Source organism: Pistacia vera, unplaced genomic scaffold (genome assembly GCF_008641045.1).
Source record: "Pistacia vera cultivar Batoury unplaced genomic scaffold, PisVer_v2 Contig927, whole genome shotgun sequence".
NCBI lineage: Eukaryota > Viridiplantae > Streptophyta > Magnoliopsida > Sapindales > Anacardiaceae > Pistacia > Pistacia vera.
Genome location: NW_022196809.1, coordinates 362,541 through 433,864, shown reverse-complemented (window position 1 = coordinate 433,864; position 71,324 = coordinate 362,541). Strand labels below are relative to the sequence as shown.

Here is a 71,324-nt window from a genome sequence, read left to right as displayed (position 1 = left end):
AAATAATGCGAAGAATATTTCATTACCTTGATTTGACTTTTACCCTTAAGCCATTTAGAAAGCTACCTATTTGATGCTTTCAATTAACTCTATTATATGTTACACTAACATAAATAAATAAATAAAATTATTTGAATATCACATATACAATAAAAATATGAAAGTTTTAATTCAATAACAGAAATTGTTTTAAAAAATATACATTGCTCATTTCTCGAAACAGAAGACTTGTCCTTCCCTGCCACTATTGAAACAGTGTTAGACACTTGCGAGATGAGGGGCAACGTTGTAATGGTGGATTTTTACCACGTGGCAGTTTTCCACAATAGGCGACAAGAAATTCAGTTACATTCATTGTATAAATACACATATACTATATAGTTGTGTAATTCGGGGCTAATATCGACGCGTTGTGTTGATGCTTGATTTTAACACTAACGACTCGTACATGTAAAATATTAAGTAGCTCTTAAAAATTACCCGTTAATAAATATGATAATCTAATTTAAAGATTGAATAATAAATTAAAGATGATTTTTAAAGTGGTTCAGATGCTTAAAGCAAATCCTACATCTACTACTATTTTATATATGAGAGATTACATGAGATTGCATATAGCGAACAGTTGACAGAAATACAATAACTGAATATTCAGATTGAATATTAAGTTAGTTTCTTTCTCTCAGGTTATCTTTGCTCTAAAAATAAAAATTACAATTAGAATAAGAATTTTTGTATCAGAATCCCAAAAATGAAAGGGGGAGTCATCTATTTATAGTACAAGAATTCAAGGTAATGATTACAAATCTACAAGTGGGTAGATGTTGTGCAAGTCCTTCCTTACGTCCCATTGACCCATAACTTGGAAAATATCCTCAAATTACCTAGGGTTTGGACAAGTGTGTGGCCCTTATTCACTCATAGGTAAAACTTGAATATGCCAAGTTGGTGACAACCATACTCTTTCTGTCATAAAGCAACGTGGCAGCTCCTAGACGGTGCAAAACCTTTTCGAACTCTGATTGGTGCTTACTGACGTAAGCTTACATCAACCCTGACTTTTTAGGCATAACAAATTACATCGAAAGTTAAGTCTTTAATTAACATAATTATGTAATCCAATTGTCATAAATTACTTTCTACCTTGATAGTTCTGTTATTGTATTGCATTTCCACCGTCGTCACAAAATTAAATGACTATTTTTTGTGATATATATAAATTATGCCATAATTGATTTGACAATAGTACAATACCACATAAATAAGGGTAAACAACTTTTTTTTTTTTTTCCCACCCAAATAATGGTTTAATAACACTTTTCCATCCATAAACTTTTAAAATATTATTTTACTATCCAAAATTTATATTTCGTTTTCAATTCTGACATCGTTGCGACCTCACACTACTACCATTTTATTCCCCGATCATAACTCACAAAAACCCTTTAAATCCTACTCCTACCGATCCTGTCAATTGCCGATAATCTAACAATTAGGGTTGGCATAACCGTCCTTCTCAAGTCAAATCTCGATCAATCACAACCACCAAAATCCAATATTTCACCATCAAAAAACTCATCGGCTTCCCTCTTCAAAAAACCCAACAGATTGGTATGAGTTTGCTCTCTATTATTTGGGTAATAAAGTTGTATTTTGAAAGTCTGCAATAGATAAGTGTCATTAAACTATATTTGGGTGGGGAAAAATCGTTTAACTCCATAAATTACCTCAAAATTGCCGAGTGCCAAATTCCTTGAACTTGAACATTCTTTTAGCTTTTTCATTTGCATTGGGTTCCGAAAGCCCATTATACTTTAGACAAAAAACCTAAATGCACAAGTCAACCCTAAAATTGGTGTGTTTCATAACCTAGTGCTCTCCAAACACTCAAACAAGTAACTGCAGCTGAATAATGAGTTCAGGTTTATGATTGATTTCACCACCCCAAAAACACTAATTTTATTCCCAGATTTTGAGCAGAATGAAAGTATTAGCCAGTGGGCACAGCTGGGATTCTAAAAAGTAATTCTTCTAGCAAATTTCTCTCAGGATATAGGCGAAAACTTAGGTGATAGAATTCAAAAGGGAAACAAAACAAATAGAAATTGACAAATACTCATCAGAAGATTCAATAATAAAAAATCATGGAGATGGAACCATGATTTATCCCACCTAGTCTGAAATGGCAAGCAGTAGAACATTATGTACAGTCAAAGCTAATGGTTCTGACCATCTCGATATTTGTAGAATTCAGGGTCAGTCAAAGGTTCTAGTCTTAGCACCAACACCTAAGCAAAAAAAATACTCTCTGCAAACTGTCTACCATATACTATATTACTATAAATAAAACATTACTATATGCAATTCAATATTATTATTAAAGTGGGAATTTAAAGTTTAGATATGTTACAATTAAGAAAACGATTTAATGTATATTTTAGAAGGTGGGTTTAACTTTGGATAGAGGAGGAGCGTCTTCCTCTTCTTCATATTGATAAACAGAGAGTGGGATGAGTGGGGTGGAGTGGAGTGGTCCAGCCTTTTCACACGTGAAGACGCTCCTACCTGCAAATAATAATCACGTGTGTTATCAAACCATCATCAATACTTTTCTTGGCTTTGCCCAGCTTCAACCTTTTTCCTCTATGTGATGGGTCCTTATTTGAGAATTGAAGGGACATTTGGACCATTTGGTGATTATCATTCTTAACACCACTCTATGTTTTTTCCCACCAGATATTAAAATGGGTTCCGTTTCATGTTTAAATAACCTAAACAATCCTAAAGATATGAAAAGTGGGTTCTTTCATCATGTCATTCTATGCCCTATGACTTAGACTCTTTAATAACATATTACATATTTCTGCATGCATTCATAAAAAATCTTAAACATATTAGAATGCTACAAATTAAATATTACAACATACTCCCATTGGTCTTATTGTAACTTTAGCAATTCTTATTAAAATCAAAGGCAATAAAATAAATATGAGAAAAAAAGACAAATAGCAACAAAAAGATTTATTGTAATTTTGTAAACATGATGTGTCAGGACAACAGAATTCACTTTTATTTTAGTGTGAGGATAAATATTCCTGTCTACCTATGAAGAACTTAAAATGAGATGGCATTTCACTAATTGTATTCACACGACAGTTTTTGGGTCTTGCGTCCCCTTAATTTTTCAATTTCTATAATTCACTTACCCTATTAGACAAATGAACAAGGGTGGGATTCGGAGTACCTCATGCCCTCTAAAAACAATTCACTTAATATATTCTTTAAGTCATTAATTTAATAAACTTTTTAAGTAATGAAATTGTCTAATGAGTTAGAAACATTATAGGCTGGAGTCTCAATGGGTTATAAAGATGCATTCATTCTCCAAATCCTAGGTATGCTTTAGAGAATAAAAATGAGATGAGAACATAGACTATTTTAAAGTATCCTTAAAAAAAAAAATCAATAAAATAAGTCGTGTATATTATTTTATTTCATTATGTTTGGTTCATCATTCAAACATATATATAATCTACGTTAATGTACATGTCCAGATAAATTACTCTACCCAAACTGTCACTGCACTCACCAAATTTCACAATTTTTTTATTTTTTTTTTGGGTAACCAAGTTGTTTAGGCCAATTTGTTGGTTCTGCATATTTTTTTTTGGGATAATCGGCTAATCTTCGGGGTCTATTAAACACCCTACACGTCCGAAGGATCATGTAAATCACAATGTTATCATAAAAGGTGATCCCAAGATTTGAATCTAAGAACTTACATAAATGAACAAACCTCCTTAACTGTCAGATCAATTCCTTAAGATTATTGTCCTTGTATTTTTATGCAAAATAATGTGTATTCTTTTACACCTTCAAATTAATGTGTTTTCAACAAATTAAATTATACACAACGTGCCAAAAATTATTCATGTGGAGTACAATACCAATAAAATGCAATCTCAATTGCTAAAAATGTATAACGAACATATTGTTTGAATTGTAAATCTTGTAATAACGAAAGTATTTAATGTGGCATAAAAAAGTGAAATTTTGGCTGAGGCAACTAGTGTGTATGCTGTATACATAGGAATGGGATATTTTTAGAGAAGGGAAAAATAAGATCAAGAGGGATGGTTCTCATTATTGATGGGAAGAACACATTTTGGTGAAACACCATAAAATCGGGTGATAAAGCAAGCAGAGGCAGGGTCCAATATGAGCCAAGGGCATGGACATGACAAGTCAGAAAAATCAACTTTCCTGTACTGGAAAAACGCCAATCTTATTTCCTATTATGCCAAAACTTTCACTGCCAATCTTCTGATTTGCAAACTAGCAATTAATTAATTTTTTTTTTTTTTTTTTTTTTGTGTTTTTGTGATCAGAGTATTAGACCCACTTATGCGTTCTTAACTAATCTTTAAGGTCTTAAAGTTAACGATTGGGTAAACCTTCAGTCGTCACCCTTATTAATAACTGAGTTAAATTAAATTTATGCTATTTTAGATAATACTCTAAAAGTCTTTATTTAACCACTCGATCAACCCAAAGCCAAAGGTGGTTAGATTAGTAATCTCCTTCAATTCACTCACATAAAAGAGAAAATTGTTGCCACTAACATTATTAAATAATTTTCACCGCTAATTTTTTCTTCACATTATATATCAAATATTAATTCTTTAAATAATTCAGAAAAAATCATATATATATATATATATATATATGCGTGTGTGTACGCGCGCGCGCGCGGGGATTCTAACGAAGCACTTTAATAAACCAACCCTTTGATAAAATGGAGGGAAAAGTTTCCGTCCTACAGCTGCAGCTGTCGTGAGTTAAGGAATAGACCATAAAATATGCGTAATAAATAGAGATAATAGCGAGAATCTCCCAACATATGGAGAAATTTTTGGGGCTCATTTGTACATACTTGATTTTTACAGCGTATAACCGCTAAATAACGCCTCTCTATATCGTATACGATTGTTTTGGCGGCACTAAAACCGCTGCTTTCAACACCAAGTAACCCACTCCTTCACTCAACTTATTTCACTCCCTCCATATTTCCTGTCTCTTTTCTATCCTACAAATAGCCCCCAATGTCTTTTTTGCTCTTTGATTCTCATTTCAACTATGGCCGATTCTGATCTTTCTTCTTCTGCTTCTTCTCTTCTGTGTTTTGAAGACGGAGAACCCTGTGTCACTCAACAAACACAACATTTTGATATGACTGATATCTATAACTCAGGTTTTGTTTTGGAAGATGATGATGAAGAGTTTATACAACAGTTGGTTCAAAAAGAGCCCATTTTTGGACCCAAAAGTGGTGTCTTTTCTGATGATGCCTCATCCAAGGACCAAGCTTGGCTCAAAAGTGCTCGCTTGGATGCCATTCGATGGATGTTTAATGTTTGTTCGCTCTTCAAAGCTCTCTTTATTTTCTCATTTATTCTGGTTTTCCTCTGTTTTTGTCACTGGTTTGTGGTTTTTACAGAGGAGAGCAAGGTTTGGGTTCCAGTTCCACACAGCTTATCTTTCTGTGGATTACTTTGATCGGTTTCTTTCAAAACGATCCATTGATGTACGCATCTCTGAGTTTTTTTTTTTTTTTTTTTTTTTTTAATGGTTTAAGAAAGTAGTCTTTATTTTTTTTATGCTTGTTGATTTTGATTAGGAAGGGAAACGATGGGCTATACGATTATTAACTGTGGCATGTCTATCTCTGGCTGCAAAAATGGAGGAGTGTAAAGTGCCATCCTTATCAGAATTTGTTGTGGAAGATTTTGATTTTGAGAACAAGGCGATTCAGAGGATGGAGCTACTGGTATTGAGCACATTGGAGTGGAAAATGGGTTCAATTACTCCTTTCAAATTCCTTGGTTACTTCATTAGCAAATTTTCTGGTGAAGGTAGACCAAAAGAATTAGTCTGCAAGGCTGTTGAACTTATCGTCACTATAACAAGAGGTAATTATATTATTGATAACTAATGCAGATTTTGTGAATTTATTGTCTGTTTATTTATTAAGTTTGAATCTTTTGGCACAGAGATTAATTTGATGGATTATCGACCGTCCATGATCGCTGCTGCTGCAGTTTTAGTTGCATCTGATGCTCATATGACAAGACAAGCAGTGGAGCTCAAGATGAATGTTGTCTCTTCATGTGATTCTCTGGAAATTGTGAGCTTTCCTATCTCGATGAATCAATTTATTGGATTCTTATAGCCAGTTTATTAGAGAATTTATCAAAGTTTTGATAGTGAATGTTATCTACTTTATTGCACTTTCACAGGAGCATATACATACTTGCTACAGTATAATGCATGAGTTAGAGATGGGAAAGTTAAAAACACCAAGCCGGGATTTGTCATCACGGAGCACGATTGGTATTTTTGAGGTTTCTGCATTCACCTTTGGAGCTGGCACAAAAAGAAGACTTACATACACTGATCAAGCGCAGAATTCCTCATCCAAGAAAAACTGTCGGCAATAGTTAGTGGAATTTGATATTTTGGTTTATTGATTTGGACTGTAGGATCTCTTTCTCACTGGGAATCGATTCCTGCTATTAGATTTGATTATAGGTCTAATGAGTGTTATCTGCCATATGGTATATGATTTGGAGTTGATGACTGGGATTTCATTTTCCAATGCTAAAACAAAATTTTTCAGCTAGTGACAATCAAGAAGATAAAGAAAAGGGAAAGTAAATAAATAAAAAGGGGTAGCTTTAGCCTACAGTAAGGAAGGAGGTACAAAAACCATCAAGGAAGAAGAGCGGCCAAGAGTGCAAGAAGGCCACTAAAAACTGTGTCAATAGGAATTCTATATAGTGTTTAGCTTTGATGAACGCTACCACTATCTTACTCACTTTTCTTTCAGTTTGTTGTGTTTCTTTTCTTTCTCCCGCTTCTTTTGTTGTTGCAGAATATTTATCTGATGTTTACATCACTTGTAACCCTACATTTTGATGGGGGCTTGGGATGCTTCCTATCTCTTTCAAAAGGGTGAAAGCCATGAGGAATGAAGAATTGTTTTTGTTTGATTTGATACATCTGTGTTGCATTTGGGCCATTGCAAAAGTATGTAAAGGTGAATGTGATTAGATTTGCCTGGAATATAGGAGGTTCCTTTTAATTAGTGTGAAACTCCCTTTTCACTGTTCTCATTGCACTGTTTTTGGGGCCATAATGCTCCAAAAGATCCTTTTGTGAATCAAGGGTTTTTCTACTCAAACTGATTATAATGCAAGTTGAAAATCAACTCAAAATTTTGTTAAAATGCTTGATTAGATAGTCTACCAACCGAATCAAAGAGACTGGTTATACTGATTATACCAAGTAACAGCTTCATGTGAAATGAAATTTGTTCCTCAAAGATAAGACCAGATAGCTGGGCATTTTCCTCTGCTGTTCCCAGCAGTTACAAACATAATCTAAAATAAACCATTAGTAAACACTGTCATCAAATAAAGGGAAATCTTTGTCAAATCAACTACCTAATGAACCCTAGCCACTGTTTTCATAAATGCAAAAGAATGGTGAATACTGAAGATATTTGCTTGCTTTTCCATTGATGGAGTAGGCCACAAGGTAACCCAACGAAGTTAAGAGAGGTTTGTATCGAGGTGGAGTGGTGTAGGGGACATGAAATGTATAGCCAAATGGTGTCAGAAGGCTCCACCCTTCCACATGCCTTCCTGGGGTTCTTAGGTTATCCAGTCTGGCATAGTTCAACATTGTATTTCGGCTACAGTTAACTACCTTGGACCCTGGCGCTTGTATGGAGCCATGCTCCATTTTCTTTTTCACCAGCCTTATCAAAGTGTTGTTTCATTAGTCCTCCTCACTCATGTCTCATATATGACAATCTCCCAATTAAGATTAAACTGTTCTTATGTTTATAATGAACAGTGAAAAGGAAATGGTGTTTGGAATAAAAAGAAAACAGTGTTTTTAACAGTAGGACTGCAATAATGTTGTTGCTGTTCACAAATCAAAACCTTATCGTTCCAGCCCTGATTTTGATGATTAAGCTGCAAGGATTTACAGGATTATTACATTTTCGCTTCTAGATTATCTTCAAATGTGATGTTAAGATATGCATGCTTATCTTAATTTTTGATACCACATTCGAAAAAAAAAAAAAAATTGTGTTTGCATGAAAAATGGGCAGGTGAAAGTATGTCTATAAACCACCCTTTAAGTGGCCTGATGGTAGAAAAATAAAAGGATCCAATATGAGTTTCTGAGTTCGAGTCCCCTTAGACACTAATAGGGGTGATCACTGAAGAGATTTACCCGGTTCTTTACTTTAGGGCCAGAGAATTAGGAAAACCGTGATGGTTATACTGACCAATCTGTAAAATTGGGCAAAAACTTGGTTGAATTTTGGTGATGGTCAAGATAGTGACACCATGTATAATAATAATGATGATAATGTCTATGGCTCTTCCCCCAAACTATGCTTTCAGTAACAACCACATTTTTTCACATTCAGATGCCAAAATATATGATTCATCACATCAAATAATTTCAGTTGTTTGGTCGATTGGGAAAAGTGAATTGGACAATACCATCTCTAGAGCACTGTAGACCTGTAGAGAAGGCCCAAAAGTAAATTTCTATTTGCTAGGCAAACAAACATTACCTTAGACCAAGGTTGACATGATATGTACTTATTAAAGGAAATAAGTCCACCCCAGATGGATTTGCCATTTCGTATATTCTATGCAACTGTCAAAACTCATTACTACATATAGCTATACTCTTTATCAGGTTTGTTATTAGATTGTTCCACTACCTACCTATTTCAGGAAACGAAGAATAAAAGAAATGCTTTATTATTCTATATGAACTATGGCATGCACAACAGTATATTTATACAACTATCAAAGCAAGAATCACGAGAATCGTGCTAAGATAGGAACAAAATATAAAAGGATAGAAACAAGAAAATCTTGCTTATATGATCTGCAGCAAATCAAAGCTCTGGTGCGAATATCTTGTCATTTGAAATCAAATACTGTTCAATATGCCCCCTCAAGATGGTGTGTGTATGTCATAAACACTCATCTTGGATAGTAAAGAGGAAAAGGGTCGATAACCAAGGGCTTTTGTGTAGATTTCAGCCAACTGATTCTCAGTCCGAATGTGAAGAGTTTTGATTGAACCATTTTGTATCAGCAGCCGAATGAAATGACAGTCTACCTCGATGTGTTTTGTACGTTCATGATAAATCGGATTTGCTGCGATATGAAGGGCAGCCTGATTATCAGAGTGCTGGTTAAGAATGCTCAATTGAAAAATCCCTAAGTAGTTGTAGCAACCATACTAATTCAGATGCAGTAGAACTCATTGCTCAATATTCTTCTTCAGTAGAAGATCTAGAGACAGTCTTTTGCTTTTTCGATTTCCTTGAAGTAAGAGAATTCCCAAGAAAAATACATGTCCCTGTGACTGATCGCCTTGTGTCAATGCAACCTGCCCAATCTGAATCAGAAAACCCTTTCAGATGCACTTGTGATTGACGAGAATAAAATAGCCCTTGTGCTGGAGCAAGTCTGATGTATCGAAGAACTCTTATAGCAGTATCCCAATGTGGTTTTCTAGGCTCAACAAGAAATTGACTAAGAGTTTGAATTGCATATGACAAATCAGGCCTTATGATAGTTAGATACAACAATCGTCCAATTAATCTTCGATACTGCGTTGCATCTATAAGTAATTCACCATCCAATCTTGACAATTTGTTCTATGTATCCATAGGAAATTTAGCATGTCTGGAAGCAAGAAGACCAGTATCCTCTAACAATTCCAAAGCATATTAATGTTGACACAAAGTAATCCCCTTTTTGGCTCTAGAAATTTCCAAACCAAGAAAATATTTCAAAGGACCTAAGTCCTTTAATTTGAACTATGCATTCAAATATGTAGTGAAGTCTTGAATTCGATGAGAGTCATTTGAAACTAAGACAATGTCATCTACATAAACCAATAAAGCAATAAAGAAGTTACCATCTCTTTTGATAAACAATGAGTTGTCTACCATTGATTGTTGAAAGCCACTAGACAATAAAGTGTTTGAAAATTTGGCGAACCATTGTCTTGAAGCTTGCTTTAATCCTTAGAGCGACTTGTTTAATTTTAACACTTGTGATGGTTTCGTAGCATGAAAACCGGGAGGCACAACCATATAAACTTCTTCATCCAACTCACCATGCAAAAAAGCATTATTAACATCAAGTTGATGAAGATACCAATCATGAATTGCTGCTAAAGCAAGTATAGTATGCATTGTTGTCATTTTCACAACTGATGCAAAAGTTTCAAAATAGTCAATTCCTTCACACTGGGTATATCCCTTAGCTACCACATGTGTTTTGTATCTTTCTATACTTCCATCAGCATTGTGTTTAACTTTGTACACCCATTTACACCCAATGGGTATTTTACCAGATGGCAAATCAGTAAGTGTCCAAGTATTGTTCTCCTCAAGTGCTCTAATTTCTAAATCCATAGCATTCTGCCACTGAGGTAAACTGTAGGCTTCATGATAGTTTTTAGGTTCATGGTGTTTAGATATAGCTAAAGAAAAACATTTATGTGTAGGAGACGAGCGATGATAAGACAAAACAGAGGCAAGAGGATACAAAGCACCTGATGGTATTGATCGATCCTTGGATTGGACAAAGTGACAATGGAAGTCTTTCAAATATCCTGGCTATTGCCTGGTTCTTGTTGACTTCCTAGGAGCTACAACATCTACAGGAAGAGAGTGTGTTATATTCGAAGGTGGTGAATTTTGCTGATTCAAGTTTGCAACAGATGGATGAGGTTCAGGAATGGATGGACTTTCGGAGGATGGATTAGATGGACCTGAAGTAACCATTGGAGATGAATCATCTTGAAAGTTGTTAGGGTCTGATCTATATTGTCCAGGCAAAGAATCAAACAAGTCATATGTATTAGAGAAACATGGTACATAAGGATTAGAATTTTGTGGATCAACGATGTTTGTTTGTGTGGCAAGGGGAAATAAAGACTCATGGAATATGACATTTCAAGAGAAAAAAAAAAGTATAATTAGTCATATCATACAATTCATATCCTTTAACACCATGTGGATAACAAAAAAAAAATACAAGGTTTGGCTCGTGGGTCAAACTTGGTTCTATTATGCGTGAAAGTAGAAGCATAACATAAACAGCCAAAAGTTTTGAGATGTGAGTATGAGGGCGAGGTAGAAAACAGAATTTCAAAAGGTGATTTGCCCTCTAAAACTGAGGATGGTGTGCGATTTATAAGATAAGTAGCAGTCAAGATGCTTTCACCCCAAAATTTTAATGGTAATGAAGCTTGAAACAGTAAAGCGCGTGCAACATTCAACAAATGTTGATGTTTACATTCAACAACAACATTCTATTGAGGTGTTTCCACACAAGAAAAATGATGAATAATTCCCTTTGACAGAAAAGATTCTTTCATTCGAAATTCTGAACCATTGTTTGATCGTTTTAAAAAATAAGAGAATTAATACAAGGTGTATTAACTGGAGATGAATGAGGAAATGAAGTCGCAGTCCTAGAAAACTCAGAACTCAGAAGAACTAGATTCCAGTAGATAGTAGAGTCCATTTGTCATGTTACCCAGTCCAATTATCTTCAATGTCACCAGGTCCTGTATATAGCAATGAGAGGAGACAAAAGTTAATGAAAGCTTTGAATATGAACATAACGCAGTCCTAGAAAACTCAAAAGAACCAGATTCCAGTAGATAGTAGAGTCCATTTGTCATGTTACCCAGTCCAATTATCTTCAATGTCACCAGGTCCTGTATATAGCAATGAGAGGAGACAAAAGTTAATGAAAGCTTTGAATATGAACATAACGCAGTCCTAGAAAACTCAAAAGAACTAGATTCCAGTAGATAGTAGAGTCCATTTGTCATGTTACCCAGTCCAATTATCTTCAATGTCACCAAGTCCTGTATATAGCAATGAGAGAAGACAAAAGTTAATGAAAGCTTTGAATATGAACATAATTTGCTGACAGAAAGGAGGTTAAAATGGAAAGATGGTACGCATAATACATTCTCAAGAATTAGATCATCAAATAACTTCACCGTTCCAAGATGAGTAGCTTGAACTTTTTTCCCATTAGGCAAATGAACCTTAGAAGAAAATTGAGAATAAGTATGAAATAAAGAAGGAGAGTGTATGATATGACCAGTAGCGCCTGTATCGATGATAAAAGGGTTGTGTGAACAAGCATTCATAACAGAAATAACAGCAAGAGAGCAAGGTATACCTGACATATTGTAGGTGGGTACGTTACCTACAGGGAAAGCAGAAGACAAAGGTGAAGAGTTAGTAGACTTGAGAAGACCCAATAATTGTTCACACTGTTCTGGAGTGAACTTGTAAGGTGTAGGAACTGAAGGTGACTCCTTTTTATCTGTTTGATCAACAATTGCTGCAGCAGCACGATGGCGAGAATGGCTAGATCCATGGCCAGATGAGTTGCTAGAGGACTGGTGACGTAGAACGTCTGGCGGATGAATTCAGGGAGCGGATTGAATGTCAGAAGTCCGTGCGTAAAGTCTAAAGGGCCTAAATGAGCATGCCCCATTCAAATCGCTATAACTTTTGATTCGGGAAGAGTTACGGGGCCTGTAAGATACCGCTGGAAAGCTTATTTCGAGCCCATCATCACATAAACCTAAGATTAGCCGTTTGGGGGTCATTTTCAAGGTCAAAATCCACTGTTTTGGTATGTTTCGGGGCTGTTTTAGTTAATTGCACGTTTTTTCCTATTTTATTTCGGATTTTCTTGTTTTAATTGATTCAGTTTTTGTTTCTTGTTGTTCTTAGGAGTCTTATTATGGTTTATTGTCACCCTATATAAACCTATTTTTCGTTTTGGAGAGGATTTAATAAATTATTCAGATTTGACTTTTCGATTTTAAGCTTTAAGTTTTTGGATTAAGACTTGTGTTATCAGTTCTAAAGACGTAGTTGAGTGATAGCCTTGTTTTATCACGCTACTCGCTGTGTCAACTGGGTTCTGTTGGACTTATATCCCGGAGGGTAACCATGTAGTCGAAAACACTTATCAATAGTATGGTTATCCCTTCCACAATGTGTACAATGCAACTTCCTACCATTACGTTGTTATGGTGTGTTGACCTGCATTAGCTTTACACAATAAGGCTGCAGAATCAACAATAGGACATCCGGATGAAACATCTCGTTGACGCTCTTCTTGTACAATTAGCGCATACACTTTGCTCAGTGGTGGTAATGGATCATTGAGTAAAATTTGACCCCTGATTTGTGAGTAGGAGCCATCCAAACCCATCAAAAATTGAATAACTGGATCTGTTTGATGAGCTTTTGAGACTCCACAATGTTCGCAAGCCTTATCTGTGGTGTAAGCAATGAGCTCATCCCACAATCCCTTGAACTTGGTATAATAAGTAGTTATTGGAAGGTTGTTCTGTACCAAATTTGCAATGGCTTTCTTAATCTGAAAAATACGAGGTGCATTAGACATTGTAAATCAATTAGAAAGCTCATCCCATACCTCTTTGGTTGTGTCCAGAGACATCACACTTGAAGCAATTTCACGGGAAACATAATTCAATAGCCAGGAGAGTATCATTATATTGCAACAACCCCATGCTCTAAAGGAAGGATCCTCTTTTGTTGGTCTGCGAACAGTCCCATAAAGAAACCCATGTTTGTTTTTGGCTACAAGTGCCAAAAGAATTGAACGTTTCCTATTATAATAGCCATCACCATCAATTAAGGGCTGTGAAACCAGACTAGCACCAGGATTTTCCCTGTGGTGCATAAAGAGAGGATTGTTAAAATCATTATCAGTCGTGATAACAAGAAACAACGAAACAGAAAGGCGGAAGACTTATTCTTGCTCTGATACCATTTTAGGAAATGAAGAATAAAAGAAATGCTTTATTATTCTATATGAACTATGGCATGTACAACAATATATTTATACAACTATCAAAGAAAGAATCACGAGAATTATGCTAAGATAAGAACAAAATATGAAAGGAGGAAAACAAGAAAATCTTGCTGATATGATCTGCAGCAAATCAAAGTTTCGGTGCGAATATCTTGGGATCTTCTTGTCATTTGAAATCAAATACTGTTCAATACAGTTATAGATAAAATCATAAACTATTCCCAAAATTAATTTATAAAAAACCAAAAGAAAATATTTCCAAGCTGCTTATAATTATAAAGAGTGACAATTGAGTAGGTCAATGGTGTTCCTCTTTTTACAAAAACAAAAATTTGATTGTGGGTCACAACTCACAAGGGTCGGTGATATCCAAGAAATAGGTCCACTAAACCTGGCCCATACATGGCAACTCAATTTGGGCTCATCTTTTGCCCCACAAATCCACAATACAAAGATCTTTACTGAATTCAGCTCGGCGCCACTAACCCGTTTGAAATTTCACAATATTTAAAGCTACATGTACTAAGTTTTCACCTCACTAAGACAAACCAATCACAGCCAATAAATCACAAAAGTCAAACCTATTTGACTCATTTTACTTAGACTGTCATTTCTAGTTCCATGACAGCCTGTAACTCTGCTCTCCTCAAAATTGAAAAGCGAGACCGTTCATTCTCCCTCCTCTCTCCCAAGTCCCAACAACAACCTCTCAAACTCAGTTCAGAACAGAAAACGCCTTCAAAAATCACCGGAAACACTTCACTAATTCGATGGAGAAGCGACTTCGTTCATCACTACAATCCTCAGCCGAAGAATTCCTAAACTCGGCCAGAAAACAAACCCTGAAATCATCCAAACAGAAATTAAAAACCCTAATTCAATCAACCGCCCCAAATTTAACCAACTCTCTCCCCCAATCCTTATACAATTCAATATCTCACGCAATTCAATGTTTACAGAACCAAACAGACCTCGATCCCGCCAAATCCCCTCCCACAAAGCGGCTCCGTAGATCTTCAAGAACAACAAAATCTACTGGTCTACAAGACAATGTCAACGGTACTGACAATAATACGTCAGACAGGAAACAGAAAATGCTCGAGAACCTTCAGATTTACGCGCACATCGTAACATTATGCTTAAATCATCCAAAACACGTGTTCTCTTCATCAGATTTATTGCCAGCTGCACAGTTATTGCATGATAATTTGATTCTTTTCGAGTCGGATTTGGTTTTATCTTTGGAGATTGCGAGTTTGTGCGAGACCTGGTGGAAGGATGATTTGGTTGGGAAAGAATTTCTGATTACTCAGTTTCTACCGTTTTTAGTTTCACGGTCACTGACTTTGAAGAAGAAAGTTGATGTGCATAGGGTTTATATTCTTCGTGACGCGTTTAGTTTGTTTGATTTTCATGATGAGAGCATTGAAGATTTGAAATTATTGTTAATTCGTTGCGTGATTTCGCCTTTGTATTTGAAGACTGAGGATGGGAGGAAGTTTCTAGCTTTTATATTTGGATTGAGTAGGCAAGTGTTTAAAGAAGCATTGGCAATGATAAAGTCACAGATACCATTTGGGAGAAAGTCGATGTTGGAGGCTTATGGAGATGTGCTGTTCAGGGCTTGGAAAGGGGTTGATGAGGGTTTTAGGGAGGAGATTGAAGACGGATTTTTGCAGGGTTTGGTTGAGGGTGCTATACACGGAAGTTCTCGGGAGTTTGCAGCATCCATTAGGAGGGTTTTGGGAGGGTTTATTAGTCAGAGGACTACTCATGGTGTTGAGAAGATGCTTTTCAAGTTAGCTGAGCCTGTAATATTTCGGTCGCTTCAGGTTTGGAGTTTTTCTGTAGTATTAGTCTCGTTATATATTTGCAATCATATCATCTTTGATTTATTGAGCATTTTTTGCTTTTCTGGTTCTAAAATTTGACTTTTGGATGGGCTAGCAATTAGGTTTTCTTTTGAGTATATCTAGGGCAGTGCTTCTATAATTGTTGGCTACTCAGGTTTACTCTGAGCACACCTTGGTTTGCAAGTCTCCAAGAATGCTCTGGATCATGTTTCATTTGGACTATCAACAGTCACCACTGCGGCATTTGTTTCTGAAAAGTCTGTGATAGTCACTTATAAATTAACAGTTATCATGAAGACATAACTATTTAATGTGTGTGTGAATCATAACATTAAAAACCTTATCAACTGCAATCAAAATTTTCTCTGTTGAAGAATCAAAATTGTGAAATGATGAGGGAAAACAAAAGTTGGTTGACAAAACACTGCATATCAGCATAATTGTTATACCTTAATTACAGCTGCTGGGGGTGAATTTGTCTTATGTATGTTCATACAAGTGACTGGTACAGGTTGGCACTTTTGCTGTCTCCCTATTTGCGTGCAAGCCTATTTCTCAACAGATGTCTTAAAAAGAAAAGATTGACACGACTATTTAGATATGCCAATTTATTATTCAGCTGTTCTGGATGCGTATAACAAGTGTATGCTGCTGGGTTATTTGACAGGTTGCAAATTCAAACGTTCGTCAAAACGCATTGCATTTACTGTTGGACTTGTTCCCTCTTGAAGATCCTGATGCCACAAAAGAGGTTAAAGATACATTGCTTGATAAGCAGTTCTATATATTGGAAAAGTTGCTCATGGATGATAGTCCAGATGTAAGAGTTGTTGCAGTGGAAGGTTGTTGTCGCATACTGCTTTTGTTTTGGGAAATTATTCCTTCATCAAGCATTACAAAAATAATTACGAAAATTTTAGATGATGTTTCGCATGATATATGCAATGAAGTTAGACTTTCCACACTGAATGGCATCATTTATTTGCTTGGCAACCCTCTCTCTCATGAAGTTCTGAAAGTGCTTCTACCAAGATTGGGGCATTTGATGCAAGATAATGTTCTTTCTGTGCGACTTGCTATGGCGGATCTGCTCCTTCTGCTATGCGATATTCGGAATTTCCAGTTTAACAAGGTATGGGTTACTCTTAAAACTTTTTGCCATTTCTGACGCTTTTTTGTAGGACGGTTGCTTGATATTTTCTTTGTATTATTCTGCAGGTAGTGAGCTTAGATGTCTTGCTATCTACACTTGCAAATGACCAATCTCAGGTTGCTCAGAAAATTACAAGGCTGCTAATGCCGTCATACTTTCCCTCAAGAATGAACATTGAAGAGGCATGCAATCGTTGTGTTACACTTTTGAAAAGGTCTTCTGTAGCTGGTGCAAGATTCTGTGAATTTGCTGTGTCAGAAGGGGCACCTCTTAAGTCTCTTGTCAAACTTGTCGGAGTATTCATCAATTTGGTGTTGTCCCAAGATAAGCTGGGTGCGGATCAAGTAGAAGGTTTGCTTGGTGCTGTTGCCCACCTTTGTAATAGTATATCAACTGAGCCATGTTACAGGGATGCCCTTAAAGATTCTTTTGCCAGTAATACCGTGAAGAGCTTGTTTGCAGCTGCACCTACCAGGCGTGCTCAATCTTCTGTATTTGACATTGTTTCCACCCTTCGTCCTGATAATGTAGCTGGGCTTCTTGAAGATTGCATAGGCCTAGTCAGTAATTGTAGGGGATTATTTGAAGATGAGGAAAGGCAAGCCGAAGTGAGGTCTGCCCACAAGCTATTGCTGTGTTTTCATGCCTTTGATGATATATTTGAAGCTCTAACGACACTTTTGCAAAAAGTAGCCTATCGTTGCCATGTTAAGTTTGACACTGAGATACCCAAGCACAGTGTTACCTCTGCAAAAAGAAAGAAATCTAAATCCTCAGTCAAAATGTCTGCCAAGTGGAAATATGTTAGCGGGAAAAGATCATCCAGTTTTGAGGAGGATTATTCAACTGCTGCTGGAATAGCCTGGCAAATTAAAGACTTGCTTACTTCTGAGGACTCCAGGAAAGCCATTTTAGGGTCTCAACGTTTAGAGCGGTTATTTCTTGCTTTAAAGGTCATTTCTGAGGTCAGTATTGTGCAGAGCATATGCTGTGAATATATGGATGCATATCCTGTTTTGGCTTATACTGCTGTTGCTTTGCAAATGGCTCTTCAAAATACTGGCATGAGCAATACGAATGATTCTGGTTCCAAGAAGAATAATAGAACTGAATCTTCAAGATCAATTTCAGAGGTAAGTGGTATTCTTTTTGCTGTTTTAATCTTGAATTCCATACTCTTTATGGTACAAGCCGCTAATACCTATACTTATTGTATTTGACTTTTTGCTCCAACCACTGGTGGTTCTAATGTGGCACTTTTTTTCGTATTACTTTTTAAAGACTTGTTCTTATTGGAATTGCATGCCTGTTTATCATTTACTTGGATTCTTTAAGATCCTACATTGGAAAAGAAAAGGGTAGGCATGTGGATTATAAAGGGTTTGGGTACCATCCCTTGGCAAGTCGATTTTCCAAGGGCCCAGGTTGCTACCTCGAGAAAGGGCATGGAGGCCTAAGGGAAAAGGGAGCCGCATAGTCACCCAAGGGGTAAAGAGTCCAATGTAGATGTTGGCTGCGGAAGCGTGGTGGTGTGTTAGATCCTACATTGGAAAGGAAAAAGGTGGGCATGTGGATTATAAAGAGCTTGGACATCCTCCCTTGGCAAGCCGGTTTTTTAAGGAGGGTTCTACCCAAACCCATGAAAGACCTATGACCCAGCCCAATTCCTATCAAAGGGCCATTGTTTAGTCAATTCATATCAATTTGGGAGTGGGTTCCTGTCAGATTCTTTTGTTGTTTTTTCATTTTTCTGGTGTGTTTCCGCAAGAGAAAATAATGCTGATTTTTAGAAGTAGTGCATCAAAACTTGCTAGAATTAGTGTAAACCTTGCTTCGTTTAAAATAGTTACATTTTTTTTTTCGCAAGTACAAATTGGGTAATGAATTGAGTAAATTTTTGTCTTTAGATCACTTTTTAAAAAAAGGTTTTAAATAGTATCTTGACCTAATTTTAGTTAGTATTCAAAAATGCCAAAGGGCATTAACCCTGTATAACTCTATATGCTAAGAATTTTACACTTGGAGGTCCAAAGAAGTCTAGTCTAACCAGCATTAACTCTGCGTGACTCTCCTGAAATGCTGGTGGTTAGCTGAACTTTGGCAAAGTTACCGGTAGCTCATGTAGGTCTTATGCTAGTCTTGCTTGAAGCTTGTATAGGCTGGTTTATTAGTTTATATGATATTTGCAATATTCTCTGCAGAGTGAAACTAGGATTTCTAGTTATCATTGGGCCTACAATCTAGTCCTCCAGTCTCTCGTTAACCAAGTCATAGTGATAAATGCAGTTTGAGTTTAAGTCCAAATCGAGATTTTAAACTGGAGGGAGGCCTTTCCATTTTACATCTGCCACAATCACATTGTTATGAAATCAAATACTGGATCATAGGTTTTATCTTTGTAAGAAGCTGTGCTTTGAAACTGCAACCATTTGTTTGTCAGTATCATCATATCAACTACAGCTGTTAGATTGGCTATTGCGGAAAACTCTCACTGGAGGATGCCTGACTTTGACATCCTTTCTTTTTGCAGACAATGCTGGACCAGGCAATGGATCACCTGCTTAACTGTACAGACAAATTGTTTGGAGCAGGAGATTCTGGAAACAGTGGCAAATTATCTTCAAACTCTAATCATGACCAAAACAAGGTGGCTCAAAGTCGTACAGGAAAGGTCAGAGAAGAACCTCAAATGGACATTGATGGTAAGTAATTATAGTGACGGAAAATATTCTCAGATCAACAAATGCATGCAAAATCTTAGTTCTCAAGGTACCTTATGTTATCTACTGAGAAGTGCGTTTGACACCTAAGTTCAACTGTGGCTTGATACAAAAAGAAAACTTCTTTTATTTTACTTCCTCCTGTGATAGCTAAAGGTGGATTTTCAGCTAACATTGCTTGATATTGATTTAGACTTGTAGACATGCCCATTGACTTAGTATATACCATCTATTCTTTTTTTAAATATCATCTCATCCTGAGTGGTATACCGTCACTTTCTTCAAAAAGGTGTCTGTGGTCCAAACTGCTTTAAGCACTGGGATCACTTATATGTAAAGAATTAACAAGCAAGCTGTGGATGGAGCAGATAAGTAGTGTTTTAGTTTTGACAACACTAGAGCGACTATGTAATGATACTCTAAATTGCTTGCATCTCTGTCATGTACATGGGCTTGTATGGTTTGGAATGTCTTTTATTTGATTTGGCAAGAGAATAAGCTTTGATTTCCCCACTAGATTGCTAGCCAAGAGTGTTCATATAAGTCCATGATTCAGTTAATGATCTAGGAAAAATCATTAGCTTTTTCTTCTAAAAAAATGGTGTAAATGTGCTTCAAAGGAGTCCAGCTTTTCACTACTCAGTCGAAAAGGTAAAATCCAGGAGGTAGCCTTTGTCGATTCTGAAGAGGTGGTTTGTGGTTAGAGTACATTGGGAACCTTGTTGTTTGTCATCCATTTAACTTATTACCGTTTCAATTTTCCCAACCGTTGTACAATGTTCACGGAAGCGAAATGAGAAGTTTTAAACACCTGCTTTAGTAAAATTAAATCTTTTATCTATCAGCTTATAACATTTGTCCCTCAGTTTCTCTTTCTCCAACATTTGCAATTCTTAATTTCTTATAACTGAAAACTACAATTTTTGACCTTATGCAGGATCTGTCAGCGCCAGCCAAAGGATATCCTTGAATAACGTGAAGATTCTTACTGCAGTACTCAAGTTCATTGTTGATTCCACTGCAATGGGTTTTGTTTCTGACGTCCAAGGAAGGTGCTTAAAGTTTACATCAGGTTTTGTACGTTATGTTATCTCTGCTTTAGGGCAACAATCTATAGATAAGTTGCAGATTAAGGATGAGGATCTAAGAGAAATTGTTCAGTGTCTGAAGATCTCCTTCAGCTATGCAGCCAAATTAATCAATCTAGTCCTTAGAAATAGCAGTGAAGCTTCAAGACCTACTGCAGAAGTTTTTGATCTTGTGAATGACCTGTTTGATCTTATTAGCTCAATTCAGTTGCACATGGGTTCTGGTTATGCTGCACGTCTTATTGTAGCAGCAAAGGCTTGGTTGCCTGATTTGATTTTGGCATTAGGATCTTGGTGCATATTTAATCGGAGTGGAGCGGAAGGAATGTGCTTTACTGTATCTGATCATATCAAACTCCATTTCCCGTCATGGCTCTTGATTCTAGCAAAGATTGGGATGAATGAAATGAGTACAGTTAGTTTAGAAGAAGATGACACTGGATTTTCAGAACCAGAGGAATTTCCTGAACTGAAGAGACTTATGGAACTGATAGTTTCATTATTGAAAGGAAATCAGAGCATATTGGTATTGGATGCAATTGGGGTTACACTCTTGTCTGGCTGTGTAGTTGGGCTGGAAAGGAAGGACTTTGGGTTGGTATTGGGACTTCTACGCTTTGTGTGTGTGAAGTTAGTAGGACTTGATGACAGAGAGTGGAGTGGGCTTGACATGATGTTGGTTTCTCTGGCTGATATTTATCCTCTGATTGAGAAAGAAATTGAAGAACAATGTGATGAGGATGAAAAGCAGAAACTAAATAGTGCCAAGGCATTGCTTGAACCTATTTGGATGTATCATGTTTATGAAACTGAAAGGTTTTCTATGATGGAAGAAGAGATATAAGTAAATGGGGAATTTATATCTTAACTGTAAAGAAAAGTCCGTGTTTTTGTATCATTTGTATGTAGCCGAGGCAATGCATTTTTTTTTTTTTTCAATTTTGAAGTCTTTAAATGAAACCATAAATTGTTCATGACACGTTATTTCCATGATTATGGAATCCCCCGAGGTTAATCCAATAATTTTGAATCTTGAAATTTAGGACCATATTACATGTATACAGTTCAATTGCATAAATTTGGTTCTGAGATGGTCGTTAACCAAAAAATATATAATACACTATAAATTCTACAGTTGTTGCTCTTGATGTTGGAAGTTGAACTGTTCTAGGTCCAGCCACCAAGATATGCAAGTCCACTTAAATGAATGGACTAGTTAAAAAAAGCATTACTCAATACTTTCAAATGACAGAATTACAAGAAATTTAAGAAGGGGGAAAATCACCACTAGAAGGAAATAGTTACATTTAATCAAGGAGAGAATTCATTTGCTACAAAATTGAACTAGAAGATGCTGAAAAAATATTAGAGGCATCTTTATCTTGTCAGTGAGATACTACGTTCAGTTCAGTGCTAAGTAAATAAAATAATAATGAAAAAAAAAAAAGAGATCCCACAAACAATTTATGATGTTCCAGATTTACATGCACTTGATCAATTACAGACATGAAATCAGAAGAAAATCTACTGGTAAATTAATACACAATTAATCTGCCATTTTTGAGAAGAGGGATTTTCTTTGATAGGTTAAGAAACACAGGCCTCTTACTGTGATTTGAGGTTCACACAGGGATCTTCTTTAAGCCAGCTGCAATCGGCATGCCTAAGAATCCGATGAATAGGCAGACAAACCACTGTGAGAAAGTGAGAGGTGTTGTATTGGCAAAAGTGCCTAGGAACTCAACAATTATGATTTGGAAGATAACAGTGATGCCGAGGACGGCCACAAAAACATAGTTATCCAGTATGCCTTTGAAAACATTAATTTCCTCCATCTCACGCGAGCTTATCTCATTGAAAACCTGCAGAATGAAACCAGGGGATTCTATATAAGCTAGAAGTTTTCATGAGGTCAGAAGAGGAAACATCACTAAATTGAAATTCAAATCTTCTCATTGAAATTTTAGAATTGATTGAATATATATTTATATATATGTGATCTGAATTCTGACATGTTTAAGCCAAAAAGCAGAAATAACCATTCCAATTATGAGACAGTAAAAAATAAACTATATTTTTCTTTTATGGAAGTGTTTGTCAAAATATTTTAAACCTTACAATCCATCTAGATTATCATGTGATTACAGAGAACATCAGCTACTGAAAACCAGAGAACTGGATGACCTAAAGGAGTATAAATTCAACTGCAGGTGATACTTTGTATCCGAGAAGTGATGACTTCTTTTCCCCTTTTTCTTTCCCAAAAATTTTGTAAATACTATGCAAGTCAATAACCAAACCAGCAGCATTTTATGCATATGAAGAAGATAAGTCAATAGGCATGGAAGCCTAAAGTGGATAGAACTGGACTATATATTATCTATTTGATTATTTGGACTGACCAAATCAGCAAACCTTGTAAAAAAATTTCATGGAAAAATCTGAAAACGAATACAGTGGCTGATTTTCCGAAAGAATTAGTGTAACAATTACAGAGTTACTAAAACTTGTCTTATCGTCAATTACCAGTTAACATAAATCAGGCATGCAACTTGGAGACAATATGCAAAGAGTGCTAAAGAAATCTTTCAGAAAGGTTACCTGGCAAAAGACAAATGCATTGAATATAAGCGTGTTCAAGACTATATTAGAATCTGGGCCATCAAGAGAAAATATTGCTTTTCCCCTTGCCTGAAGCAGCCATATCACAGTGAACTGATAAATTGACTGCCCTAAGATATTCCTCCACATGACATTACTGATAAAATTTCCTCTCCTCCCAACTGGTGAACGCTTCATTAATTCATTAGTTGGAGGTTCTGTTGCAAGTGCAAGTGCTCCCAGTGTATCCATGATCATGTTGACCCACAATAGCTGAACAGCTGTGAGGGGAGCACTCCCTGAAGCATGGCTCAACACAAAAACATAAGCAGGAATGAGAAGTGGTTTCTTATGCAAAACAAAAAGTTGGAATATTTAAATTCAAGCTGAAAATATGCAATATTTATGTGTTTTCTCACCTGTCAAGCAAGCAGAAGAAAAATTAACAACTAGTGCAACAACATTAACCGTCAACTGGAACTGCACAAATTTTTGAATGTTTATGTAAACTGAACGTCCCCATTTGGCCACTGTTGCAATTGTAGAGAAATTATCATCCAGAATAATTACATCAGCACTCTCCTTAGCCACCTGATTTTTTGTGAATACCATTAGCATTAATTACCAGAATTCAAATTTTGATCTTTAATAAAAGTCTAAAGAGTTGATTCAACAAATAGGCTTGACAGAAAGTAAATAATTGTTCACTAGACAATTAACACATAAGGGTGTAGGGCCTGACTAATTATTGACCCAAAAAGTCTGAAATCTTAAATATAAATGGAGGAGCTTCTTTTGAGACTAATACTATATATATAACATTTTTCATACCACATTATGTCACAAAATATGATTGATTAATTTTAAATTAAAATTAAAATTTCACCCAATCATCATTTGCCATATAATATTGTATGAGAATATTATATGTATAGTATTATTCTTCTTTTGATCACAGTATGGTGGATGTGGATCAGAAATGGCTAACCAAATATAAACCAACAGATAAATGTGGGAGGAAAAAAAATATCTTAGTCAATCTTCAGTGAAATGAATATAAGATATTTTAGAATTTTTCTTTAGGAGCTAGAGAATAGGAAAAAAGAAAAAAAAGGAAGAAGATACATAGGCAATGAACCTTCAATCCAGCCAAATAAATAGGTCAGTATAACTGTACTTGGCCATCGATGTCTGTTCTTTCAGATAACAATAAAATCATGTTGCATTTAAAAGCATTTGTAACATACTGACCTCAGTTCCAGCAATGCCCATCGCTAGTCCAATATCTGCTTCATGAAGTGCTGGGGCATCATTCGTTCCATCACCAGTCACTGCCACCACTTCATCTAATGTAGTCAGCAAGTGCTTTACCAATGTATGCTTGTCTAGAGGTGAAGATCGAGCTATCACCTGCAAAAGCAAGTAGAATGTAAGTCAAAAGAGAGTATATAAAGTCTCCTCATTACCAGGTACTCAAGTTGGATCCAATTTTTTAGTAAATAGAATGAAGAAATCACCTGAATTTTGGGAATTAATTCAATCAATTCCTCCAAATTCTTCTCTCTGAAATCAGGACCTTCAATGGCTATACCATCATCAGTAAGAATCCCGCATTCCCTAGCTATAGCCTTTGCAGTGTTTATGTTGTCTCCAGTAACCATTCTAACAGTGATACCAGCTGAACGACAAACTGCAACAGACTCCTTGACACCAGGACGAACAGGATCCTTAATACCCACAATTCCAATACAAGTATACCCGGAAACTGGAATAGGATTATCTGGTAACAATCCATTCTCCAGTTCCATGTAGGCAAGACAGAGAGTTCGAAGAGCCTCATTAGCAAACTGATCAATTGTAGCTTTGAGATAGTTAATGGCCGCTTCATCAAGGGTAACAACTTCACCATTTGAATTGATTACTTTGTCACAGGAAGCCAAGACTATTTCTGAAGCACCTTTACAGTGGGCTCGTAAGCCTCCTTCAGGGAGCTCCACCACTACTCCCATCCGTTTCTTTGTAGAGTTGAACGGCTCAACTTTAACAAGCTTTGATGCTTGTCGTACTCCCTGGAAATCTCCACCAAGCGACAAGCCCAACTCCAATATAGCAGTCTCAGTGGGTGATCCTAATATCTCACGTTTCCCATCTTTGTTAACGACTACTTCACCCCCAGTGTTACTAAATATTGATTGTAGCACAAGTTTCGCTGCAGATTCAGGGAGTTCTGAGCGCAAGCTAGAAGCCCCATCAGTATTACTTATTTCCTTGACATTCATGCAGATGCACGTTTTCACGACAGTCATGTGATTAGTAGTTAGTGTGCCTGTTTTGTCACTACAAATACACGTAGCTGACCCCATTGTCTCACAAGCCGCCAGATGACGAACAAGTGCTTTGTCATTCATCATCTTCTTCATTGCAAAGGCAAGACTCAATGTCACAGCTAAAGGAAGCCCCTCTGGAACTGCAACAACGACAATTGTAACAGCAACAGCAAAGAATTCTAACATTTTCAAAGCTTCATCCCCAGACCAACTCCAGATGGTCCCCTCTTGCAGTTTATGACTAAATAGTCCTTGCACCAAAACTGCGAATGTCACTACGGCAAAGAAAAGGCCTGCCTTGCCAATAATAGTCGCAACTCCATTCAATTTCACCTGCAATGGAGTTTCATCATCTCCCCCTTCACTAAGAGTTGCCATCAGTTTACCCCATTGGGTTCTCATCCCAACAGTGGCGACCATCATCTTGCATGAGCCATCTTGAATCTTAGTTCCAGATAGCATAAAAGGATTTTCTGCATTCACCATTACTGGTTCACTCTCCCCAGTTAAACTTGATTCATCAATCGAGACAGAAAATCCTGAAACAAAAAGTCCATCCGCAGGGACCTGGTCTCCAATCCCCAGATGTACAATATCACCAGGAAGTAAATCATAGATAGACAATTTCTGTCTAAATCCATTTCTTGTTGCATGAATTATTATCTTCTTTTTCTCCTNCAGTTTATGACTAAATAGTCCTTGCACCAAAACTGCGAATGTCACTACGGCAAAGAAAAGGCCTGCCTTGCCAATAATAGTCGCAACTCCATTCAATTTCACCTGCAATGGAGTTTCATCATCTCCCCCTTCACTAAGAGTTGCCATCAGTTTACCCCATTGGGTTCTCATCCCAACAGTGGCGACCATCATCTTGCATGAGCCATCTTGAATCTTAGTTCCAGATAGCATAAAAGGATTTTCTGCATTCACCATTACTGGTTCACTCTCCCCAGTTAAACTTGATTCATCAATCGAGACAGAAAATCCTGAAACAAAAAGTCCATCCGCAGGGACCTGGTCTCCAATCCCCAGATGTACAATATCACCAGGAAGTAAATCATAGATAGACAATTTCTGTCTAAATCCATTTCTTGTTGCATGAATTATTATCTTCTTTTTCTCCTTGTCTAGATCCCTGAACTGTAGAGATTGGCGGTAATCACTTGTTGCTGTAACAAAGACAACCAACAAGATACTTGCAACAATTCCAAGGCCATCATGGGCCCCTTTAGGCCATCCTTCCATTGCTAACCCAACTATTAAAGACACAAAAGCACACACCCCAAGTATCATTAGTGTCATATCCTGAAGAGCTTCCCAGACAAATACCCAGAAACCCCGAGGTTCGCTCTCAGCAAATCTATTGATTCCATATATCTCTTGTCTGCGGTTGAACAGATCATTATCGGTAGTGAGTCCATCAGTTATTGATGTGGACAGTTTTTCTGCAATACCAGAGACCCCATTATGAAATTTCAGTTTCTTTACATCATGGCCTTCAACGATAGACCCTAACTCATCAGCACAAACTTGAAAGCCTGCAGCTTTGACTTCCTCAGGTACGGTGTAGTCACTTGGTGACACGCCTGTAAATATTCCATGAGAAAAGGTTAGCAAGAACATTACGATTTAGCAATGATAAGTTTATCTAAAATAGAGAAGAAGCTTACCCATAAGAAATTGAATTGCAGCTTTGGAAACCAGAACAGCAATCCGCAACTTCTCCTGCAAGGTAGAAAAACCAAAAATTAGGCTCTTTATATTAATATGCCATGTTGAATGTCATAAAACTGTCTACAGAAAGCAAAAGAAAATGTGGAGTTGATTCAGAAAAATAGAATATAAAAAATTAAGGACACAACCAATAAAATCAGCTAGAAACTAAAGAGCAACTCGGAAAAAGGTTAACAACCATGGGCGGAGCCACATGCAGGCATGGCCACCCTAAGCCTGTGAGTGGCACCTTATTGAAAGCATGATACACATAAGTAAATGATTTAATCTTCTTCCCAGAATAAGTTTTTAATCTAAAAGACTTTGGATTTTGTGTTCCAGTGACAACAAATGTTTCCCTCTAAGTTTTTTTTGCCCGCCTAATCCTCAAAGTCACGGAACCTCGAATATAAGCCCCTTGAGCTAATCTCAGTAGCTCAAGCCTAAAGGCTTGCATCCCGACCAACAATAAGGGGAGAGGTTTCCCTCTAAGTTTATATTTTTGCAAGAAAATAATTATTTTATATACTTTTGACATTTTTTTGTATTCATCATCTCCAATCTACAAGTGTAAAAATCATATCTTAATTTAAGTTGATTATGAAAAAGACAAATGTTGCAGAGTTTTTGAGTAGTGTTGTTTCAAGTGGTTTTTTTTTTTTTTTTTTTGAAGTATTAGTATTTTACTCCTGTCTTGTTTTATTTATATATTCATAAAGAAATCATGTCATAAAATATTAATATTTTATATATTTAAATTTCAAAACTCAGTTACCGATCAATGACATCAAAAATCAGAAACAAATTAAAAAAAAAAAAAAAAACTTGGAGAGACGTTATAGAATTCAGATGAGGCATACAAAAAATGTGTGATGAAAAATTTAAACATATAATCCTTAGGATTCATTAAAAATTAAAATTTTAAATTAGGGAATTACTCTTGGCATTTGCTGTAAGTAAGAATATGATAATACAAGTTAGGTAGCAAAGATATTCTGAAATTGCCCTTCTATTTTTATTTAACTTGTATCTGTTCTTCGATGAAAACTTGAATTAAAACACACAACTGAGTTATCACCAGTTCCATGGAAACTTGTGGCCATAACTTTAGGTAGAAGAAAACAGAGTTTCTTATAATCTTATTTCATTCCAACCTCCACGGAAAATGTAAAAACAAGTTTAGCTGAATCATATCTATGATGACGAAATGTTGCACGACTTGGTTTAAGAAGTTAGACTCGCTTCCCTTTTGATAAGAAAACTTAAAACTCGAGTAATTAACACTTGTGGTGAAGGAATCCACTTGGTTCGCTTTGTAGCTTTGCTAAGCATTTATACATAAGATGAACCATGATGCTAATTATGATAATTGTTCAAAGTCTAATTAAAGTAAATTAGGAAGATGATGAGTTATGTAGAAGCAAATCGCCATTAATTTAAGCAGCTAACTAACGGACCTGATTGGTTTTGCGCATAGCATCAGCCTCGTGACGTTTGGAGAGGTTGGCAGTGAATCGAAACCTTCGTTTGGGATTTTTGACAACTCCGCAGAGATTTCTCCATCTCTCCAACACCTCGGTGGACGAATGTTTTGATCTAACATCAAAGTTTTCTTGCAAATAGCTCTCCATTGATCAACTCGACGTAACAGTACTTCTTATTGCTTTCAAAAATTGACAACCAAATCTCTTGACAGTTTTGATTTGAAAACCCGCGTCTCTCTCATTCAAATACTAAAGCAGTAGTAATAACCAGGAAAAAGCTTGAGCAAGTAAAGGCAATTAAGAGGTTGCTGAATACGAAGCTTCACTCCGCGTCGTGGAAGCTGCCATAAAGAGCCGTATTTGTCAGACGAGAAAAGCAACTTTGTTTTATTGCCTTCGGACTTCTTGTATTAACTTGAGGTTTGGTATTAACAATAAATTCGAAACAATAGGGGAGGAGAAGAGTGAAGGAGATCCGAATTTTGATGCATATTTGAATAACTGAAATTTCATCGGTCCTGTTCTGATGGAACAGAACGGGTTAATCGGGGTCAAAGAACAGCAGCTTAATAAGTGCGTTTAAGATGAGCAGAAGAGTACATGAAATAAAGAGTTAAATAATGATGAAATAATATCGGAAAGAGTAAAGCCATTTGTACGTCTGTCGCTTTCGTAAGTTCGTTACGCGGTTGGAGTTAAAACTTCTTAGTCCTTCAAATTTGGCGAAATTTTTAATCCTCCAATTCTATAAAATCATTTGTTGATCCAAATTTTTGAGATAGTGGCCTTTATGTCTTACAACTAATATCACTAGTAATCTTCTCATCATTACACCAGAAAAAAAAACTTATCTCAAATGAATACCCAACATCTTCTTCCCTTAACTCTTCTCCTATATCAAACCTTATCATCAATTATAGTTGACGGGAATCCAATACAGAAAATACCTAAAAAAAAACTTAAACTTGATTAAAGCTCGAATACTCGAATTCGATTGAAGCTCGAATACTCGAATTCGATTGAAGCTCGAATACTCGAATTTGATTGAAACTCATATTCTCGAACTCAAATAAAACTTGACCAAAACTCAATTATACGAACTCATTCCAATTTCAGGTACTGAGTTTGACTTTGAACTCTATTTTTCAAGCTCAATCAGACTCAAACTCAAATTTGAATTTGGTATTGTAGCATTCGAGTCGAGTTCAATTAACCAGATACTCGACCTGATTCGATTTCACCCTTTCATGCCTCAGTTTTAAGTTAATGTCAGTTTATTTTTTAAGGGCTAAAATGTTACTTTTTAAAAGCTGAGGGCTGTATTTTACTAAATGGCAAGGGCTAAAAATGTTTTTAACTCTACACGGCTGCTACGCGGAAAGAGAAACAAAAGCAATTGTATGATTTGACCTCTACTTTTATTGCTTTTTAACTTAACTTATTAAGTCGCGTCTGGTAGACGTAGACTATTACCAAGCTTGAACTTAATGTTTTAATTAACCTTTTATATGAATCGCTGAATTTTGACATATTCAAGACGTTATTACAAAAAACACCTCGGATGCTTTTAGTCCCAGGAATTTTATATTATGAGAGATATATTATTTAAAGGTTATTGTGAATGTTAAGTAGACGTAATTGGTTAAACTGAAATTAGTTGGTGGATATATTAAAGTGATATATTTGATTAGGATAAGTAAATGAATGGATATGTTATATAGATGAATTGTTTTCTTTTTTAATATTATTATAATAATATTCTTATTATTATTTGAACTATTTTTTTAACCTTTTATATTTGAGATTTTGTTAAAAAACACCTCAACCATAATAAAAGTTTAAATTTTANGATGGAACAGAACGGGTTAATCGGGGTCAAAGAAGAGCAGCTTAACAAGTGGGTAAGAGTATATGAAATAAAGAGTTAAATAATGATGAAATAATATCGAAAAGAGTAAAGCCATTTTGTAAGAGTATATGAAATAAAGAGTTAAATAATGATGAAATAATATCGAAAAGAGTAAAGTACGTCTATCGCTTTTGCTACGCGGTTGGAATTAAAACATCTTAGTCCTTCAAATTTAGCGAAAAGTTTAAATCCTCCAATTCTCAAAGAACAAATATTGATCCAAATTTTTGAGATAGTGACCTTTACGTCTTACAACTAATATCATTAGTAACTATCAAAATGAGATCAAAAGACTAAAATACCCTCTAATGTTGTTTTTAATTTCTTATCATTACACCCAAAAAAAAACTTATCTCAAATGAATACCCGACATCTTCTTCCCTTGACTCTTCTTCTATATCAAACCTTATCATTAATTTTAGTTGACGTGAATCTAATACAGAAAATACCCAAAAAAAACTTGAACCTGATTAAAGCTTGAATACTCGAATTTGATTGAAACTCATATTCTCGAACTCGAATAAAAGTTAACCAAAGCTCAATTATACAAACTCATTCCAATTATAGGTACTGAGTTGGACTTTAAACTCTATTTCTCAAGTTTGATCAAACTCGAATTTTGTATTGTAGCGTTTGAGTCGAGTTTAATTAACTAGATACTTAACTTGACTCGATTTCACTCTTTCATGCCTCAGTTTTAAGTTAATGTCAGTTTATTTTTTAAGATAGATATTACTATTCCAAAAACTTCAAATGGAAATGTTACTTTTTAAAACCTGAGGGCTGTGTGTACTTTTACTAAATGGCAAGGGCTAAATGTTTAAAACTCTACACGGCTGCTACGCGGAAAGAGAAACAAAAGCATTGGTGATTGACCTCTACTTTTATTGCTTTTAACCTAACTTATTAAGCCGCGTTGGTAGACGTAGACTATTACCAAGCTTGAACTTAATGTTTAATTAACCTTTTATGAATCGCTGAATTTTGCATTCAAGCGTTATTACAAAAAACACCTCGGATGCTTTTAGTCCCAGGAATTTTATATTATGAGAGATATATTATTTAAAGGTTATTGTGAATGTTAAGTGACGAATTGGTTAAACTGAAATTAGGTGGATAATTAAGTGATATATTTGATTAGGATAAGTAAATGAATGGATATGTTTTAAGATGAATTGTTTTCTTTTTAATATTATTATAATAATATTCTTATTATTTTGAACTATTTTTTTACCTTTAATTTGAGATTTTGTTAAAAAACCCTCAACCATAATAAAATAAATTTTATAAAATTACCCCCACTTATCCAAGCCACTACCGGCCACCACCGTCAACAGCGGTTGAAAGTGGCCTTAACAGCATGTGACCGATCGAAAATGACTAGATCGTCATGGACTAGCCTAAAACGACCATAATAGATTGGTCTAAGACAGATGGTGTGTAGCCGTTAATGGCCACATAAGGGGTTGTTAGATTAGGTAGTCATGCGTCGTTTCGACATAGTCGTCGGCGTCTGGAGTTGACGGGCCGACCACCCCAGTGGTGGCTAGATCGACCATTTATCTTGGGTAATTCGGTGAAAGTGTAAGGGTAATAATGTCCTAAAAATATTGTATATAAGGTAAAATGTCCATGAATATTCTTGTAAATTGTTTTCAAAATAATGACATTATTGTCCAAAAACTTTAATAGTTAGGAGGAAAATTGTAACAAAATTAATATTACAAGTAATTTTAGAATACCTAAGAAATAATGATATTCAGATTATACATATATAACCTATTATGATTACTATTGATATTAAAAGACTACCAAAATCTTATATTATTAAACCAACATAAAATATCAGTATATAAGAAAACAATTTGAAGTAATGTGAATTGTGAATACCCGTAACCAAACGACCCTTCCAGCAAAGGCACTAATTCGTAAGTTTCTAGGTCTATAAGATTCTCCAAACATGGAAAATTTTCAAATTCAATAAATACTGTGATACAATTACAATTTAGGAAATTAAAGTTAGATCCCTTTTAGGGGTTTTTCTGTACTAAATCAGTGTGGCAGCCTAGTAGTTTTCGAAGACCCCGACGCAAGTGGAAAATAACTGTTGGGAACCTGCCATGCAGTTTCTTAGTATAATTAGAACAACATCCTGCTTCGAACAAATATTTAATTATCTATTTAAAGTTATAAACTTTTTTGATCTGTCTGCAATATTTAAAAATAAATCTTATATAGTGGACCCATATAAAATCATTAAACTAGAGGAAATTACCAACTAAGTTTGTCATCATAATAACAAATATTGAATGACCATAAATTTTCCACCAGTAAAAGGCCTTTTGTTTTATTCCTTTCTCGAAAAAGAAGGAAAATATAAGTTGATTCTAGAATGAAAACTAATTTCCCGACAGAAGATTAAAATGTAACAGATCAAACAAGAAATTTCAGTTGATGTACAATACAATCTTTAATACCTTGTCACAGCCGACTGCCAGTGTCAAAGCACAAGCATAATGAACAAATTTCTCATCAATTTAGCCATTCTTGCAAAGTGCATAATACAAACTCCAGTGAATTACTTGTATAAAAATCAAACTGAGGGTGATCGACAAATTTCCCACTCAACCAAAAACAATGAACTCCTAGGAGAACAGAATGTGCAAATGTAAAAATGCCTCCGCAAACTATTAAGGGAAATGGGACTGCAGCCTACGCATCAAAACAATTCATCCAGAGTCATCAAGAACCTAGAAACAAATATATCTGTGGAACTGCTTATTGACGACACTTCTTATGGAGTATCACCATTCAATGGGAAAAGGTATCAAATTCCAACAATAATCATTGACTGGTAGAGAACCATCAGGGTTTGAGGGCAATGGCCAGCCCAAACCTGGGATTTTTTTCCAATGCCTTGGTGTCAACCTCACTAGAGATTGTCAAAACAGACTTTGGTATGACCTCATGCTGCAGCAGTGCCCCAAGCTTTCCGTGGTTATTGAGCTTTGCCTTCACTACTGTCAGATGATCAATAGCATATGAGCCTCCAACTGTAAAAGTGTTCTCATTAGTGGAAAACCTTCTGGTTATCTCTCCCACAGTAGCACTTTTCTTCAACTGATCCAGATGATGTATATATGAAGCTCTTATGGTGTCTCCCTTGTCACCACTGAAGAACACAAAAAAGAGCACCCGTGTATCAAACAGCCTGTATATAAATTAACTTACAAACAAAATTGACTGATAGATGAATTAAAAAGCTTACAGAATTATTGAAGCACACGAATCTGGTTTGTTCACACTAATGCCAGCAGTGTACTTTGTAAAATTACCAGAGGTAGTATCATAGCCAGCCTCTGCACCAAAAGCAATGCTTGGGGTACCAATGGTGGCAGTCACATCAATGCTGGGGGATTGATTCAAAGCAACAGCTGTGGTGAAGGTGGCGTGATCATGGAAGTACTGAACCTCCAACTGCAAAACAAAGAGCAGACATAAGTATAGAAAGCCAAGGTTATCTCTAAAACTTTCAGCTTAAGAGAGGTCAAAACTACCTACCTTGCCAGAGTTGTAATCAGGCACTTTGAATGATGCAATGGCCTTCGTTGACGGAAGGATTTCAGCAAAAATTAAAGTTGTTGAGATCTGACAGAACACAGCGAGAGTGTAAGGAGCTAACTACTAAGCTCAACAAAGAAATTTACGTATTAACTTTTTCAAAGAAAACTTACGTTCGACCCTGTGTCAACTTTGATATCAAATAAAACATTTTTGTACTTGTACAATGCTGCAACATCACCAGTTGAGAGTCCTCCTTTGTTCACTGCAGTTGATGTGAGGGCCTGGAAAATGAAAAAAGAGTGAATTACATTATATGCAAAAACTAGTCAACAGAGATAATATAAATAAACAACGAAAGGTGCATCAAGTGTTAAATAAGTGGAAAGCATGACCCATGACTCATTCAGATGCAGTTCAGAAGGTGTTAAGCCCTCCAACAAAAACAAGTGTAGTATTTTCTTTTTTAAGTAATGTGATTAAATTTGAAGGCATACAGCCACTTCAACATCCTGCTGACTTCAGATTTTCAAATTTTGGAGCAGCGTACAGGAGACACTTAAAACTTTTAAAGAATAATATTGTTCTAATAGGAATTGCCAGCAAGCTCAGAAGCAGAAATACTAAGCTAGGTTAAACATTCATCTACAGGTGACAACCATCATATTTGGATGCCAGAAATGGTTTGAATCCCTCGGATTCCACATTTACACAAACCACAAGTTGTATAAGTCCAAAGTTAAGATAACAGTAAACAGAATGGAATTCAAAGATTGTTCAAGAAGCAGGGAAGTAAGATGCCACATTGAGTTCCAATATACAATTTAAAAGGCAGCCAGATCTCTGTATGACTGACTTTCAAACAATTCACAACCAGCTTCATGAAAAAAATACTTAACAAAAGCCACAAACTTCTTTCGCTAACATAACTCCACAAGAACCACAAAGATAAACAAAAATAAATAAATAGACACCAACATCCTCATGAGTTTTTCCAAACCAAAACAATAGAAATTAATTATCGTTAATTATACAACCCCGTTTTCCATGTCATTGGTCATCTCCTCAATTCCAGTAACCCCCACCAATTTTTTTTATTTTTTCCTTTTTCACTCTTTGGCTGGTACTCATTGATGCCTTTCTTCCTGTCGATGTTAAAATTTACTTGGACAAACCACAAACATAGACTTTCTTTTCATAACCAAACCATCATAACTATCTTCCCCAATAACCTTACATCTTCTCCAATCTTTGTGATGACTCTAAACACCAATAAAGCTACATGACACTCAATTTCCACCAAGTAAGCATCACTGCTCTTGATTCAGTAATTGCATCAAACCAAATGACACCACACTGGGCAAACACCCTCTTCCATATAGATATTTTAATTGCTTCCAGAAGCACTTGTAAGTATAGTGTGTATACTAGGCTATATATTTATTCTCACTTCTTTCCCATTTCACTCCTGAGTTGACGAAAATAAATTCGAAAATTTTAATTTTTTTTATCATCTGTCAATTACTACAACTATAGTTTCAGTAACCAAGAAAATGGCAAAATGCTAAACCAAACCATTCAGCAAGTGACCAACCAGTCAACTAATTAAACAGAAAAAGAGTGCTTTGCCAAAGAAAAGAAAAAAGATGTTGAATCCGTTCAAAAAATAAACTCAAACTAGGCAATACAGCGTGTAACTCATCTTATCACAATCACGGATATATAACCAAAAAAACAAATTAGAACGGCTTCTTTCAGTGCTTTCGTGATTTATAGACATTTGAAAATACAAAACAAAAAAACAAAAAAGATTTATAATCAATCACGATGAATTGAAAATTTATTAAATACTAATTAAGACATGAACAGAACTTTCTTTTACTCTGTCAATGAATCAAATTATTATTAAAGATTTAATCATTAGATCAACAATCGAAGCGTTACATAACGTACCACTCCGGAAGCGCTGAAAGTGGAAACACTAAGCTTCTGATCGGCGTTGTAATCTTTCGTCAAAAGATCTACCAAAAAAATATATACACAGATATAATTCCAATTTCAAAATAAAAAAACAGAACACAACATAATACGAATACAAATTAGTCGACGGAGAGAGTGATCAGCGATTATTACCTTTGGCTTTCTTGCCAATATCAGTGAAGAGGCCTGGTCCCTTACTCATGGTTGATTAATTAGAAAAAGAGGGATCTGTGAGCGGTGGGGCTGTGAGGAGGAAGTGGTGAAGAGAAATAGATGGTTTTATTCCTGTTTATTATTTTTCGTTTTTCTCTTGTCGTGGCCACGAATGTGGGAAAGTCAAGTGTGGTGATTGCCTGTGACTGTTTTTAAAGTAACAGGCACAGTCTTCACCGTTTATCTAATTTGATATTAAGGCGGAGTGTTGGTAAGTGGGTCCTGAACTCATAATTCTGTGACATGCAATTGAAGAAGGCAGGAGCCAAAGGATCTTTCGTCTAATCAGCAAATGAGGGCTCGTGGCATCAAACAGCTTGGACTTTCGATTTTATTTCATCGAAATGTTGACCATACATTCTTGGACCCCCTAGAGTTTTCAGAAATTCTGAAACCTCCCATAAAGTTTGTGCAAATTGGAATCACCTCCCTTGACCTGTTAATTAACTACGAAACACTAACTCATAAGTTTTAGAGTGAAAATGAGTAGTACTACTCATCCCAAAATATTTTCCAAAAATTACATCCCAAATGATGTATCACAGTATGGGGCATCGTTGTATCGTTTACATATCATTAATTTATAAGATAATATCTAACAACCCCTTATGGTTTGGGTTGTCTTCTAGAAACCCAAGGGTATTAAGAATAGCCCTGCACCCCACCATTAGTCAAACGTTATAAATCTTCTGTTAATTTTTAATAAGCAGTGTTAAAAGAGTAAATGTAATGTAATTTTTTTTTTTTTTTTTTTTTTTTTTATGACCAGGAGTATTTGAGCCAGTTTACGCACACCTCATTTAATCCCTCAAGATCCTGAAACTACTGGTCGGTTAAGAGCTCCAATAGTCAATCCTATTAGCAACTCAATTAATCCTCTAGGACCTGAAACTACCTGCCAAGTAAGAGCTTTAGTGGCCACGCCTATTAGCAACTGAGGAGGGGTTCGAACTCAAAACCTTTTGAATAATACACCCAATAGTCTCAATCAAACTACTCGATCACCTAGAGGTTGGTTTATTCTATACTAAGAATACTTTAAACTAATTTAAAAAATATATATATATTAAAAACTTAAAACCTAATAACTTTTAGCTCTCCCTCTCCAATTACCTTACACCACCGTCATCACCAAATCGTCCAAAACAAGCAGCTCCCCCTCCACCCATCATTCTCCAAACCCACACCACCATCATCACCATCCAAAAAAATAAATCTTCACAAGAAACCTTCAACGTCATTAAATTTTCACTCCAAACCCCAAAAATAATATCAATGCTACAAATACCCATTTTCACACACACACACACAAAAATAAATAAATAAAAATTCACCTTAGATGCCGAGGCAATGTCGCGGGCGCAACTAGCAGCATGTGTGGCCAAGGCCAATTAATCATTAGGGTTGTCATGCCATCCGTCGGGATGCTACAGAAGAATATTGAGCAAGCAAGGCAAAGACAGAGGAATTTCGGGAATGGTAAGTCGCTGGTGCAGCCCAACTTTCCCGAATGTCTACCATCGACCCTTCTCCTTTCCAAGTTTGGTTTTTTTTGCATAGTTTCAATCGTTGTGGTCGATGGGAAGAAACAAATGAATGTATGTTCTTTTGGGAAAATGTAGAATAATACAACCCGATCGATCGCTATGATCCATGGTATTCTTGCTAGATGATATGACCAACAAATATGATTGATACTTAGTTATTCATTCTCTTCCTCCATCTCAAAGAAAGAACCCACCAGAGTAGCTCACTGACGAGAGGGGAGGCTCCTTTTTTTTCTATCTCTCCCATATACATTTTGAAACAAAAAATGAAGGAATTAGATCAGATGCTTGGGAGTTGTCTGAATGTTTTGGGTCACCAGTGCTAGAAGAGGCCGGGGTTTAGGCCATGCTTTAGTTTCCAATGTAGAAGATGTTGATTAAGGTTGACTGGTTGAGGGGTTAGTTTAGGATAATTTTGGTTGCGTTTGGCATACTATTTTTACCCTATCTTATTCTACTATCCTATCCTAAAAAATGAAAAATGCATTTGTTTTAATATTCTTCAAAATCCAATCATATTCTATTCAACTCAAAACATTAACAATTAACTTTCTCAATAAAAGTTTTAAAATTAACAAAAATACCCCCACCCACCCAAGCCACTATCAACCGCCAGTAGCTATCGCCGTCGCTGCCAGAATGACACACAACCGGCTGGATCTGACCGATCGTGTACTGATATGTCCATTTCCTGACAGCCATATCTTTGGTCGTAGATCTGGTTGTTTCTGGCCAGATCCAGCCAGTCGTGAGCCATTCCAATGACTTCCAGCCACCGTTTGGTAGTGATGGCTGATTGCCAGCAATTATTAGGTGGGTGGACGTATTTTTGTTAATTTATAAACTTTTATTGTAGAGGGGGTGTTTAGCTAAATTAACAAATGTAAGAGGTTAAAAGTAATCTAAATATTGTTAGAAAATGTTTTCCAAAAATATACCAAACACATTCTCAGAATCTTATTCTATTTGATTAAATGCTATTTAGAATAGAATACTATTCTAAAAAACTAAACAAACGAAGCCTTCATTTTAATATTTTCATTTATTTATTTTATACACAATTTTGTTTATTTTGTAATGTTTATGAATTATAGGGAGTAATGAAATAATTTTAATGATATAGCATGTAGTATTAAGTAAAAAAGTTAAAAGGCAAGGGTAATATGGGTATTTAATTACATGGATGGTAGACTTTCTAACATTTGGCTAAGGGCGGCAGGTTTAGGGCTATTCTCGATACCCATAGGTTTAGAGGGGGTTGCCACTATTATCTTTTTTAAGTGTCAAGATCACAGGTATAACATATCATTTGGGGGCCATTTGGATTGGAAGTATATAAGATAACATGGGTAATCTTCATTTATTTTGCAAGATTTCGGTGTTTGGTTTGCAAGTAATAAAATATTACGGTAATCTCTTATTGCAAATAGTGTTTACTGTTGATAATATGAGGGGTAATCTTATTACCTTGTTAGGGGTTGTTATCAAAACATTATCAGGGTAATCTGATTTTTTTACCCATTTTGCCCTCAATTAAAAATCATTTCGGACACAATTGCCCTCAAATGTCTACCAAATAATAATTGTCCAGCCCCCTTACATTTGAGAAATTAGCTAAAACACCCTAGCCATAAAAAAATTTAAAAGTTAACAAGATACCCCCAGCCACCCAAGACCACCATCGCCCGCTGGCGTCAGTCATCGTAATAGTGCACGACTGGTGGGATCTGGCCGGTCGTGTGCTAGTAAGGCCTTTTCTGGCCATGGATCACATATCCATGATCGGAAACGGCCAGATCTAGCATTTTTATGGTCGTTTCACGACCAAAGATTTGGCCGTAAAAGGCCCGATCTTTGGCCGTGAAATGGCACGGCCAAAGATTTGGCCTTTTCACAGCCAAATCTATGGTTGTGAAATGGCCATAGATCTAGCCGTTTTCTGCCATTTCCGGCTTTGCCATCGCATGACCGGCCATATATGGCCAGTCGTGTGCCATTCCATTGACTGCCGGCCATGGTGGTTGGCTGCCGGTAGTGGTTTGGGGTAGGTGAGGGTGATTTTGCTATAAATTAAAGTTTTATATGACTGGGGTGTTTTAGCAAAATTTCAACTATAGGGGGTTAAAATGATTTAAAAAATAATAATAAGAATAAAAAATACTATTATATTAATATTTAAAAAAGATGACAATTTAGTAACTATATAACATACCTACCCAATTATCCTCCCAACCAAACATATTATTCACTAATTTATTCGAACCAACCAAACACATTTTCTAAACATTCCTAGTAATCTTCAAGGTAATATTTCTTTCTTTTAATATAATATACCTCTATAATAAAACATTATATGATCCAAACGCCCATTTGGGATGTAATTTTTGGGATGTGTTTTGGGCTGAGTAATATTATTTAGTGAAAGAGTTGACATGTTCCCACCCAATAAATGGCACATTGACAAATTCACACCTGCCCACTTTTTAAATACCATTTAAGTACCCAAAGCACAATTTTGTTAGTAATTTTCATTGTGAAGAAGGGCAAAATGGTCAAAAGTCAGTTATTAGTAAGGGTAGAATGTTCAACAAACATTTGGCTGCTGGAGAAGAAGAAAAGAAAAGGGATAGTACACGTTAGCGAGAGATGGCGCACATTAGCAGCGACACAGCCAGCAGTTTTTGCCCTTTTTCAGTTGATCCTAGCATTCAAAATCACTTCCAAGACCACCCACATAATCCCCATCACCTCCTCTACAAAGCCTAAGTCTCCATTTCTCGTCATCACTCACCATTTCCCACCACCACCCCATTCGCATGGTCGACTCTTTAAGCTGGATTTTCGATCAATTTCTTTGCCAGAAATTCCCCCAAACACCACCATTACACTCCCCACCACCCACTCTACAAAACCCTTACCTCCATCATCGTCCCTTGCTCACTGATCGCTAGTCGTGCACAGCGAGACCTTTCAACTTCCAAGCTAATTTTGATCATTTTTAGTGTTGAAAATTGTCCTTCCCACCACCAATGGACTCCTTGGATCATCCTCTCCAAAAGCCCGACATTCCCGATCCCGTTTGCTCACCAATAGTCAGCGATTGAAGCTTCTCCACCCTTGGGTTTTTCGAGTTTTGATCGATTAATTGGGTTTGATTCTTTTGGTTTTTGTGTTTGTTGGGTTGAAAGACGATTGAGGAATGTTTATTTGTAGTATTTGTGATTTGTTTGTTGATTTTCTGGTTGCTAGTAGTCCCTAACGCCAGTTGCAATTGCCGACAATGGAAGAGGCTAAAAAGAGAAGAAAAAAGAGGGTTTTTTTGTAAATCATTGTATTTCCCACCAAAACCAAAGGAAAACATAATATTTGGGCAGTAAAAGGGTATTTTAAAAGTCTGAGTGTGGGAAAATGTCAATGGGCCATTTTTTGTGTGAGAAAAAGTTGTTAGCTCTTTGTGAAAACTACCTTTGGATGACCGAGTGGTTTGAGAGGGACTCTTGGATGTATTACTCAAGAGGTCCTCAATTCAGGTCTCTTCTCGATTGCTAACTGATAAGGATAAGGACCACAATGTTCAAACTACACGTTCAAATGTTGAGGATGTTGGGTTGGCATAATCTTCTGTTTATATTTTAAATCTTATGTAAATCTTATCTCTTGAAACTCTTATCTCTTGTAACAGTTCTGAATATATATACATGAGTTTACACTCTTCTCTGGTAAGCAAAACCAGATTTATTCCAATTCTTTCATGGTATCAGAGCCATCTATAGCTAACGCTTTTGTCGATCCTATGGCTTCTGCTACAGAATCTTCTTCTTCTTCCGCTGCATTTCATCTTCCCTCTCAGGTCATTTCCATCAAACTTGATGGAACCAACTTTCTTGCTTGGAGTGCTCAGTTACTTCCCTTGTTTCATAGCTATGGTCTCATGGGAATCGTTGATGGTTCCGAAACCAGTCCTCCTCAATTTTCCAGCGTTGAAAATAAGATCCAAGGTATTCTTAATTCTGCTTATGTGGTTTGGCAGTATAAGGACCAAACGATACTTAGCAAGCCCTTGGCGCACGGTTTGCTACATCCTCCACGTCTTGCATTTCTCTTATTAAGAGAAAGTTGCAATCTGTACAGCAAGGCTCCATGTCTTGCCGAGATTTTTTGGATGAGGTTAAATCCCTTGCTAATGAATTATTTGCCGTTGGGAAACCAATTGATGACTCCGATTTGATTCTCTCTGTTCTCAATGGTCTCAACTCCTTTTTCCATTCCTTTGTGACAACATATATGCTCCTTGCTAAGGAGAAATCTATGCCTTTTTCGGACTTCCATGTAGAGCTGTTGAACTATGATCTTATGCAGAAGTTTCATAGTCAAACCATACAACCAGAGTCGAGACCATATGCCCTCTACTCGCATAAACCTGTTCTAAACCAGGATCTCGTAATAGCAACAGCAAGTCCCATTTTTCTGGTGTGTCCAAAGGCTTGGGTGGTTCTCCTTCTCATTTTCGGCAACCATTGCCTCATCTGCCCTCCTCGTCACCTGCTGCTGCTCAGTCTGTCTCTCGCTCTCTGTCTCCCTGTTAAATATGCAAACGGAAAGGTCATCAGGTACTAGACTGCTTTAATCGCATGAACTACTCATTTTAGGGGCGTCATCCTCCAACTGATTTAGCTGCTATGGTTGCTGAGGCTAACACCACTTATCTCAATCAAAATCAATGGTATGCTGACAGTGGTGCAAACATTCATGTTACCTCTGATATTGCCAATCTTGCAACCTCTCAGCCTTATGACGGTGATGACTCAGTGGGCGTAGGTAATGGTACAGGTTTGGTTATTTCTCGGACTGGCACTGCTTCCATTCAAACTTCATCTTCTACTCTCAAATTAAATAACATTGCTTATTGTCCTCAAGCTTCTGCTCATCTTCTCTCCATTAATAAATTTTGTACAGATAATAATGTTCTTTTTGAACTCATTGGTTCTTTTTTTCTGTGAAGGACATCCTGACGGGGGACACAATTCTGACGGGGCCAAGTAATAATGGATTGTATCCGATCAACCTTCGTCAACTTTCTTTACCCAAGTTTCATGCTCTCACCATGACTGTTGGCGTTAAGGCTTCTACCTCCACTTGGCATTGTCGTTTAGGACATCCTTCCGCGACAACTCTACATCGTGTCATTTCTAAGTTTTCTCTATCAGTTAGTAATTCCATAAATAAACATGTCATTTGTGTGTCTTTTCAACTTGGCAAATCTAAACAGTTGCCATTTTCAGATTCTAAAAGAGAGTCAACTACCCCTTTAGAAATAATTTATTCCGATGTTTGGTCTACTTCTACTCCATCTTTAAGTGGTTGTCGGTATTATATACTTTTTATTGACAACTATACTCATTTTTGTTGGCTGTTTCCCCTTTCTAATAAATCCGATGTTTATTCTACGTTTGTTAAATTCAAGCTTTTAGTGGAAAAACAATTTAATTACACCATTAAACAATTCCAAAGTGATAATGGTGGCGAATATTGTTCAACCATTTTTAAACAATTTTTAACTTCACATGGCATTTTTCATCGCCTTTCCTGTCCTCATACCTCCCAACAAAATGGCCTCGCCAAAAGAAAACAACGTCATATTATGGAAATGGGTCTCACTCTCCTCGCCCAATCTGGCTTACCTAAGCACTTTTGGGTTGATGTTTTTCTCACATCTGTTTTTCTCATTAATCGCTTACCTACCAAGGTCCTTGATTATTCATCACCTTTTGAACGCTTGTTTCATCTTCCCCCTAACTTTACCTATTTTCGTTCTTTTGGCTGTCAATGCTTTCCCTATCTTCACCCTTATACGCTTGATAAACTGTCTTACCGTAGCACACCTTGTATTTTCATAGGTTATTGCTCTAATCACAAGGGGTTTCGGTGTTTTGATCCATCCTCCAAGCGGGTGTATATTTCTCTCAATGTTATTTTTGACGAGAGCCTATTTCCAACTCGTGACCAATACATCTTCCCCGAGTCTGCTCGTTGCATGGATTCTCTTCCATCTCGTGACCAATCCCTCTTCCATGCACCAGCTTGTTGCGTAGCCTCTCTTCCAGCTCGTGACCAACCCCTTGACTCAGCTCGTTGCGTGGACCCCCCAGGTAATTCTCATACTTTGATCTTCTCTCCTCCCTCACATATTTTTCCTTGTCCTCCTATTTCGTCTCCTAGTCACCTTTTGGCGTCTTCTCTCCCTGATTCAGATACACATGTCCTCTCCTCTAGTCAACCCGAGACTCATTTAGACTCCTCATCTTCTCCTCCTTCTTCACCTAGCCTTGCCTCTGTTACCCACGACAGTGCACCTTCAGCTCCCCAAGACCTAGCCCCATCCCTTTCTATTCCTCCTTCTCATATGATTACTAGATCTCAAACTGGCTGTTCTAAGCCCCGTAGCTTTCCTAACTTCCATCTTTATTACTCTACTCGTCACCCTCTTTAAGCTTTGCATGCATGTGTGGTCATATCCGAGCCTCGTACCTATGCTCAAGCGGCACCTATACCTGAGTGGCATCCGACAATGGAGAGTGAATTTCAGGCACTCTTGAAGAATGAAACGTGGTAGTTGTGCCCTCGTCCTCTTGGTAAAAATGTTGTGCCTTGCAAATGGGTTTTTAAACTCAAACGTAGACCTGATGGCAACATTAACCGTTACAAGGCTAGGTTAGTAGCGATTGGTTATCTCCAGCGCAGTGGGGTTGATTTTCATGACACTTTCAGCCCGGTCATCAAACCTTATACTGTCCGTATGGTTCGGCAACTGGATGTCTCTAACGCCTTTCTCCATGGCATTTTAGAAGAAGAGGTCTATATGGCCCAACCGAAAGGTTTTGAGGATCCGATGCACTGCCAATTTGTTTGTAAGCTTTATAAATCTCTCTATGGCTTGAAGCAAGCTCCTCAGGCGTGGTTTCATTGCCTCTCTACTGCCTTGCTCTCTCTTGGTTTTCACAGTTCACAGGTTGACCCATCGTTATTCACCTATCACCAAGACTCGGTCCATGTGTTTTTATTGGTGTATGTGGATGATATTCTTGTCACTTCCAATGATCGGGACTTCATTACATCTCTTATCTCTACCCTGCAACTTGAGTTTGCTATGAAGGATCTCGGCCAGTTGACTTATTTTCTGGGTATTGAAGCCACACGCAATTCTTCTGGTTTGCACCTTCGCCAAACAAGGTATATCATTGATTTGTTAGAACGTGTGAAACTCCTGGGAATCCGGCCCTATCGAGCTCCTTGTGTCTCGGGCTCAAACTGTCTAAGTTTAATGGAGATCCTCTTCTGGATCCGGCTGAATATCGCCATATTGTAGGTGCTTTGCAGTATGTCACCCTTACACGCCCCGATATCGCATATTCCGTAAACCAGCTTTGTCAACACATGCAAGCTCCCACTTCTGCACATTGGACAGCAGCCAAACGAGTATTAAGATACTTGAAGTAGACACTTGATTTTGGCCTGCTCTGCAAGCCAGGTTCCTTCTCTATTAATGCTTATTGTGATTCCGATTGGGCTGGAGACCCTGACGACAGATGCTCAACGTGGTTATGGTGTTTATATTGGTCCTAACCTCATCTCTTGGTCCGCCAAGAAGCAACCTGTTGTCTCTAAATCTAGTACGGAGGCGGAATATCGCTGCTTAGCTCTTGTCACGGCTGAGGTATATTGGCTACGCATGCTCTTGTGTGAGCTGCAAATTTCACTTGACTTGGCTCCCATTGTTTGGTGTGATAATGTCAGTGCTCTAGCTCTTGCCTCCAATCCAATTTTCCATGCCATATCCAAGCATATTGAAGTGGATTGCCACTTTGTCCGAGAAAAGGTGGCAAACCGAGACATAATCCTACACCATGTCCCTTCTTCATTGCAACCTGCAGATATTTTTACCAAGGGTCATAAGGTTGATAGGTTCTGTTTCCTCATAGACAAACTCTCAGTGATGGATCTCCCTGCTAGTTTGCGAGGGAATGATAAGGATAAGGACCACAATGTTCAAACTACACGTTCAAATGTTGAGGATGTTGGGTTGGCATAATCTTCTGTTTATATTTTAAATCTTGTGTAAATCTTATCTCTTGAAACTCTTATCTCTTGTAACAGTTCTGAATATATATACATGAGTTTACACTCTTCTCTGGTAAGCAAAACCAGATTTATTCCAGTTCTTTNTGGCCTTTTCCGGCCAGATCCACGGTGGATCTGGCCGGAAAAGGCCAGATCTACGGTCAGATCTGGCCGTCAACGGCCAGATTTGGCCGTATTTACTCTCAACGACGGCCAACAAACGGTCGTCGTTGATGGTCAACGACGACCGTTTGTTGGCCGTCGTTGAGAGTAAATACGGCCAAAGATCTGGCCTTTTCCGGCCAGATCCACCGTGGATCTGGCCGGAAAAGGCTAGATCGACGCACTGCCGGCCAGATTCAGCCGGTAGTGCGTCATTCTACCAGATTCCGACCATTTTCCGGTGGTGGTGGCCGGAATCTGGTAAATTTGGATTATTGGGGTGTTTTTGTAATTTAAAAAAAATATTTAAGGGTATTTAATTAAATTATCAAATTTAAGGGGTTTAAAAAAAGTTGAATAATTTTGGGAGTAGTATTCCCAAAAATCTAAAATTTTGGGTAATTTACTGTTTAACTTTTTTGGGAATACTAAAAGTAGTATTCCGAAATGTGAAACAAACGCAGCCGTTATTTCTTCTGAAAACATTTTTGAAGACATCATCATAAGTATGTTATTAATTCAATAAATATTATTAAAAGATAATCTAAACAGTTTTATACTATTATTTCGATGACTGTTAAGAATGAAACTGTTAGCTAAAGTGCACGACATAAGGCAACTGAAGAAGATATGTGCCTAACGACGACGTATCTGTGGAGGATGACAGTCCATCATGTTTGAAAATCAATGTTGCCATGAAATTACAAAGTTTAGAAGAAAATTATCTTTTAAATAAATTTCCATTCGTTAAAATTCTGAGTCGATTTATTGTGGAAGCAATGAGGCTTGTACTTGTAGTCGCCATGATTTCAAGCCACATCTTGAACACAAATCACAGCTATTTTACGAAATTGCTTTTAGAAAATGCTATAGAAAAGACTAATGTAAAATTAAACTTTCTCATATTCTTAAAAAAAATCAATAAGGTCAACGGGTGTTTAATAATATTTCTTAAAAACGAGGTTATATTTAGTTATTAATCTAATACTAATTAAAATAAGTACTCCGTTTTGCTAATTCCAAATAATAATCTCACTCAGAAGAGGTTTTAGGAAATCAATAATATCAACCTTGAAACTTTACTCTCATTTCTAACTTTCAAATGAGCTTAAGCTAGTTAGTGCCACCACAATATAATACGCCATCATAAATTTTTAAAAGGAAGAATGAAGCGGTTCTAAAATGTTACAGAATATCCATTTTATAGGGCTAAATAATAAACTAAATTTCACGTTGAGGATTAAATGAAACCATTTCTAAAGGTTTCTTTACATTTTAACTGTCCGTGAGATTTTAACGGAATGCTAGCAAATCTTAAATCCCTATAAAAACATCTTAAATCCTTATAAAAGCAAAAATAAAGCCACAATCCAATAATATAGGTTTAGACTTAAAGTCAATCCACCTTGGGGGCTGCCAACATTAGACATAATAATCCAGGAAAGCTAGCCTAAAACTTCATGAAAATGGCTTCATAAATGTAGTGATAGGCAAAAGAAGAGGTACTGACGCTAACAGTGAACTTAAGTTCACATAAGTGATTGTTTAGGAATAGCATGCATGACCAACTTCAGAGGAAAATGGAATCAATAATGTCAAAACATAATCAATCAATCCCAAACCAGCACTTATAAGTCTATGTTTGCTTCATCAAACAAAAGGTAATTACATTATGTAACATATATAGATGAATGTAATGGCGTATTAGGAAACTGCAAAATGTTAAATTCAAAGATGACCACAAGAATCAATAAATGCTAAATGGTAAACTAAATCATTTTGGAAAACTCAGATGATAAAGACTCTGCTACTTTGTGCAATCTACTGCTTTTGATTAAATCATTAGTTTTTCTAAATGACAACTCAGATTATTGGTTACATTCTTAGCTTTCAGATATCCTAAACAATGTCATGAAAACTTCTAGCTAATCTTTGTTAGACTAAATTATTATACATATTGCTATAGTACAGTAAACAATGATACACAATTAAACAATGATAACAAACATAACCCATAACCTATAATCTAAACAAAGCTATAACTTTTTTTTCTGGGGGGGTGGGGGTGGTGTAGGTAAACTTTATAAACAAAATGAAGGAGGTTACAAAGTACCGCGAACGGCACAACACAAACCACAATTAATAATACCTTAGAATTACTACATGTCTGCATATTGATCGAAACACATAACAAAGAACACCGCAGAAATTATAGCAAGAAATTCAAAATATAGCATTGAACAATTAAAGCAACGACAAAAATCCCCAATGAGGTCTCTTAAATCTCTAAGATAAGCCCCAAGATCCACCGCAAAACATGACATAATCATAAAATATCTTAATAACAGTTCCAAAAACAAAACATCCTAAATAAAGATAAATCTATGCTTTAGTAAACAAAAAAAGACAAACTCTTCCTCGAAAGACATCATAATCAGTCAACGCTCTGCATAATATCTTCAGGGGTGAACTTGGTTCCCTTCTCCTTGTCAGCCGCAGCACGACCCTTGGCCTTGCGGTCGAGCAATGACTTGCGGTCCTTGTCCAGTCTGAGTTTCGTGATAACAACCTTTGAAGGGTTGATTCCAACGTTCACTGTTGACCCGTTAACTTTCTCGCGAGTGATGCGCTCGATGTGGATCACCCATTTGCGCCTGTAGACTTGTACGACTTTGCCCTCGCGACCCTTGTAGGTACCACGGACAACCTGGACCTCGTCGTCCTTACGTACGGGCATTGAACGAACGTTGTACTTCTGGCGGAGGTCAGTCGAGAGCGGCGCGCTCATAAGGACACGGCGCACGCTTGAGGGTGCGCTAAAGTGCGCCTTCCGGTTCTTGCGGCGGGATGAGGACACCCTGGGATTGTACTTCATGGTTGCTGCTCGAGCTTAGGGCTTACCTTAGGCAAATGGAAACTTAAAGAGAAGCGGCTCTAAGAGAGAATAAAGAAGAGGGTTTGTGGTATTTATATAGGGTTCATATTCAGAGAGAACGGGCAAGCTAGGGTTTTGAGCTTGTAGCAGGCTTGGGCTGGGCCAACTGAATGAGGTTTTTATAAATAATAAGTCAGTAGGCCTAATCATCATAAACCATGGTTTATCAATTTTTTTCTTCATGCATAATAGTGCAAAAAGATCCACTTTAATAACCCCTATTTGAAAATGTCCAATCAAACAGATCCTTAATTTCCAAGGGATAGCAAAGAAATAGACCAATATATATATATATATATATATATAACCGAGGTTTTCGGGTCAACTTGCATATACCTCAACTAATCCCTAAGACTCATTGAATACCATACAAGCCTAATGTTCCAAGTAAACCATAAATGTAGTAGGTGACCCAAGGTGATTTGAACCTAAGAAGTCAATAAAAGAAGTAAATTTTTTTACCACCAGAGCAACCCCTTGGGGTTTAAACCAATATTTTTGCACTTGCGAAACACAACAAAAGCAATGGAAATACACTACATAATTGGGGTTTTAGACTGTTGAGTTCTACATTTTTTTGGAGTTGTCGAAATTTTATTTAAATTTGTTCTATCAAATTTATTGCAAAACAATTGATTTTGATGGGTTCAATGAACATTATAAGTCAAATTAATTAGCTAATTTTGGTTACAAATTGTCATTTGATTTTGTTGATGCTTGATTTTGACACAAAAAACTTCGGACATGTAAAATGCTAAGTGGATCTTAAAAGTTACACACGATTACCATGAGATTTGGATTTAGGTCATAGTAGCATGCAAAGACTTAATAATAAATGAGACAATGAGATTTTTATAGTGGTTCGGATGCTTAAAGTGATTCCTACATCCATTGTTTTTTTTTATATGAATGTTCTTGGTTATTAGCCAAGTTACAAAATGGGTCGCGAACTGAATTACAAGAACTTGGTATTCAGAGAGAATACTAAGCCAGTCTCTTTCCAATAGGTTGTCTTTGCTATTTGCTTTTATGAAAATCAGAGATCTCGATTTTGTGAGGGGGAGTCCCTTATTTATAATTGCTGGGTTTAAGGTAATGATTACAAGTCTGCAAGTGGGTATGTGTCGTGCAAGTCCTTCTTTGCGTCCCATTATTTAATAACTTAGGAAATATTTTTAAATTATATGGGCCTTGGACATGTGTGTGGACCACATTCATTCATAGAAAAAACTTGAGCTTGTTGAGTTGGTGACAACCGTATTCTCTTTGTTTTGGGGCGACATGGCAGATTGTAGGCGACGCAAAGCCTTCTTGAACTCTGATTGGTGCTCGCTGATGTAAGCTTACGTTAGCCTTAATTTTTTAGGCATAACAGAAGCTCCCAAGTTCTTAAGATTCAAGGAATTAGATTTTGAGAACTTCATGATTATGCCGCAACCTGACTTGTCTTAAAAAATGCTTGCCTGAGATGAGTGCTAAGCGTAATCACATCATTCCAGACGACCTAAAGTTGACTGCTTGATCTGATATCTGAAGTGTTCTCTTGATTTGGCTTATGAACTAAATGTAGATCTTGAGTTATGTTTTGAGAGTAACACAAGCGACTGGACGTGATCGTTTACTGAGATCTACCAACCTGAGCTTGATCTTGTCTTGAGTCATTGGGATGTGTTTTTAACTCTAACAGTCATTCACGACCTGAAAACACTTAGAATATTTCATGGTTGAAAATTCTGAATTATCTTGTTTGGTGTTCATGTTCGACATGTTGAATAAATGTCTTCTTTGAACGACCTCTTTAGATGTTAACTGTTGCGCTTGACAGCTAGCTCGGTCAATAAAATAATCTTTATCTGACAGACGTGTCTCTACATGCAATAAGTGTCAGCCATGAGAATTAAATGTGACTCATGCTGAAACAACATTCCCTTTTGGTGCATAATGCACATTTAATATGGGTGTTCGATTTTGGGTACCCTATATTTTTTGAAGGAACCAAAACCAAAACCGAAACCAAATTCGGAACCAACAGTTCTGATTCCTAGGTACCCAGAACCGGAACTTGTAACAATGATTCCGGTTCCAGGTACCCTGTAAAATTATATTAGCCCCCAAAAGATTTTAAAATGACAAAAAAACTCTTAAAAATTTACAAATACCCACCACCTGGCACTTGTTAACATAAATAAAATTACAAATTACAAACTCCAAAATTAAAATAATCCATTGAAAATCACAAATTCAAAATTAAAATATTACAATAATCCATTGAAAATCACAAATTCAAAATTACAAACTCCAAAACTAAAATGATGAAATTACATAACATATAAAATAACATAACAATTAACAACATCCAAATATGAAAAACCGAAAATATCTCATGCTCTATGCTCTAAATTGCTTGCCTCATGTGCATTAATTTCTACAAAATAAATACAAGAAAGTCAATTAGTAAGTTCTAAATATTGAATACAATTATTTGGGAATAAATTAACTAAATATGAAGATAAAAGATTGATATTATATTGTTACTTGAGTCATAACTTTCTGCAACCATCAAGTAATCCTCAAAAGTAGTTGGGGTATATGCATATCTCAACCAATCTTGTGTACAAACTAATGCTTCCACAATGGGTGTACTTAAAGAACTTCGAAATTGATCAAGTACAAGACCCGATGTACTGAAAGCTGACTTAGAAGCAACTGTAGATACTGGAATGGCAAACACATCTCTTGCCATATGCGAGAGAACCTTATACATTGCATCATTTACTTTCCACCAATTTTGTATGTTCAAGTTGGACTTCACGGGTAGACATTTCTCCTCGAGGTAAATTTCTAACTCTAATTTGGTCATATCATGAACCTCTACCTCCATCTCCTCCTCCTACTCGTCTAAGGAGCGGTCGTACTCACTATCATCACAACTCACACCAGCAGCTAAAGACTGGCCAATTCCTTTAATTTGGGAAGAACTAGAGGCTTGGCTTTCATGGAAACTTGATACAACCTCCACATAAAAATCATATAAACGTTGTAACAAATCTCTCATCTTTCCAGACATCAACCCAACCTTTTGCAAATCATTGCCATAAATCTTTTTATACCCCCGTTCCATATATTTTATTTTAAACCGAGGATCTAAAACCGCTGCAATCAATACCATCATGTTCGATCTATCAACACTTCCATAATACTTATCAAACTTCTCTTTCATTTCCTTTGACGTGTTGTTAAGTACTGGATTTGTGTCTTTCTCCCAGTCATTCAAACAAAGTACAATACCAATTGTCTCTTGAAAGTAAGTGTTAGAAGTCACATAGTTCGACCTCGACATTTTTTATGTAGCTTCAAAAATTTTCTAAGGAATTTAGCAAATACATTTGCCTTTTCCCAATATTCATCAAAAGGTGTATCTTGTGACAAATCCACAATGTAGTTGGGATCCTCATCTTCCAACTTCTGAAAAGCTTTCTTGAATTTTACTGCAACATCTAACATCAAATAGGTGGAATTCCATCTGGTAGCAACATCAAGACACACACCACCTTTAAAAGCAATCATTTCTTCTTTCACATATCTCTGAAATATTTCGACTATAGCAGGGGAACTCCTCACATACTTAACCGAATTACGAATTCGGCTAATACAATCCTTTGTCTCACTAAGGCCATCCTTCATGATCAAATTCATAATATGAGTAGTACATCTCATATGGAAGAACTCACCATCCAGAAGTAGTATTAATTTGCTCCTCAAGTAAGCGATTGCCATGTCATTAGTGCTAGCATTATCCACCATTATAGTAAACACTTTATCTTCAATACCGTAATCGAAAATGCACTTCTCAACCACTTTCCCTATCTCTCTTCATTTGTGACTACTAATGGGCACAAAACTGAGAATTCTTTTATGTATAACCCAATTCTCATCAATGTAGTGACCGGTAAGACATAAGTAGCTAATATTCTGAATTGAAGTCCATATATCGGTAGTCAAAGCAATCCTAGACTTTAGAGACCGCAACTTACTTTTCAATAAAACTTTCTCAGAATCAAAACGCTTCACAACATCCCCTATCCAATGTGATGCAAGAAATATTAGACCACAAAGGTTGCAATGAATTTAGAAATCTCCTAAACGATGGCTACTCCACCATTCGAAAAGGTTCTTCCATAATAATAACCATTTCAGCAAGCAACTGCCTAGACACCTCTTGATTAAATTTCCATGTGTTAATCGTACTACTTTCCTCTCCTTCTTCGTTTATGGTCTTGAAAAATGAGATAAGTGTTTGACTTCTATCTATATTACTTGGGCATTTCTTACAATTGGATAAATGCTTACGCACAAAAGAAGTTCCATTTGTCGCATTATACACCAACATCTCTCCACAATACGAATACTTCGTTCGGCCAGTTATGCCGATTGTCTCATTGAAAATTTTCTCAAAGTGTTACCACATGTTAGATGACTTATGTTGTGCACGCATATTTGAGATAGACTCTCTAACAATATTAGGCATATCCTTCCCAATGTCAATGTTCTCTCTAATTAATGAAATTGTTCTTGCAAAAAATTTGCCAAGTTCAACTTCAAAAGAATTTGAAGTACATATAATGTTTATATATGTAATGTTTATGTGATATTATGCCATCAATAAATAAAAAATATTATTTACATGATTCTTAAATGTTTTAACTGACTTAACTACTTGACTATGATAAAAGCCAAATAGCAACAATTAACAAATTTCAGCAAAGGCAGAGCCACAACCATTATTCTTCAATCTTAAGCCATAGCAGAAATGGAAGCAGAAAATAGTAATAAACTAATTAATAACCATGACTTTTTGCCATGTATGCTAGATATCACCTGCATTTTACAACTTTCCTTGTAATGAATAATGAATGATATGATATCCAGGATATCATATCATTCATTAAATAAATAACAAAAAATAGATTATTCATTACAAGGATATCATATCCTTGTGATTCTCCAAACGAATAAAACAAAGTAAAAATTATCTTTGTAACGATTTTTTATCTTTTTATGCTTGTCATCCAAAGATGTAGAGAATGCAGGATTCTTTGACTCCAAATTTTTTTTTCTTTTTAGGTAACCAGTAGCCTACCCCAAAATAAATACAATCACCAATTCACCACAGACCTTTACATTGAAACTCCATAAAATCCTACCCTAAAATAAATACAATCAATTTAATTAATATGTTATAAAATTGAAATGAAACCCACCTTAGATTAATTAGTTCCGTCAAGCAACGAAACCCACCATAGACTCTGTACTCAGCTGCGTACTAAAAGTTGAAATTCAAGCTCAGATTAACTTCACAACTTGATTTTTGATTCTACAATTCCATATTAAGACAGTGAAAGAGAGAGAAAGTGAAAGAAGACGATTGAGTGAAGAAATTTGTACCTTGTTCAAGTTTTTCTTGTTGCCTTTGAAGAATGTGAACAGAGAATGAAATCAACTCACGTACGGTTGATTTTCTACCCTAATCTGAGATAATAGCAGTTAGAGAATCGACATTGTGAGGTTGTGTGTGTGAGTGAACACAGAGAGAGAGAGTGACATAGACGAAGAGAACTGGGAAGGGAAGAAATGATGAATTTTTTTGCCTTAATCTGAAGTTTTTATATATGGCAGGAAAATTACAAAACCCCACCACTCTTTAATAATATTTCATTTCAGTCCTGGTTCCCAATTCCAGTTTCAGTTCCGTTTCCAGTTTCGGTTCCTGATTGCAAGAACCAGAACCGCACAGTGTCGATTCTAGATTTTTGAAACCAAAACCTACCCGTTGACAACTAGTTCCGGTTAGGAACAATAACCAAACCCCGAGTTTCAAACGGTTCTTTTGAACACCCTTAACATTTAATGTGGAGGAGATAATCACGAAGCTTAGGGTTACTCTTCTCATAGATTGATGACACGTGGTCGTAATCTATGGTTGAGAGGGCGTTCATGCCCAAACATCCTTATCAAAGAGGTTGTAGCATCGTCTTCTATCCTATAAAACCCTAACTTTGCCCTAAGTTTTCAGAAAACTCAAATTTTTAGAGAGAAAACTATGTTTTCAATCTCCAAAAAATATGTTCCTCCTTCACCAGTTCATGCGAACCCAATGCTACAACAGAGTACCCATTTCAGGCAACCAAGAGGTAAAGAAGTTTCTTCCTTTTTCTCTTTTTTCCATTCCTGCAAAAAAAAAAACTTCTTTTTTACAGTCACGGTGGTCATGGGTGTTTGGTAGGCTTAGGAAGGGAACATTTTTGGGTAGTGTTCGAAAGAAACACTTGAAGGCCTAAAACTTAGGGTAAAGAGTCCCAGAGGACTATTTTTAAGAGTTTTTAGGGTTTAGAAGCTTGACGGCTATGGTAGAAAAACTAGGGTTCTCGTACTCTTCTGAGTCATCATATGAGGTAGATTTTTTAGGGTTTTTGATGAGAATGCAAAATGTCATATTTGCCACCCTTAATGTCTAGTATTTTATACTTATTTGCTACTTAAATATACTCATTATTATTCTATTTTGATTTAGGAAGCAAATGGAGGTGTTAATTGCAAAACGTAACTAATTAGGTGAATTCGGATAGTTTTGACACTGCTTCGTAATCTGGGCACAACTCTCTCATCCGAGCTTCGATTGAGATGATTCAAAATTCTGTGGAACCATAAGAAAGAGATCTACAACTTTCATGTTTTGAGTCTAGAGAGATACTCATTGCATCAGGGTTGTAATCGGGCTTGCAATTGACGCACTGCACTGCCGACGTCCTAGAGCATTATGCCTTGTCATGCAAATCAATTGGGCAGTTTATTATTGGAAGATTTGAAGACATGTGGCACGCAAGTTACAGCTCAGAATCACCACTTTCCTATTTTATTTTAGGACTTTATCTTATTTTCAATTAATTAGAATCAAATTAGGATTAATGTTATTTTAGGATATTAGAATATTTCTTTTAGGAGATTTAGTGGGATTCAAATACTTGAACTGGAGTTTCGTTAAAGGGATCAGATTAGGGTTTTTGAGGGGCACCACGCCTCTCTCTTCTCTCTCTGGTCTTCTCTGTAACGTTTCCTTTGGAATTTTCGTGATGGTCATGAGAGGCTAATTTTTATAACTTGGTTGAAGGAAACGGAGGCCTCGGAATCAATAACTTTGAGATCTAATCCGTTTTATTTCAGTGTTCAATTTTATGCTTTGAGTATTGGATGTTCTTCTATGCTTATTTTCATGATTGATTCATTTAATTGCTAGGAGGCCTACTAGGTTATTATTTGTTACAATCTACTGCTAAGTTAGATATCAAATCCGTAATTGTTTGATCCCTCTAACTTGTGAAGCAATTAAGGTTAATAATTTACTGCGTAAGGAATTAGTAATCTTAAGAAGAACACTCAACTAAATTAAATACAACCGCTTGAGTTTGTGTTGTTTAGCTTCATCGATTTCTCTAATTCTTAAGGCTGCCACTAGATTAAATCTTGAACACTTGTCTAGGGTTGTTTAGTGGTAAGATTAATTAAGATCGCTTGTTTCTTAATTAATTACAATTAAGGAGAGATAGGAAAATAGTTCCAAAGGTGAATATTCAGGTATGAATTGATTTAATTTTGCATCAATGATCAGTTGTAAGATTCCGATGGTGGATGTTGACTGAGACCAAGTTTCATTATATTAATTGATTTCAATTTGAATTGTTTTTGTTTTTTGCTAAGATTGTTTTCTATTTTACTCAAAACCCCCTAGCCTTATTCACATCATCGAAAATTTGGCTAGACACTCTTCGTGGGATTGACCCTTGCTTACCCTATTTACAGTTTAGTAGTTAGGTTAGGAAGATTTTTAATCTTGGTTGCCTACGACTCACTAGTTTGAGTCTCCCCTAAACATTGTACCTTTATAGACTCTAGAGCCAATGGAGATCCCTAAAATGAGAATAGCTGGTGGAGAAAGCTCACGCCCACCGGGTACCTCTGTAGGTCCCGGGAAGGTGATAAGATCCATTATCACAATGAACGAAATCAAAGATGCGCTGGAGCAGTATGCGATCAACATGGAAGTGTTCCAAAAGAGGTCCTAAACTGCCTAGGAGCCTCCCAAGGGAATGGCTACAATCTCTAAAGTCATCTTCAAATGTGGAGTGAGGATACCCTTCCACCCTTCTATCAAGTCGATCCTCGACCACTTTTAGGTTGCGCAATTCCAACTGATGCCAAACAAATATATGATAGATGTGGCTATGCATATATTGTTTTGAGAGCACTACCTTGGGGAGCCAATGGCACTGGAGCTCACTTATGCCTATATCTTGAAGAAGAGTAAAGATAAGGACTCATACTACCTCTCCAAATGATCAACGATCGTGGGAGGAATATTTGGTTACCCCAACAATGTGGGGGCTTACGAGACCAAATATTTTTTCTTTAAGTATGACGATGTCTGTAAATTTTAGAAACCGAGTAGTTTTTTCCTTTCAATTTTTAGGTCGTTCATCCTTTAAACTTAATTCTTTTTTAGATTACAAGCTAACGAACTCTTATCTTTGCAAAAAACAAAACGACTAAACTGTAGTTGTTGACTGATCATAGCCGCATCCAAGCATTCAGTCTACTTCCTGACAGAAGTCGCGACGCAAAGCTACTCGTGACGACTGAGAATCTTTGGAAGTACGAATTCTTCCCCCCTGAAGCATACCTAGACAGTTTAGCCCATAAGTTTTTCTTAAAAAGAAAAAAACCCAAGTCTTTTATGTAGTTAGGCTCTTTTTGCTGATTGTGTTCATATGTCATGCAGTAGCCATGTAGTTGAAGAAAACAAAGCGATCTGGGGGAATCATCTTTCCAAGGTTGAACCTAGACGTGCAACCTGGACCAACCCCAAATGATGTCCCTGTAACGAGGACCCAAGTTAGTGCCGAAATGCAACCAACTATGGAGCAACGTGAAGAAGCTCCCCAACCTCTTGTTGCTTGCCCAATGAGGAAGAAGACCATGGCCTCGAGGAAAAGGAAGACACTAATAGCCTGAAGCATCTGAGTCTAAGTCGGATGACTTTGGAATATTATCAAATGCGCTACAACCTACCCAACTTCCTACCTCGAAGGTCGCCTCAAAGGGTGTTCTAGAGACTTCACAAGGGAAGGAAGGTGCGGCCACTCAGCGAGAAATTGACCAACAATAGGCCGAAGAGGTCAGGATCCGTTCGTTTTAGACCTTCTGGGGCAAATGTCAGATCATCTAAGGTCGATGGTTTTTACCCACTTGGAGTGCCAACTGGCTTCGACCTTCAAGAGGTACATAGCCTCTCGACCTTCCGACCTATGGCCACTGCACTCCAGATGCAAAGCCAGGTAAAACAAACATTTCTCTTTGTAAACTCTTTTTCATTGGTTGAGTTCTTTAGTTTTTATAAAAAAACTAACTCTTTATCTATTTCTTCTACATTATTTGCTTGCCTTAAACATTGCTCACAACAAGATGAAGATAAACTCCTCTAGAAAACTTCACGAAATGAAGGAGGGGGTTACCAAATTGAAACAAGCCCTTGCGACTTCAAAAGCGATGCACAGGTTCAAACGAGCACTTCTAATGGAAAGAGACTCTGCTCGACAAACAATAGAGTTCTAGAAGCACGAGCTTCAAAAGAAGGATGACCACACCAAAGAGCTCCAGGTAACAATAGCAAAGCTTACTAAAGATTTGAATCAAAGAGAGAAAGAGCTACAAGAGAGTATAAATCGCGAGAAGGCAATAGAAAAGACTTGAACTGAGCTGTGGGAAAAAACAAAAAAAAGAAATTAGAGCGAAAGACACAGAGCTCGAGATAGTCATAGGTGGATCACTTTGCTGACAGAGCAGATGAAGCAACTATATAGTAAGGTGGAAAGGAAAGCTGGTCATTGGGCATTGCAAGTCATTCACAACTTGCGACCGAACAATCCAAACTTAGACATTTCCAACCTCCCTAAAGAGTATTAGATAACATTTGCATCAATGCAATCTGCTGACAAACAGGAAGATCAAGAATCCGCCCAAGAGGAAGATCAACAAGAAACAGAGAACCTTGAAGATCAAGCGACCGGCCCCAAGGTAATAGCAACCGAAGTTAGGGATCCTGAAGTCTAAGATAAATGATCGACCTCTCTTTCGCCTGTTCTCAAAGAGTCTTTTTTTTGTTTCTTCTTGCTTTCTTTTGTAGCTCGCTGGTCGTCCACGTACAAATTTTGATAATATATAAATAGACTTTTTAACCACTTGTGATAGCACTTTTAAAGCTTAAGTACTTCACGAAATTAATATAACTTTTCTAATCGTAAAACTTGTAAAACATTGTAAATAATAAGATTATTAAAACTTGAGATTACGACACAAGTAATTCTTGAAGAAGAATAGGAATAATCATATTCGTGATATTTACAAGATAAAATTTACAAGTAAACTAGATCATATAAGCTATACAAGAGTTTGGAATTACTAATAATAAGGGCACAAATGCTAAGCATTCTAAGCTTGCAGTACTTAAGAACCATTAAGCCTTTTTAGATGATACATCCTAAGTCGTATCACCTTAGCGACGCGATATGGACCTTCCCAATTATGCCCCAATACCCCTGCGCTTGGTTCTTTTATACCGAGAAGGACTTCTTTGAGGACTAGGTCGCCAACCTAGAAGTCTCTTCTCCTCACTTGGAGTCAATGAATCTTTTTGTCCGCTGTTGGTAGGAAGCTATCCTTAACCGAGCTTTTGTTGCTGTGTTCTTCAACCAAGTCCAGACTTGCACACATAAGTGTTTCATTGTCTGCCTCATTGTAAAACTCTCTCCTAAGTGAACCAGTTCCTACTTGAACTAGGACCATTGTCTCGCAACCATACATGTAACGCCCCGCTTGAGGTACGTTGTTATTGTTTCCTCTTTCGCCCTTAATCGAGTTGGTTTTTGTTATTATTGTTTGATTGAATGTCATGTTGAATGTTGCCCTGAATTTTGGTTGAAAATAGAAGAATTTGAGTGAACCAAGCTTCGCCGGAGCGAAGAATAATCTTCGCCGCGGCGAAGATGGGTTGAACCAAGGGTGAAACTCTCTGGACAGTTTCGCCACGGCGACAAATGTTTCTTCGCCGCGGCGACGGGCCGAATTTCATGTTGGTTGAGTTTTAGACATTTTCTTCCCTAAGGACAATTTGACCTTTCTACCCCTAATTAGCAGGAAAAGTGGGGAGTTAATTGTAAGGATTTTTCATGGAGGATGTGTTCATATGAGGGTGAGTTTGTAATGAATCAAAGGATATAGATGGAATTCCCAAAGAAGAGTAAGGGCAAAATGGGAATGATTGTGTTTATATTTCATTAAAAGGAATTAGAATCAAAGAAACCCTCATTCTTCTTCTCCAAAAACGCAACCCTTCATTCTTCTCCTCTCAACTTCTCTTTTCTTTTGATCAAGGATTTCCAAGGGATTTTGAAGTGATTTGGGGTATAGAAAGCAACCTAAGGCTTCCTAAGGTAAGGATTTCTCCTTAAGTTGTGTGATTTGTAGATTTTAGCTCATTTTGGTTTTTGAGGGTTTTCATTCTTTTGGTTAAGAGTAGAGAGAATAGTCAAGAAAACCAAGTGGAAAGAAGATTTGGTGAAGTCTCTCCATAGCAAGTAAGTAAAACCCAACCCAAGTTGAGATTTATGAAATTTCTTGATTAGGGTTTTGATAGAAATGATGTATGTATGTGATGTGCATGTAATATGCCATGTATGGAGTATTAAATGGAGATTTCTATGCTTTGTGAATGTTAATACCTTGCAAATATGAGAAATGGGTTGTTGGATTGGCAAGGTAGTTGAGATGGATTTGAAGGGGTGTTATGGAACCCTTTTTGGAAGTGTTTTATTTGACAGGTTATTATGGCTTTGTGAAGGGGTTTTTCCCCATTTTGGATGGTTAGGAAAAGTTTTAGATTCATGGCTATGATAGAGTTTTATAGTGCACATGAGTTGTTTGATGAAATGCCTAATAGAGAATTGAGTGTGAGTAATGAACCTTAATTTTTGCAACATTGCATGTTGGCATTTCACAAGTGCATTAGTAGAGATGAATCATCCATGTGCATTGTTATATGCATTGAAAAGTGACCTAAGAAAGAGTAGGAAACTTTGTGTATAGAAATACCCTATGAGTAGAGAGCTTAGTGGGTAAAATTACTCTAAGGGTAGAGAGCATTGAAAAATGCTACAATAGAATGAGTTAGAAGAGTAGTATAGTTGGGATGATGCTTTGTGATCATCACCCGACCGTTATGGGAATCGGATTGATGCTTTGTGATCATCATCCGAATAGCCCTTAGAGATGGGTCGATGCTTTGTGATCGTCACCCAATGAGTAATAGAAATGGGTAGATGCTTTGTGACCACTACCCGATTAGTTAAGAGATATGTAGGTTGATGCTTTGTGATCATCATCCAACGGCTAGTAGAAGCGGGTTGATGCTTTGTGATCATCACCCGATAGTGACTAGAGACGGGTAAATGCTTGGTGATCGTTACCCAAAATTCATGAGGAACGGGTAGGTGCTAGGTGATCTCCACCCGATAGTTAGGAGGAACCGAGTTGGTGCTTTGTGATCCTCACTCGGTAGTCACTAAGAACGGGTTGGTACTGTGTGAATTCCACCCGATAGCCATAGAGAGTGAGATGGTGCTGTGTGAACGCCATCCGGCCGTACCTCCGGTAAGATGAGGCCATGATGTTATTAGAAACAGAAATAGAAACAGAAATAGAAAAGGAAAGAATTAAGAGTCACACACGGGGACAGACAGTTAGAGAGTTTTACTTACTGAGCATTATTTGTGCTCACCCCGTTATTTTCCTTTGTGGATGCAGGTTCTAGGTGTTGATGCGGTTGGAGGGGCGTCGGCGCGCGAGGAGCAATAGCTACACTGTTCCCCTATTTTGTCTTTTAAAATGCACTTTTGTAAACAGTAACCTTTGTGTATAAAAGACATGTGAATTGTAATGAAAAGAAACGTTTTGGGCCCAATTTTCCATTGTTAATTGCATGCATTATACTAGTTTTCAGTAGGTGTTACAATACATTAGCAAGAAAGGTGTTTCTAAAGTAGAGGTCCTTGGAGTTGTTCTATATGCCTATAGAACTGTTGGGAGATCATCGGCCCGATTGCCTTTTGTTATGCCAAGCTTGGCCTTTAAAGTGTACTTAATGGTTTTGTTGATAGCTTTAACTTGACCATCAGCTTGCAGTCTTGCCACTGAGGCAAATTTCCTATGAATCCCTAATTCTTCGTAAAACTGCTTGAACTCCTCATTGTCGAACTGTTTCCTATTATTTGAGATGAGGGTATGAGGAATTCTATAACGACACACAATATTCTTGAATACGAAGTCTTTGAGCTTTTTGGTGGTGATCATGGCCAAAGGTTCTGCCTCGACCCACTTAGTGAAGTAATCCACTATGGCCACAACACATTTGATGCTACCCTTACCATTTGGCATGAGATCGATGAGATCAATTCCCCACATAGCAAATGGCCAAGGACTGGTCATCGTTGTCAATTGGTGGAAAGGAGCTCGCGAGATGTTAGCGAATCTCTGGCACTTATCATACTTATTCACAAAGTTGTAGGTATCTTCATGAAGTAAGGGCCAATAATATCCCTAGTGGATAATTTTATTGGCAAGAGATCATGTAGCTGTGTGATTACCATAGATCCTTTCATGTATTTCTCTCATAATGTAGTTTGCCTCTTCATCTGTCACACATCGGAGGAAGGGAGTGCGAAACCCTCGTTTATATAGTTGATATTCGATTATGGTGCAACGAGTAACTCTAGTTTCTAGGAGTCTTGTTGTTAGGAAGAACCCCTTCTTTCAAATACTGAATAATTGGAGTCATCCAAGACACAGATTCAGTTGTCTGTCTAGTCGGGTGAGTTGATGCTAGAAACTTTAATGTATTTGACCGGGATATTATTTGGCACATCGGAGTCCATCGATGAAGCTATCTTTGCCAAAGCATCCACAATAGAATTTCTATCTCTTGAGATTTGCCTGATCATATAATGCTTGAAGAGTTCGAGTGCGGCCTTGACTTTTTTCAAGTAATTGATTATATTCTCTTCTTTGGCTTGATATTTTTCCAAAAGCTAATTAACTACCAGCTGGGAGTCGCTATTGATGTACATCATATCTGATCCCATCTCTTTTGCTAGTCGCAAACCAACAAATAACGCTTCATTCTCAGCCTCATTATTCGTGGCTTTGAATCCGAACCTAAAGGCTTCATAAATGTGAGTTCCCTCAAGACTAATGAGCAGAAGACCAGCTCCGGCTCTTTTTCTATTAGAAGACCTATTAACAGATTCTTGGATGTCTTCGTTGGCTAGCTGTTAGGGTTTCGGATCTGGCTGATAGGAAAACTTCAATATAAAGTCAGCTACAACTTGCCCTTTGATAGATGCTATCGATCTATAACGTAGATCGAATTAACTTTATTATATGGCCCATTTGAGTAATTTACCCAAGACCTTTAGCTTTTGAAGGACCTGTCTGAGTGGGTAATTTGTTAACACATGAATGGTGTGGGCATGAAAATAAGGTCGCAGCTTCCTAGAAGTGATCACCAAGGTAAGGGCTGATCGTTCCATCTCTAGATACCTTGACTCAATATCCAGTAATTGTTTGCTTGTGTAATACACTAGCCATTAGATCCTGCCTTCTTTCTGAATGAGAGCTACGCTAACCGTATATTGAGAAACGAACAGGTAGAGAAACAAAATTTCCTTGAGAAGAGGCTTGGACAAAAGAGGTGGTTTTTTGAGATGCTCTTTTATTCTCTGGAAGACTTGCTCACACTCTGAAGTCCATTCAAATTTCTTGTTGGCTCTGAGTATATTAAAGAACGGCAAACAATGATCTGTTGCTCTTGATATGAAGCGATTGAGAGCCGCTATTCTCTCATTCAAGCTGTAAACTTGCTTGTGATTGGCGAGACTTTTTATCTCTAGAAGAGCTTGGATCTTTTCGGGGTTAACTTCAATTCCCCGATGGTTAACCATATACCCCATAAATTTTTTGGAAGATACTCCGAACAAACACTTAAGGGGTTAAGTTTCATTATATATCTCTGGAGTATATTAAACATTTCCGTGAGGTTAGCTATGTGATTTAAAGTGACATGCAACTTGACTAGCATGTCATCGACATAGACCCTCGTTGATTTTTTTATCTGCTTGAAAAACATATGGTTAACCAGACGTTGGTAGGTTGCCCTAGCGTTTTTCATATCGAAGGGCATAACCTTCTAATAGTACAATCCTCGATCTACGATAAACGAGGTATGCTTCTCGTCAGATGTGAACATCAGAATCTAATTATATCTCGAATAGGCATCCGTGAAGCTTAGCAACTCGTGCTTGGAAGTGGCATTAACGAGCTGATATATTCTTGGTAGAGGGAAACTGTCATTTGGGTAGGCTTTGTTGAGATCCGTGAAATCAACGTAAGTACGCCACTTACCGTTGGGCTTTTTCACCAAAACAGGATTGGCAACCCAATTGGGATAATGAGCTTCCCGAATGAACCCAATTGAGAAGAGCTTGTCCACCTCAACCTCAAAAGCAGCATATCGCTCTGGGTTCATAGCTCTTCTCTTTTGGAAAGATGGCTTGACTTCACCGTCAATGTTAAGTGCATGACATATAACTTCCAAGCTGATCCCAACCATGTCAGCATGAGTCTATGCAAAAATATCTATATTCTATTTGAGGAAGCTTGCTAAATGGGTTGCGAGCTGAGGGCTGAGATTGCTTCCAATTCTCAGGACATGAGTCAACTCATTCTCGTCGATCGAAACCTCAGATAAAGTCTCAACGAACCTATTATGGGAATACTCCTCTTGAACACAAGGATCGATACTGTCTTCCATTGGACCAAGCTATGACTCATCCTGTTGATCGTTATTGCCTATTTAGGAATGCCTACAGGCTTTCATTTCCCTTTGCATGCCATCTGCATTGTCGTATTATAGCAGTCGCAAGATTCACATTGTGATCCCTTAACTTTCCCACACCACGTCAAAGTGGGAAACTTCATCTTCTGATGGTAGATGGAGGTGACAACCTTGAAATTTTGAAGTAGAGGTCGTCCTGGGATGCCATTAAAAGCTTATGGACAATCCACTGCCAAAAATTCTGTCATTTGGTCACTTCGTGGGTATCTCCCAAACTGACCGAAAGTGAAATAATTCCTCAGAGAGTTAGGTGGTCCCCCGTAAAACCACGAAGAGGAGTTGTGATAGGCTTTAGATCTGTCTCTTCTAATCTCATCTCCATAAAAGCCCATTGAAATAAGATATTTACGGCACTCCCATTGTCCACCAACATCCTGTGGACTTCACACCTTCCTATTTTAGCCAAGACAACGAGCGCATCCTCATCTTTCTTAGAGAAGGTAATCTCCTATCCTTTACGCACATTACTAGGTCGCGGTTCCAAATTCAAAACATTTAAGCTCATGCCTAACCTCTCGAGCATACTTTTCTTATGCATTGCGAGAGTTTCTGGCTATATGAGGTCTTCCAAAGATGGTCCTTACCATATAAAGACCTTTGCAACCTCGATGCCTTTTCTTATCACCTTCTTGATCATTCTGCCTTCTGGGAGTTGGACCATCAACATACTCCTTGAAGTGCCCCTTTTGAATGAGGTCTTCAATTGCTTGATTAAGAGCTCGACATTCATCAGTATGGTGCCCATTATCCCGATGGTAACAGTAGTATTTCTTGTCGTTCCTTTTAGATGTAGGTTTCTTCATGGGCTCTGGCTCTCCGAGCAGATTAACTTCTTCTGACTTATCCAGAATAGTTAAAACTGATGCATTGAGTGGAGTAAATAGATCTCGATCGCGATGAGGAACTTGGGCATAGGATTTCTTAGGCTTAAACCATTGTTTCTTTCCCTTTCTCTGATCATCATTTGCCCATTTGCGATCAGATCTTCTACTACTCTCTCCCTGTTTTTCTTCCCTTCGACTGGGAACATTGGTCAAAGGCTCGAGGTCATGGTGATTTAAAGCTGCCACTAAGTTTTTTATCATCAGATATTTTTCTGTGAGATTATAAAAGCAAGTCAGGGAAATATCATCCTCAGATTTCAGTTTCTTCCACAAGTTGGTTTGTAAGCAAACTTCAGTAATAATTAGAGTCTAAACTGAATCTTCTGGTATATTAGCCACCTTATTCAGTTCCTTGTGAAACCTATCAATGTAGGACTGAGAGATTCATTCTTTTCCTATCGTATGTTGCTGAGATAGCATAACGATATTGAGAACTTCTGATTGGCCTAGAAGTGTCTCAAAAATAACAAACTCATTTGCTGCCATGACGTTTGGCGTGCGTGTAATATCCCACTTGAAGTACGTATTTAAGATTTGTTGTATTAGTTAAAAGTTTATTGTTTCAACTTAAATTGAGTTTATATGTTGAGTTGGTTGAATTGTTGCCTTGAAAATTGGTTGAGTTTTGGTGAAGTTGGAAATCCAAACTTCACCGGGGCGAAGAAGAAGCTTCGCCGCGGTGAGGAGGAGAAGTTGCATTACGGGTAGGTTCTGCCCTGTTTCGCCGAGGCGACAAACATGCTTCGCCGTGGCAAGAGCCTAAAACAAGATTCTTGAGTTTTCTAGAGAATTCTTCTTTTGGGACACAATGACCATTCTCCCCCTAATAGTAGGAAAGGGGGAGTAAAATGAAAGGAAATTTAGTAGAGATTGTGTTTGTATGGGGTGTAGTTGTAAAGAATCAAAGGATATAGATGGAATTTTCAAAAAGGACAAGGGCAAAATGGATGAAGCTTTAATATGAACTAAAAAGAGTAAAGTGAGAGAAAACCCTTATTCACATTTCCACCCGCCTCTTCCATTGCCCATATTCTCTCAATTTCTCCACCCAATTTTCAAGAGTTCTAAGGGATTTAAGAGGGGTTTTGAGTAAGATTTCATCTAAACTTCCTAAGGTAAGAATTCATGCTTTAGATGTGAGTTTTCTTGTATTTATAGTGAAGTCTTATTGTGTTGTTGCTGTCCTTGGTGTTGTTTTGAGTTGTAGAGAAGAGACAGTCCACAAAGGGAAGGAAAAGTGCTAAAGAAGCCATCTTTGCACAGTAAGTAAATCCAACAATTTGAGTTATGACTAATGCTTGAGTAGAACTTATTTTAATTATGTATTACATGGTATACCTACTGAAAATTGAGATGAGATGTGTGCTTAGTCTTAGTAGTTGGATTGATTATATATGAAAGTGTTGTTGATATGTGTATTGAGAATGGAGTTTAGATGAAGTTTGAGAGATGTTGTGTAATCCTTTTGGGGAGTGCTTTTCTTGACAGGGATTTGAGTAATTGAGGGAGTTTTTCCCCAATGTGATGGCTAGAAAAATGAAGTTTATTAGTAATTTTCGTAGGGTGTTTTATGCACATGAGATGTTTGAGGAATGCCTAAGTGAAATCTGCCCTGTCACTGCCGAACTTTCGGAGTAATGTTTAGTATCTTGCGGTTCGAACTGGGCTGAGACCAAAACAGAGAAGTTGTAGCCCTGTTTCTAAGCTTTGAAACGAGACCAGAACCGTAGTAATCCGAGGTGTATAGCATAAGTTTGGCTGTTTTAGTGTGACCTGGCAGAATACGGTTTTGAGGAAATCTTGTAGTTGGCATTTCATTAGTGCATTAGAGCATGAGATAGCTCTACACCTTTGTTTATACACTTGAGAGTAGCTTGAGATTTAGTATAGAATGTGAGTATAAGTTCTTTAGAGTTAAAGAATAGAGTAGGTTTGCATGGGGAACCCGTGAGTAATGGGTAGAGTATTCCGCAGGTACCCGCATGAGAGAGCGGCATGGTATCAGATAGAGAAGTGGTGTAGCCCGAGAGTGCATGCGGATGAGGGCTATACCGAGTACCCGAGAGAGAGATTATACACTCACTGGCCAAGGTTCCGAATCCATGCATAACCGAGTCCGATCGGCTAAGTGAATAAGGTCACGTAAGTGGGAGTGAGTCCCGGCCGTGCCCCCGGTAGATGGGGTCGTGATTCATGAAAGAGTTATGAGAAAGAGGAAAAAGAGAAGTGCCCAAGAGAAATTGAACGAGGATTGTAAGGAAGAATTAGAGAAAGAGATTTACCGGGTGCTGATGTAGAGGATTTACTTACTGAGCATTATTTTAGTGCTCACCCCGTTTGTTTTCCCATGTTTTCAGGACCTAGGTGAGGACACTGTCGGATGGATGTCGGCGTGCGAGGAGGAGTGGCTACACTGTCCCTGATGTTTTGATGACTTTTTGTATACTTATATATATTTTTGTGTAAATATGCATATGTTTGTAAAGAGTATGTATATTGTTTATAAAAAAAAACTTGGCCCAATTTCTTTATGTTATTTATATGTATTTCATTATAATCTTTTGAGTAGTTGGCTATTACTTTTGGTATCAGAGCCGAGATTTTGGGTTGACAGTGTGCCATTCCTCGCTACGACGTCCGATAGCCGACTGTGTGAACTAATTCTTTCCTTACTTTAAGTGTTCTTTTGAATTGATCAAGTATATTGTTTTGTAGATGAGGCGTAGTAACAGGAGGAAGGGTAGTGTGATGCATGAGGGAGAATCCTCCAACCCACCAAATCGACTCCCCCTACCCTTGATGGACGAGGATCGAGCTATAGTACACAGGTTTTAGCGGAGAGTTAGGGGAGAGGTAGTTCAGGAGAGAACTGAACTTCCAATGAGACCGCCTCTGAGACAAGAGCGAAAGGGCTGGTACCTCAGCCAGTACAGACTCGATTGATCCGATTCAGGGGCTTATAAATCAAATCACCGCCACAGCTTTAAGGGTACAAGGGACCCGCTAGAGGCAGGAGTGGTTTAAGTCTGTAGAGCGGACGGCGGCATTGTTTCCCCTGAACGATCGAGAGAGGATCAGATATTCAGTTTCTTGTTCAAGGGAGATGCCCGGATATGGTGGGAATTAATGGAGGAAACTCATGACATAGCCTCGATGACTTGGGAGGAATTCAGAAGGTTTTTTGAGGCCAAGTACCGAACAGAAGATCGAGTACATGAGAAAGTCCAAGAGTTTATTCACTTGAAGCAGGGGACTAGTACGTGAAGGAATATTCAGTAAGATTTAATTCCTTGCTCGTTTTGCACCCGGAATAGTTGTATACACCGGAGTTAAGGAGAGATAAGTTTGTGCAAGGGTTGAGATCAATATTGCTCGAGATGTATGACGGAGTCGGCCCCCCTCATACCTACAGTGAAGCTCTAGCACGGGCTTTAAGGGCAGAGATCTTGTGAACAAGTATATTGCAGAAGGATTGACTTTGACAGTACCTAGTGAGCCTCCACCACCTTACAGAGGGAGAGAGTAGATGTCACAAAGAACAGAGAGTACGGCCAAGAAGAGTTTCACCAAGGGAAATAGGAGAGATCGGCAGTTTAAGCGGCCCAGAACGAAGGGTTTCCCCCTTGTGCTAGGTGTGGGAGGAACCATCCAGGAGAGTGTTTGAGAGAGCAATGTGTGCTACAAGTGCCGACAGCCGGGCATATGTGGAGAGATTGTAAAGCTCCCCTTCCACCGCTGGTTCCTATCCCTAGAGGTACGAATGCCAGGGTGTTTACAGTGGCACGGGTGAAGCCGGCCAGTCCATCAGCTGTAACTGGTCAGTTGTTTTTCATGCTGTTTTCTTATATGCTTTGATTGATTCTGGAGCCACGCATTCTTTCATTTCCATGGATGATAGAGAGATTAAGCTTGAAACCTGTTAAAGTGAGTCAGCCCATTAAGATAGAGTTACCTGATGGAGTAAGTGTTGTTGACTCAAGAGATTGATAGAGAGTCTATAGTGATCCAGTCGGAGTTGGTAGTCACTTAATAGTCTTCGATATGCCCGATTTTGATGTAATTTGGGTATGGATTTCCTAGGGAGGAATGGAGAGTAAATTGATTGTCGGAAAAGAAAAGCGAGATTTAATCTCGATAATGGAGATAGTTTAGTTTCGGAGGGGCCATCGATTGAGTATGTTGATTAGTAGTATAAAAGCGAGAAAATGTTGAAAAAGGTGTTTCTGGATATATGCTCACGTAGTACAAAGTGGTGATGTTCTACAGCCAGAAATTCAGAGGGTGTCGATAGTTCGAGAATTTTTAGATGGTTTCCGGAAGACTTACCGGGTTTACCGCCGGAAGAGAGGTTGAGTTAGTATTGACTGGCACCAGGAACAGCACCTATATCTAAGCCCCTTATCGAATGGCCCCAGCAGAGCTTCAAGAGTTAAAGAAGCAACTCCAGGAACTTCTAGATAAAGGTTTTATCCGACCGAGTCATTCTCCCTGGGAGCCCCAATTTTGTTTGTCAGAAGAAAGATGGATCACTACGGATGTGTATTGATTACAGAGAATTGAATAAGGTGACAGTGAAGAATAAATACCCGCTACCTCGAATAGACGATTTGTTTGATCAGTTGAAGGGAGCAGCGGTGTTCTCCAAGATTGATTTGAGGTCAAGGTACCATCAAGTAAGAGTGGCTGAGTAGGATGTAGCTAAGACTGCTTTTCGTACAGGTATGGGCACTATGAGCTTATAGTGATGCCGTTTGGGTTGACTAATGCCCCAGCCGTATTTATGGACTTGATGAACCGGGTATTTCATGATTGTTGGATCAATTTATAGTGTTTTCATAGATGATATCCTGGTTTATTCAAGTCGAGAGAAGAGCATGAGGAACATTTGAGAATAGTGTTGCAACGGTTGAGAGAAAGGCAGTTGTATGCTAAATTTTCGAAGTGCGAGTTTTGGCTCGATCAAGTGATATTTCTGGGCCATACAGTGTCGAAGGATGGGATTTCAGTATCCGAGTAAGATAAAAGCAATCC

General features: G+C 37.4%; 6 protein-coding genes across 7 annotated transcripts in view; 2 read left to right on the top strand and 4 right to left on the bottom strand.

Moving 5' to 3' along the window:
- Positions 1 to 5,069: 5,069 nt before the first annotated feature.
- LOC116120186 (cyclin-D5-1-like) lies at positions 5,070 to 7,027 on the top strand. The gene is made up of 5 exons (XM_031406130.1): positions 5,070 to 5,412; positions 5,498 to 5,584; positions 5,678 to 5,969; positions 6,051 to 6,184; positions 6,297 to 7,027. Exons 1-5 carry the CDS (start codon positions 5,137 to 5,139, stop codon positions 6,495 to 6,497), a joined length of 990 nt encoding a protein of 329 aa, XP_031261990.1. The 5' UTR covers positions 5,070 to 5,136; the 3' UTR covers positions 6,498 to 7,027.
- Positions 7,028 to 14,681: 7,654 nt separating this feature from the next.
- On the top strand, positions 14,682 to 21,803 carry LOC116120144. Its single transcript, XM_031406080.1, has 5 exons — positions 14,682 to 15,820; positions 16,509 to 16,973; positions 17,060 to 18,127; positions 19,525 to 19,696; positions 20,652 to 21,803. Exons 1-5 carry the CDS (start codon positions 14,759 to 14,761, stop codon positions 21,644 to 21,646), a joined length of 3,762 nt encoding a protein of 1,253 aa, XP_031261940.1. The 5' UTR covers positions 14,682 to 14,758; the 3' UTR covers positions 21,647 to 21,803.
- Positions 21,804 to 22,066: 263 nt separating this feature from the next.
- LOC116120175 (calcium-transporting ATPase 2, plasma membrane-type) lies at positions 22,067 to 29,179 on the bottom strand. Of its 2 annotated transcripts, none has more exons than XM_031406118.1 (8): positions 28,901 to 29,179; positions 27,401 to 27,455; positions 26,745 to 27,316; positions 24,921 to 26,297; positions 24,655 to 24,813; positions 23,823 to 23,994; positions 23,404 to 23,702; positions 22,067 to 22,664 (listed from the first exon to the last, which is right to left on the bottom strand). In XM_031406118.1, exons 1-8 carry the CDS (start codon positions 29,072 to 29,074, stop codon positions 22,425 to 22,427), a joined length of 3,048 nt encoding a protein of 1,015 aa, XP_031261978.1. In that variant the 5' UTR covers positions 29,075 to 29,179; the 3' UTR covers positions 22,067 to 22,424. The 2 variants fall into 2 exon arrangements, with proteins under 2 accessions (XP_031261978.1, XP_031261977.1); XM_031406117.1 differs by having other exon boundaries at positions 24,921 to 26,329; positions 26,777 to 27,316.
- A 4,262-nt stretch (positions 29,180 to 33,441) lies between these two features.
- On the bottom strand, positions 33,442 to 36,732 carry LOC116120164 (mitochondrial outer membrane protein porin 2-like). The gene is made up of 6 exons (XM_031406103.1): positions 36,531 to 36,732; positions 36,351 to 36,418; positions 34,571 to 34,681; positions 34,398 to 34,484; positions 34,105 to 34,313; positions 33,442 to 34,008 (listed from the first exon to the last, which is right to left on the bottom strand). Exons 1-6 carry the CDS (start codon positions 36,577 to 36,579, stop codon positions 33,702 to 33,704), a joined length of 831 nt encoding a protein of 276 aa, XP_031261963.1. The 5' UTR covers positions 36,580 to 36,732; the 3' UTR covers positions 33,442 to 33,701.
- Positions 36,733 to 48,622: 11,890 nt separating this feature from the next.
- LOC116120165 (60S ribosomal protein L26-1) lies at positions 48,623 to 49,366 on the bottom strand. The gene has a single exon (XM_031406104.1). The coding sequence runs from the start codon at positions 49,290 to 49,292 to the stop codon at positions 48,852 to 48,854; it is 441 nt and encodes a 146-aa protein (XP_031261964.1). The 5' UTR covers positions 49,293 to 49,366; the 3' UTR covers positions 48,623 to 48,851.
- Positions 49,367 to 64,767: 15,401 nt separating this feature from the next.
- Positions 64,768 to 71,324, bottom strand: part of LOC116120143 — an 11,770-nt gene continuing 5,213 nt past the window's right edge. Inside the window, exon 2 of the mRNA XM_031406079.1 lies at positions 64,768 to 65,110. Within this exon, the coding sequence (XP_031261939.1) occupies positions 64,768 to 65,110 (343 nt within the window). The remainder of the gene's footprint in view (positions 65,111 to 71,324) is intronic.

Excerpts from the sequence above, each read along its gene's own strand:
- LOC116120186 (XM_031406130.1), top strand. The coding sequence starts at position 5,137 with ATGGCCGATTCTGATCTTTCTTCTTCTGCTTCTTCTCTTCTGTGTTTT. Across the intron at positions 5,585-5,677 it reads TTTCAAAACGATCCATTGAT|GAAGGGAAACGATGGGCTAT; the intron begins GTACGCATCTCT and ends GATTTTGATTAG. Across the intron at positions 6,185-6,296 it reads CATGTGATTCTCTGGAAATT|GAGCATATACATACTTGCTA; the intron begins GTGAGCTTTCCT and ends GCACTTTCACAG.
- LOC116120144 (XM_031406080.1), top strand. The coding sequence starts at position 14,759 with ATGGAGAAGCGACTTCGTTCATCACTACAATCCTCAGCCGAAGAATTC. Across the intron at positions 15,821-16,508 it reads TAATATTTCGGTCGCTTCAG|GTTGCAAATTCAAACGTTCG; the intron begins GTTTGGAGTTTT and ends GTTATTTGACAG. Across the intron at positions 16,974-17,059 it reads GGAATTTCCAGTTTAACAAG|GTAGTGAGCTTAGATGTCTT; the intron begins GTATGGGTTACT and ends ATTATTCTGCAG.
- LOC116120175 (XM_031406118.1), bottom strand. The coding sequence starts at position 29,074 with ATGGAGAGCTATTTGCAAGAAAACTTTGATGTTAGATCAAAACATTCG. Across the intron at positions 23,995-24,654 it reads TGGGCATTGCTGGAACTGAG|GTGGCTAAGGAGAGTGCTGA; the intron begins GTCAGTATGTTA and ends ACAAAAAATCAG. Across the intron at positions 22,665-23,403 it reads ATGCATTTGTCTTTTGCCAG|GTTTTCAATGAGATAAGCTC; the intron begins GTAACCTTTCTG and ends TTCATTCTGCAG.
- LOC116120164 (XM_031406103.1), bottom strand. The coding sequence starts at position 36,579 with ATGAGTAAGGGACCAGGCCTCTTCACTGATATTGGCAAGAAAGCCAAA. Across the intron at positions 36,419-36,530 it reads TATTGGCAAGAAAGCCAAAG|ATCTTTTGACGAAAGATTAC; the intron begins GTAATAATCGCT and ends TTTTTTTGGTAG. Across the intron at positions 34,485-34,570 it reads AAGTTGACACAGGGTCGAAC|ATCTCAACAACTTTAATTTT; the intron begins GTAAGTTTTCTT and ends GTGTTCTGTCAG.
- LOC116120165 (XM_031406104.1), bottom strand. The coding sequence starts at position 49,292 with ATGAAGTACAATCCCAGGGTGTCCTCATCCCGCCGCAAGAACCGGAAG.